Raw genomic sequence first — 72,089 nt, forward strand, 5'->3', positions numbered from 1 at the left:
ATATATATATATATACTAGAACCCGGCGCGCGATGCCGCCCCGGTGTGTACAATAAAAATAATTTCATATAAAACATATACATACACATGTAAAACAAGTAAACAAGTTCGATATGATTGCAACAAAATCAAAGTAAAATAACCTTAACATTTAACTCAAAACGTGATGCAAATTTTAGGTCACTTACTGTACTTGCTAGTGGCTGGAAGTGAGATTGAAAGTAAGAAAGTTAAGCCTAAACCATAGACGCCTATTTTCATAAAATGATTTCAGCTTAAGAGGAGCTTAAGAGGGTAGTTTTTAGCTTATTAACAGCTTTTAGCTGTTTGATCAATCAGAAATAGTTTTTTGGATTCAAAAAGCTAATTTTTTTAAAAGCTCATTCACCCAGTGTTTTGAAAGAGTTTTTCATTTTAATTTTGGTTATTCCTTATTTACCTTTAAAACTTAATTATTTTTTTATACATATAAATATATTTGTATAGTTGTATTTATTAATTATTTTTAATATATTTAATATTAAATTATATTTTTATTTTTGTAAATTTAAAATAATTACTATTATTAATTATTACACATAAATTATTTTATTTGTAAAATATATAAATTTTTAAAACTAAATCAAATAAAAAAAATAAAGGTTAATAATTTATTTATATATATTAAAACAATAATTTAACATAATAAAGATATATATACGAAAAATTTATTATTTTATATTTTACATAATTTCAATAAAAAATTATTATTTTTTAGTAAAAATAATTTTCTCAAATCTAAATAATAAAAATAAAAATAAATATTTTATAATTTTTTTATAATTTTTAATAATTAATAACAAAAATTCTCATAAATTTCAAACCAAAATGAACAAAATTAAATATTTTAAAAAATAGCATATCAATGTCCTTAATAATCATTTTATATATAAACAGCTAATGTCAAACAATTATTTTACCAAACACTTTAATACAAACCGCTAATTGAATCAGATAGTCAAACCAACTAATTGAATCAGCTAGCAACTAACAACTAATTGAATAAGCTAACAGGTAAAAACTATCTGCTAATTGCCAAACGCACCCTAAGTAAAATAAGAAGACAGACATCTTCTATTCCAAAAAAATTTAAAACATGCGGATGACAACGAAATGATCTTTTTAGTAAATTCCACAAAAAAAAAAAAGATATGTTATATGATTATTACCAATTTTCTTTAAGGTGCGTTTGTTTGGGGATTGGATTTTAAATCCACTGTTCATCCTATTCCCCAAAAAAAAATATCAAATTAAACACCTATTTTTTATTTTTTATATTATACTAAAAATTAATTTTATATTTAAAATATCAAATCAACACCTATTTATATCGCGTCATACAACTATTAAAATTTAAAATTTTTATTATTCAAATTCCAACTCAAAATTCAAACCCCCAAACAAACACAAATGTAAGTAATGAAACATCTACAAGCATCAGTAAAGTCATAATATATTCCATGTAAACCAACTATATGTAATAAAAAAATATTATTGTTTAAATTAATTAATTACTGACCATGTAAGTAAAAAAAAGGCAAAAATGCATAAGACCAATTTCACCTAAAAAAAAAAAAAAAAAAAGGCAAAAATGCATAGACCAATTTCACCTAACGGTGAAGGAAAGGACAAAGATGTAAATAAGAGAAATAGTAAAATAATAATTTCAAATGGCAGAAGTACAATTCTTGTATTATATATATAGGTATGTACCATTTCAATTCAAATTCAATTTTTTATTATTATTATATTTTTCATATTCATTAAATTTAAAATTATTGTTCTATTAATGATTTGATATCTTCTATTTATAATAAATAATTTTTACACTACCAATACAATTACTTATATAAAAAATAATAAAATATTATTATAATTTATTATTAATTAATTAATTAAACATATTATCTTAAATATTGAATCATTATTAAAAGAATTCAATTGAGTCGGAACTTATTGAGTTTTATTTTATTTATTAAAATTTGTATTAAACTCTAATTTTACGAAAAGGTATAATTGTTAGGTTTTTTAAACATAATCTTTCTTCCCCTCAATTCAAATGAATTTTTTAAAATTTTATAGTAAATTAACAAATAATAATATTTTATTAGTGTATAAAAATGTGTAAAGGGTGTGTTTGTTTGGAGGACTGGATTTTAAATCTACTATTCATCTCATTTTTTTTTCAAAAACATCAAATCAAACACCTATTTTTTATTTTTTATATTATACTAAAAATTAATTTTACATTCAAAACATCACATCAACACCTATTTATATCAGATCATACAACTATTCAAATTCAAAATTTTTACCATTCAAATCACAACTTAAAATCCAAATCCAAACCTTAAACAAACACACCCTTAATATATTTGTCTTACTTGATATGTATAAATTAACCGTATATTTACAATTTAGGTAAAAAAATAAAAAATATTTGATATATTACTTCAATTCAAACGAAAAAAGTGATTTATTTAAATAAAGTACTATATTAAAAATATTATTTAAATTATATGTATAAATTAATTGTATATTTACAATTTAGATTAAAAAAATATATATATATTGATATATTACTTCAATTCAAACGAAAAAAAAGTAATTTACCTAAATAAAAATTTAAATTATATGTATAAATTAATTGTATATTTATTATAGATGAAAATAAAAAAAATATTTTGATATATTACTTTAATTCAAACAAAAAATTCATATAATATTTTTTAAAATAAAAAAAAATTATGTAATTTTTTTAAAATAAAATGAGAATTTATTTTAAATCTTAAAACAAATTTTATTCAATATTTGTTAAAGTATAAATCATATTTAAGATAATTTTCGAAACTATTTTGCAAAAATATAAGCAATTGAAAATCCCGAAGTATTCATTTTCTACCTAAGACATGAAATACCGATTTTACCCTTCTGTTCATTTTCAGAGATGCCATGCCACCTCAGAACCGTCTACGCATCTTTCTTTCCGCTCCCCCTTTTTTATATAAAACGACAGATCCCTCTCTACTTCTCCCTCTCCCCTATACACTATTCTGTTCGCTTTGCTGATTTTGTGGCGGAGCCAGTGCTTTCACTCTCCTCCTCCTCCTCCTCAAGGTTCATTCTCCTTAGTTTTCTGCTTTTGTAATTTTTTAGTTTCGCTTTGATTATCCATCTGGTGTTGTTTGCCAACCAAATGGGGCTAATTTTTGGCGGTGGTGTTGATCTTTGTTGTGTTTGTAGTTTTCCTAGTGATCTCTATGCGAATGTATCTGTAATTGTTTGAATTTGTCATTTTTGTCTGTTCGGAACATGCGGGTTTGGTTTCAATTGTGTTTCGCTTGATGTTTGACTGTGCGTGGAAGAAAACCTAGAGCTGTTTTTTTTTTTTTTTTTTAATTGATTGTGGTTTGTGTTTGTGTAACAGCGTTGGCAATCGATTATAGATTTGTTTGTGGAGAGAATTGTGGTGTTTTGTTGAAAATTATTGGAATGAAGTCTAAGAAGACTTCGGGAAACAAGGAGGAGGGTGTTTCGGGATGTGCTAAAATGGCCATTGAGGAGAAGGCTGGTTCCTTGTGTAATTCATCTGAGGAGCGTGCCTCTGGTCACATTAGGGAATTGGATGATCGCATTTCAGGAAATGATAAGAGAAATAATGAAGCTGGGGGAAGTAGTGGAAGTGAGATAAAGGATGATGATCTGCAGGTTTATGTGGGGGTTTCTGAATCCGACCAAGGAATCGAGGATGGGAAGGTTCGGGAATATAAGAAGAGATGTGGCACATTGCAGTGTTCTGAGCCTAGATCTCCGGAAACAATAGATGTTTCTGGAAAGGGCTTTAATTTGTTTGTCGAAGTTTTTGGTCCGTTAGATGGAATATCTGACAGTGATCGTTTTCGTGAGCACGTGTCAGAAGGCGGTGATTCAAATAAGGAATGCTCGATCAAAGAGGATGGAGATTTGTCCACTTGTGTTAAAAACAAAAGTGAAGAGGAAGGTGTTGTCGGAGAGCAAGAATCGGCATTTAATGTGAATAGTTTGGTGTGGATTAAAACCAAATCCAGCCTGTGGTGGCCAGGGATTGTGTTCGAAGCTTCTGAACCTGCGAACAACGTGGAAAAATCTGAAAAGTGGGCTGACTTCCATGTTAGGTTCTTTGGAAATGCAAATTCTGTTTGGTGCAGTAATTCCGAATTGAAGCCTTTCGTTGATTACTTTGACCAGATGTCAAGACAGATCGAAGGTAGAAACTTTGTTGGTTCGGTAGAGAAGGCTGTGTGTGAGATTGGTCAGCGTGTGAGGTTGCAGATGACTTGCCGCTGTTTCTTGAAAGAAGGCCAAACATTTTCTCTTCAGTTACCATTGGAAAGTAAAGACAATAAGTACATCAACAATGCTTTGTCATTGTCACAGTTTCAGCCAGCAAGATTTGTTGCAGAAATCCGAAATCTTGCCGTGTCTGTCAATCCACCTGGTAGAATTGAGCTGACAGTAATGAAAAGTCGAATCTCGGCGTATTACTGTTCAACTGGCCACCTTGAATTACCCGTACAACTAGTTAAATCAAGCGAAGATGCTGCAAAGAATTTGCAGGATGGGTTGGCGCAAGAAGAGACGAATGATGACCATAAGAAGGCTTCTAGACAGCGGAAGAAATCTGTAAAGACCAGTGATGGCAGTCGTTATCCACTGAGGAGAGGGAAAAGGAACTGTGGTGAAGAAGATCGAGCTCATACTGGCAAAGTAACTTCATCTGGTAAAGCCAATGAATCCCGGGAAAGAAAGAAGAGCAAGTACTTGTCGTATCCTTATGTTGATGTCAACAACAAGAAAATTGCGAAATCCAACGAGGAGGAAAAAGCAGATGAACCCGAGATTAATTCAAGTGCCTCAACCAAATCGACTCCACGAGGAAGATCAAATGGCGCGACATCTGGGAAAAGAGGATCTAAGAAGCCTCCCAACTTCTGTTTCATATGCAGTGAAGTAGGCAATATTACAGCCTCTTCATCCGAATTGCTGAGTCAATTGAAGAGAACAGCTCGTGGTTGTATTCTAATCACTGGAAGCGAGCAGGATGATTCGATGAAGAGATTTGTAACTGGCTTCAGAACTGCTCCGTGGCTTACGGCTGTTAAAGCAAGAAAACCATCCGTGACCAAGGAGAAACCGAGTGATTCCAAAAACCTGGCTGGAGCTGGAGTATTGCCGGAAAAAATTAAAGAGGCGGGAGCCTCCGAAAAGAAGAGAGTTTATCGTAAATCTGTCAAGAAGACTGGAGAGTCTGTTGACGACCGAGTCTCCAAAACTAATGATCCGGAACTGAATGGAAATGGAAAGCGTAGGAGGGCGAAGAAGAAGGAAAAGATTATCCCGGCAGTGCAGCAGTCTGCAAACAGTTTTGTCGGCACAGATGTGAAAGATGATAATCCCAACTTCTCCGGTACTATTAGCTTCCAGCCGGCTAGCTCGGATCTACCTGAAAATGAATCTGCACCTAAGAAAAGAAATGTTCACGGCAAACAGCCTACAGGCACCTTCGATGATAAAGCTAACCCCAATAGCTCGAGCTTGATTAGCTTCCAGAAGAGTTCCCCAACCGCGCCTGAAATTGGAACTCTACCTGAAAAAAGTGAGGAATGTAGCGAGGAGCCAACAAGAATTTCTGTAGTCGAAGATGCAAAAGAAATTCCTGATAAATCGTGCGTCGTCGGCTTCCAGCAGACTCCCTCAGATGTGACCAAAACTGAAAAAAATACACCCGAGAAGGCAGAGGGGTCCGATGCGCATCCTAAGAGAAGCAAAGTTGCCGAACTGCCAGATTTAAATGGGAACCAACCCGTCGAGCCGGTCAACGAAATTCCATCGGGAGGGGCTGCCAATCATGGCTATCATTTCGCTAATTTTATCGGAAGCCATCAAAGTTTCGGACGATCTCCTTATCATAGCATGCCTCCTGGGATGGAAGGATTAGTCCCGATAAATTTGGGCATTGCTCAGCCGCCACCGGTAGCCAAGAATCTTCCGAATCCCAACATTCGATCAAGCCGGATGAATTTTTTTCAGAATACCGAATTTTCAGCCGGAGGTCGCGACCCCAATGCGAATGCTAATACGAGGATAATTTCATTTGGTTCGCCTCCAGTTCCAGTGATCGGCACGACATCTGATGGCAAAAAAACAGAAATCAAAGAAAGAAAACGAAAACAAAAGACTCAGCAAGGCGCTTTGGTTATTCCGAATCTGAATGCGAATGTTTCAGATACCGGCTTGTTGGGAAACACCGTTCCAGAGGGAATTCCGATATTACCTGAAGGTACGCCGCAGCAGAAGAGGGGGAAAGTTAAGCCCAGCGCCGAATCAGGTTCGAGTGCGAAAATCAACGAAGATCCCGGAGGCAGTATTCTCCTCAACTTCGTCGCGGAATCTACTCTGCCCGCAAAAGAAACACTCGTTGCTAATTTTTCGCGATATGGGCTGTTGAAGGAGTCCGAGATTCAGATCAACGACGATTCCAGTGTGCAGATTGTTTACGAAAGGAGCTCGGATGCGAAATTCGCATTCAGAAGTTTGGAGAGAAGCAACCCGTTTGGAGAAGCTCTTTCGAGCTTCAATCTTCATTGCTCGCAGGGTGCTCCGAAGGCACCATTGAAAAAAAAGAACTTTCAGATGCCTAAACCTGTTTTGCCGACTCAAGTGCGACAGAATAATCCGGTCAGGGCTACGGAGACACCTGACATTGCTGTAATGCGACAGAATGTCGAGATGATGAAGGTGACTCTGGAGAGAGCCGGGGATACTATTTTGCCGGAAATGCGAGCGAGGCTGGAGACGGAGATCCATAATTTTCTCAACAAAATCAATAACATGGGCAGCTCTTCGTCGTAGGTTCAGGTACAAAAGCTATTCGTTGTTTTTTTAATCCTACCGTAGCTCCCGGTGCTAAAACTATTCGTATTTATTTGCACCTTTGCGGAGCTTGTTCGACAATTGTTTGGTGTTTTATGGAGGATAGGATCGATCGATTTTTGTTGTTATAATTTAGTCTTTTTAACTTGGATTATGATGCTATTCTCTGTTATTGAATGTTGGGAAACTATTAACTGCATTTTTGCTAATAACATTAGGACGTATTTATTCATGATCGCCGTCGCTTGAATTACTTGTTTAGATTGATCGTGCGTTTCTTTGTTTGAGCGTAGCGCGATGGATTATACTCGTGTAGTTGAGATTAGTACATTTTTGTTTGTTATTCGAGCGTTTGGCATGTTGCATTGTCGATATTTGGCGCGACAGTTCGTTGGGTAGGAAGGTAGGTAGTTTATCACATGCTAATAAGCTATGCATTTGAGACTTGTTCGACATGTAGTTCCGTCTTTGTCGACTGCGCTTGATATTTTTATTTAAATAATATTTTGATATGATATTAAGAAAGGATTCAGTTGCTCCTACAAAGATGCCAACGGTTACTTATACTAGTAGTGTATTATGTGGGCTTTTCGATTTTTTATTATCTAGATTTTATGTTTTTGGAAATAATATCTTTTTTATATATATTATTTAAATAAAAAAATTTAACTATCCATCCAAAATTTAAATCAAATATTGTTGCTTGTTGGATTTGTGATTATATATGTAGGGTTGGATGAAATATCTAACTATTTTTAAAATATGTATTTGAATAAATATATATATAATATAGTTATGGAACATATTGTACTATATAAGATATATAAAAATTTAAAATTTTTGTTACCATATTAGTATAAATATATTGCTGTAATACTTTTTTTTTTGTCTATTGTACTTATACATAAATTAATAGTACATGTAAAAATACTTTATTTGTAATTTTTCTAAAAATTAGAACGTAATTTGTTAAAAAAAATAAATATTTTTAAATGACACAACATAAATAGTAATATAGGTATTTTTAATTGGAATGAATAGAGTATTTTATTATTAAGCGAAAGTGTGAGACAATTTCCATATATTTACCATTTATATTTTATGTATAAATGAATTGCAGGGATAATTATATATATTTATAATATATATTTTCTCTCTGATTAATAAATAATAGTAATATTTTATTAGTTAGTAAAAATTTTTAATAGTTTTTTATATTTATGTCATTTGACTTTATGCATAAAAAAAAAAATTGTATGTATAATGATATTTTTGTAATTTAAGTAAAAATTAAAGAGTATTTTAATATTAGTATAATTATTTAAAGTAATAAAACCGACAAAAATAATATAAATGATACTTTGAATTTGAATTCGGCAAGACGAGTACAAAAATTAGTAAATGTGAAATGTGTGTTCCTCTTCTTATTATTCATCGTCACAACTAAAGTTCACAACAAACACATTTTATACTAAGTACATAGTACATATACAAAGGTTAAACTCAACTTCCCCTTCCATGCCGTGGCATAGATCATTTCATTCATTGCCCGAGATTCCTCCTCCCGGCGAACCACCGCCGCCGGCCGGCCATCAATTGCCTCCGTGATCGTCGGCAACTTGACCGCTCCCAAACATACTCTCCTTTCTTTTCGACACCCCGGAACCATCCACGTTCCCGCCCCGGAACTTCATCTCCGATCCCGCCCGAAATCGGGAGTCGACACCGCCGCCTCTCGAATCGACGTCGCTACCCGACACAAACGAATTTGCCGCGCCGGGTTGATATCGCGGAGGCGACGACGAAAACCTCGACGGCCCTCTCAAACCGTTCCCGCCTCTAAGCTCCATAATTTCCGGGTTCCTCGTCGAATCGACGAACGACGACGACGACCTGTCGCCGCCCAACGGAGCACCGTTCGAAACGGGCGCCGAGCTGAACGGCACGTCAGGACCCCACGACGTGAGCGCGTCTTTCTTGTTCGAAAAGAAGTGCCATGCCGCGAAAAGAAAAATGACGAAGAACAGCACCGGGCTCGACCAGAGGATGCTATTGAACTCGTTTTTCAACGCCGGGAGGTTCGAACGGTACATCGCGACGTACCCGTTCCCGAACCCGACGAGAACGTGCTTCTCGTGGTCGCTCGCGATCAACGGCATTCCCGTTCTCGTCGGATCGGAAACCTGCTGCGGGTTCAGAAACGTCGCGGCGATCTCGTCGAGTCCCGCCGTGAACATCAGCCGTAACCCGCCCGCCCGAACGTACTGCTGCGACGAGATATTGTAAACGGAGACCTTCTCCGAATCCGCGATCAGCAAATACCCTTTTATCGCCTGTAAAACACGAGGCTCGAACATGTCGAGCCTCCGTTTCGACCGAACCCGGCACATGAAATTCATCGTATCACCCAACAAAAACGCCTGCACCAAATCGCCGTCTGGCGTTATCCCGTACGCCTTCGACCGATCCATCGCGTCGAAAACGAAGCTCGTTGCGGAAGAACCGTTCCATCCCTCGCATTCTGATTCCTTCAACTTCATACTCCGCAAATCCAACGAACCCGCGCCGTTCTCCGTTAGAAACAAAAGCCGTTGCTTCATAAACGCAACGGGACGCCGATTCGGCGCAACAACGCCGTGCACCGTCCCGTCCTCCCGGAAAACGATGATTTCCCCGTCGTCATTCGTCGCGAAAATGTACCTCCTCCTACCTACATAATGCACTTCTAGCAACTTAATTCTCGACGACGATGACGTTTTCGACGATGATGATTCCGGGAACGCAAATGTGCGAATTTTTTCGACGTGCAACGAGCTCCATTCGTCGCCGCTCGACACCTCCCACGCGCGGTGCATCGCCACGACGCCGTTACCGTGTCCGGCAATGACGACGCTCTCATTTTTGTACGCCGATAAATACGACAGAATCGAAGTGACCTCCGACCGATCTTCCGCCGGCGGCGAGAAGGAATCGAATTCTCCGGCGACGTCGCCGCTCCTCAAAAACACATACAGCTTCCCCTTATCATCTCCGACGGCAAAATACTTAGTCGAACCATCAAAATCTCGATAAGGTAAAACGCTAATACACGTCGGGATCGAACTCAATTTCACAGCAGATACAAATTGAAATCTCTCAGACCAAAACGTATTGTATTTCGTAACTAACACAGTTTCAACTCCTCTCTTATCTAATTCATCACTACCGCCACGCAATTTACCATCGTCTTCCGAAATCCTATCCTTAATCTCATCAATCGATGTCGAAACATCGATTGTCTTTGCGCAATCAGTAAATCGAGACTCTAGCTTAGCAACGAGCTGCTTGAGGTTTTCAACTACCTCTTCGAGCTTTTCCAATTGAACTAGTTGCTTTTTAAGGAGGGAAGTTTTTAGGGTTTCGATTTCATTCGGATCATCTTCATCCGTTTGTTTTTGGGGGTCTGAAATTGAGGTTGGGGGAGCTTCTGATGCGAGAACCAGAGATGGGAAACACGAAAAAGCGAAAGATAACAGCAGGAGAAGAGCTAATAGGGAAACAAACTTACCTCTATTGGGAGAAGCAGCCATTGAATTGACGGGAAGGAAGAACCGATGATGATGGGGTCTGTGAGAATCGATGGGTTGGAGCTCAGAGATCTGAAAATAAACCGGAATTGATTTGGGGGCTAGGGTTTATATTTTTTATTTAGTTTTAAATTTTTAATTAAATTTTATGTAGTTTTTGAAATATAATAAAAATAAATTCAATTTGATATAAGAAAAATGTATTCATAGTTATAATTAAATCGAATCAATTACAAATAAAATATTTAATATTTATATTTAAATTGAATTTCTTTTATTAATAGAAATTAGTATATATAGTTGTATTATCAATATATATCTTAAATCTGGAGAAAAAATTGTAGAATTTTGTATATAATACGACTTATTATTTCGATACAGTGATAGATGGAGTGGTTATTCACCCTTATAAACTAAATATTCTCACATATTTATCAATGTGGGATAATATTCAATAATTTATTATTTTTATTTATGTACAAAAATCGACACAATATCTAAATTACGATATCTATTACTATATAATTGTCATATGAGATTATATGAAATACTTAACTAGAAATTCTAGCGAAAATGCCAAATTTCAAGTGATGTTTCATATGTCGGCTAGATTCTAATAAAAAAAAATAGTTTAAACGAATAATCCGCAAAGCAAGCAAACACGTAAGTGAGCGAAGGTTTTTGGCAAGCGTACTTCGGACAAATCAAGCGAATATTCAAATAGTTGAAGCGAACCTTTAGGCCAATTAATCAAACATTCAAATGGTTAAATGAGCATCACAGATTAATAAGTATTTATTTGTGAGATTTTACCCATAATTTTACTATTCTAACTTCATTTTCTCTAAAAAAAAAAATATCAAATCATATACTCAATTACACTAAAATTTAATTTTACATTCAAAATATCACATCAATACATATTTATATCATACCAAACAACGATTTCAATTCAAAATTTTACTATTTAAAATCAAAATCCAAAACAAAAACTTCACAAGTAAACACATATGTATTCCCCTTCAAGGCTAGCCTAATCCTACATCAAGCGACGAAAACAAAGATTAGTATCATCAATCAAAGATTGGTATATCAAACAAACCGATGGCTAAGATTAACACATCACTTGTGGCAGCTCCAATCGAATGCACTAGTTTATTGCGAGCGAGCAATGGTAGCGATGACAACCTCATCAAATTAGTAGACATAATTCAACTTAGACTAAAAAGAGGCAAAAGAAAAGAAAAAAAAAAAAAAAAGGATAGGCAACAAGAAGGTTCACTGAGTACAATTAATTAGATTATAGATTTTAAGTCCCCCGGATCACATCAATGACCGGTGACAAAGAATCACTTGTTAATAAAATGACAGTCAACCTCAATGTCTTTTTGAACTCATAAAAGAAAAAAATTGGATTCGAAGCAAGATAAAGCGATATCACAATACAAGTGAACCGTTTGAGGATAAGATACACAAATATACAACCTCTCTTGTCAATTGAGGCAATAACATTCTAGTTATTGGTCTTCTAAGACACAAGGTATCCACAAAAAATAATAGATGACCATATTCTCCAAGTTCAATGAAAAAAAAAAAAAAGGTGTTAGAAGCACACAAAAAATCATAAAACCGATGAGTCAAGGATTAATCAAAATCATACTAACTATATAATCAAAAATAAAAATCGCCACGTATATGTGTGTTTGTTTTATGAGATTGTTGGAAAAAAAATTATGTGAAGTATAAGAAATCGTGTATAGAATATAAAAATAGTAAATGTGTGTAGTGTATTAATTTTTTTAAAAAAATATGTAGAAAAAAAAATTAGAAAGAACAAAGTCTTACCCCCACATGTCTTTTAAGATAGCATACAATCCAAAGAGCATGTCCTATTCAATTTGCCATGGGATTTGCATAAATTGGCCAAGAACACAAATATAATAAGATAACTCTTGGCATGTAATAATAAAAATAAATCAAATGGCTAACCAAATGATAAATAAGAAATAGAATCAAATTGATTACAAACAACCTTAATACCAAAAAAAAAATGAAAAAACCAAATTTTGAAAAAAAAAAAAAATTGTTATCAATCGCTAAAATGATTAGATCACCCGCATAAAAAATACACAAGGTGATAGACCCTTTACAAAAAGTAAATCAAAATAAAATTGACGAATCTCATAACTGTTCAAAGTTTAGGCCTACTTCGCAAACCAACATTTATGGTCTATTTCAAACCATATAAAGAGTGATATAGATAACGATCAATATGCAGGATTCGGAAAATAAACTATGAGGTAGATTCATATAAACTTTTTCTTCAAGATAATCATGCGCAAAAATGTTGTCAACATCCATTTTATGTAATTTCCGGTGACGGGAAGTAGCAATAACCAAAAATATGAGATCTATAACCATCATAAATATTGGAGCAAAGAGTTAGCAATAATCCAATACCTTAACTTGTTTATTTCCCAAAACCACTAAGGGTGTGTTCGTTTGTAGGATTTTATCAAAATTCTACTATTCATCCAAAATTTTCTCTCCAAAAATATCAAATCAAACACCTATTTTTTATTTTTTACATTATGCTAAAAATCAATTTTACATTCAAAACATCACATTAACACCTATTTATATCACATCATACAACTATTCAAATTCAAAATTTTTACTATTCAAATCTCAATCCAAAATCTAAACCCCCAAACAAACACACCCTAAATGTCATTCAATCGATCCATCAAAAGTTTGTTTAATCCTATAAACCTATTTACATCTAATACGCTTTAAAAAAAAAAAAAAAAAAAAAAAAAGAAGAGAAAGCTCGAAAGACCATGTACAAATAGACTTTAAAGTCAAATTTTCAAATTACATTAAAGTTATACAGCGAAAAATACGACGATCACTAATTTCAAAACATAAACATGACATCCTTTATTTCCCAAAAGGGTAATGGATATCTTCGACAATTTTTTATTCTCGTGATTATAATTATAAACAACAAAAATAGTCAAAACCGCATAAATGACTCGAAAGAAACTTCATATAGGTTCTTACCAAAAATGTAAATACAACCTAAGATATCAAATTTTGGTTTTGGAGTCAATTTCACGTACATATAAATTTATAGAAATTTCAATGGAAATTTGGTTGATTTTAAAGAGATCATAAAAATTATAAATGAAATTTTAGAAATTTTTTCTAACATTTTTAGACATTTTAAAGTAAAAAATGATTGATATGTAATATACAAAAATAAATAAATTATTATTTAATTTAAAAAAAAAAAGAATGTTTATTAACGGATATATATTATAATAGAAATTCAAAAAAAATTAATAAATAATAATTTAACTGCACTATTATATTACAATAAAATCCATATATTTGTCATTAAATACAATATTTAATACGACATTAAATTTATAGGAGAATGAATATAAATATTATGCCAACATAAACATTGTCCCAATACTACAAGTCCTTTTAAATGGAATACAAATATTATGCCAATATAAATTATTATTTAAAAAAATAAAAATTAAAGGAATATTTTTTAAAATTAAAATATAGATATCTAGATTTTGTGAAATTTCGATCCAATTTTATAAAATTCAAGAAATTTCGAGTGAAATTTAATTCATTGCATACTACTAATACATATGAAATCAAAGTATTTATCAAGGGTGTGTTTGTTTGGGGATTTGGATTTTGAGTTGGGATTTGAATAATAAAAATTTTGAATTTGAATAGTTGTATGATCTGATATAAATAGGTGTTGATGTGATGTTTTGAGTGTAAAAATGTTTTTTAGTATAATATAAAAAAATGAAAAATAGGTGTTTGATTTGATGTTTTTTAGGGAAAAAATTGGATGAATAATGAATTTAAAATTCAATCCCAAGACAAACACACCCTTAAAGTCCGCAGTCCACTTTATAAATACACATTTATTTTTTATACGGAATTTAATAAATATTGTATATATTGATAATAGTTTATAATAATTTTGTATGTAAAAATTATTTTATCCTATAAGAAAATTATTGTAAAAATATTGTAAAAGTAATAAACTAGGGGTGGAAATAGAAAGGTCAGACTTTGGTTAAATTCTGTCATGTTTTTAAAATATCTGGCCTAAGTCTAACATGTAAGCCTGAAATATTTTTTTTAAAAGCCTGCATTTGTAAGGTGCCGGAAGCTAACACGCCCGACGCCAAGGTCCAAAGGCCCAAGCCAGCCCTCCATTGTGCGCAACAAGTCTGAATATACCGAATAATGCGGATAAATGAGCCGGGACGCGTACCTGCACCAACACATATGCCGTTGATTAGCGTACAGTTCTGGGGCTCGCACACATGGGACGGACTATGACCGAATACCTGGACAGAAATGTCAGTTCCTGACACTCTGGCCTTTTTAAAAGTCTGGTCTACAAATCTATTTAAAAGACTATATAATATTTTTATTTTATTTATTTATTTACAAATTTAGTATTAAAAATAAAAAAATTAAAAAAAAATACATACAATTATTAAATATATATATAAGTTAAAAAATTCTATTTTTATAATAAATTTATAATTATTTAATAAATATTATTATTATATGGAAAGTTATTTTTAATATATAATAATAAAAAAATATTTTTATACAATAATAATAATAATAATAATAATAAATAGGTCGGTCTGTTAATTAAAAAAAAATTTAAAAAACCTAAACTTGTTCTATTTAAATAAAAGTACTTAAAAAAAAATTTTGATCGAGCCTTTTTAATAAATAGATCAAGTCAGGCTAAGCCTTATGTAGACCAGGTCGTAACTGACAGACCGTCTGACCTATTCTCATCCCTAGTAATAGTATAATATATAATCCAATTCATTTTCAGTAAAACAAAATAATAATTTTTATTTGAACAATAAAAATAATAAAATATTTATTTACCAAATAAACAGAGAAAGCATAATATTATAATTTGAAAAATTATTATATTCCAAAAATACCAAAATATAAAGCTCTTTAGATAGAAACCTTTTTTGTTATTAAGTTTTGAAAAAAAATATGAAAATAATAAAAATTAAATATGTATTTAACACTACAAGAAAAAATTATTTTTGTAACAAAATAATTTTGTCTCTAAATCTACTTTTTTTCGTTATTAATGACATTAGAGACGAAATTATGAATAAAATTACGTTAGCTACTTGAACTTTATGGACAAAATTCCGTTACAAATACATTATTTTTTTTTAGTGTTAATATCATATTTTTTAGAAAAATAAATAATAATAATCGATAAATAAATAATAACTTACAAAGATATTTGTTTAAATAACCCAATTCCCAATTTCCCAAAAATATTTGTGTAAAGAACACAAAAATAAGAATTTATCATTTATTTGAACTATAGCGTGTTTATTTTTTATTTCAAAGAAAAATAAATACTAATAATTTCATATGATCTTTAAAGTTATATCCCTCCATCCTTTATAAATTAGCCGCGTTATGATAAAATAATAAGTAATTAAAAAAATATATTAGTAAAAATAATTATTTTATAATAAAAATAATTATATATTAAAAAAGCCCGGCTCGCGAGGCGCCCCTCCCCCTTCCTGTTGCAAATGGGGGTTCCAAACCTCGCCTTAGCCGAGTTCATTCGAGTTTGTCCTTCCCTACCGACCTTTCGTTTCATGGTCATGGCAACTTATTCTTTTTTAGGGAAAGATCAAACGGATTAAAATAATTAAATAATTTAATTAAGATTAAAAAATTATAATTTATAACATTTAAAATGTAATTAAAGTTATAATTATATTTAAAAAAAGATAAATTATATTGGACGGATCGAAATAAAAAAAAAATGAATAACTTATGTAAAATAGACGGAATATTATTTTTTTAATATATCAAAATAATATTTAAATTAAAACTCAAATCATTATCCAAATTTTAAATCAAAATAAAATAAATTTGAAATATCACCATGATTGAGATAATTGACCCACTAGACTTTGTGCACAAATTCTTACAAGTATGAATTTGCTGTATGAAAGCCCACCCCCAAAACCTACCCTAGACAAATAAGCAAGTTCCCTTTAGATATACTCGCTCCGTTATGGATACGAGATTTAAGAAATATTGATATTATATTGATAGTTAGTAAAAAGTAAAGATAAATAACTTTTTTTCCTTGTGAATATATTAATATAAAAAATAGTGACAATTATGTAATAATAATAAAAAAATATTGATAGTTTTATGGTGACATGGTTATTTATGGAGATGAAACTATTGTTTTGGGACGAATAAAAATAGTAAATAAGACTGTTATATTAGAACGGACAAAAATGGTAGACAAAACTATTATATTGGGACGGATGAAATAATAATAATAATAATAATAATAATAATAATAATAATAAGAGTTTTGAAATTTTTTATAATAGTACAAAATTATCAGATACTCCATCCTGGCATATAAATTGTATAATTTTCATTTTCGTCCGTCCCATATAATTTGTCATTTTTCATTTTGAAATATAATTTTACATTTTAATTATTTATATATATATATATATATATCTCACTAATATACACATTCAATCTATCCAATTTTTTTTCATAACTTACTCATATAATTATTAAAATATCATTATTTTATATTCCTTCCGTCTCGGTGAAAGAGTGGCGTTTTCTTTTTGCACATAGATTTTTGAATATTAGTATTATATTAAATTGTAGTAAAAAAAAAACCCCTATTAGTATAGTGTAATATAAAAGTAACGACATTTGTGTAATATATTGTAAGTTGGAAGTATATTTATTATGTTAGCTAAGTAGTACAATTACTAAATTATGAAATGATAACTTTTTTGGGACTGACGAAAATGGAATATGGCAACCTTTCAATGGGACGGGGAGAATATTACAATTAACACTTCCCTGTTCTAATTCAAAATATTTTTTTTATGATTTTCGTCTTTCTAATTCAAAAAAAAAAAAAATTCTTTTTTAATAAAAATAATCATACATTACTAAAAAGATACTTTTAATATTTATTTAAATTAAAAATTTATTATTACACACCAATATCATTCATGAATTTTGATGGACCTGGATAAAAATAACAAGGCCCTTATGTAATTCTTTTATATATAAATAATATAAAAAAATAAACTTTAATTACTTTTTAAGTTTGTTTGGTTGGTTATATCATAAATAAAAAATAATTATTTATAATAAAATATCATATCAAAATATATTAAAATTAAATTCAATAAAAATAAATAAATTTAAATACAATCAAACACATTTTAACATTATATATATTTATAATATTTATTCGATATATATACATAAATATTTTGAAAAAATGTACTACCCGGGGTGGCCTTGTCCAGAGTTGAGTGTACATTACACATATAATTAATTTATATGCAAAGTTTATTAACAAAAGTATTAAATAATGTGTCTTTATTTTGTAAAGTAATTTTAAAAAATATTTTTTTATATAAAGTACCAAAAATCTTGTAAAGAATATAAAAATAATAAATATATATAATATATTAATATTTTTGGGAAATTGTGAAAAAAAAAAAAGTTAAAAAACACACTCAATATTAATAACACGATATTAGGTCCTTGTCTCCAATAATATTTATTTCCTCTAATTTATATAAAATATTCGTATTTTTTATTTTGGCTTGTTCTATATAATTTTTTTGAAAATATAATTATACATTTTGATTATATTTTTCTTAATTTTAATTAAATTATTTAATTATTTCATTCTTAATCTGTAATTATCTGTGTTTTACAATAATTGTTTTCGACAATATACTTTTTAATTATTTACAAATTATATTTTACTTAAATTTTGTGTATACAGTAATATGGACAATTTAGCACCAATGAATATTTATTTATGTATTTGCATTTTAGTAGATTTTTTAGAGCGTCGGTTGAATTCAATTTTGTGTCATAGCATTCAATTTTGGGTTGTTGCATTCAATTCCATGCATACGTTACTAATAAATTTTATTTTATTTTATTTTTATAAATTATCTATAAAAATAAAAATATTAAAACGTGTTTGTTTTGTGTTTTTCAATAAAATATGAGTATTTGTTTATATTAAATACTCTCGCTGATCAGCCTCTAAAAGTTACGTTTATCTTTTACGTCATTGTACTTAACGTTTAAAATATTATTATATTTGTATAATTTTCTGTAGAAAATCCTTCTTATAAGTCACTAATGAAAATATTTTTCAATTTTTTCTTAATTTGTACTGTGTTTTGATATAATAATTAATATTTAAATAACAACACGCAAAAGTAAATGAATTCCTTAGAGCGAGACGAAAGTAGTATAAAAGATTGTATCGATAATATAAAAAATACTACATCCGTCCCATATACCGTGTCTGCTACACTGTAGACACTGTATTTTAGGATGTGTAATTAGTAGATAATTAAGAATGCATGTATTAGTGAAAATAATTATCCTATAATATAAATAATTATAAATTAAGATTAAGATAACTAATTAGTTTATTTAAAATTTTAAACAAAATAAATTAAAAAGTTTAAAATGAGATTAAAATGTGTAATCATTTTCCAAAAAAGGAAAGTGACATAGTATGTAGGACCGATAGAAACGACAACGTAGATATGGTATGTGAGATAGAGAGAGTAATATATTAAACTGTTAATTTATAAATAAATAAAATAAATATATTATAAGCAAAATTTTTCATAACTCATTTGTACTTTGAAAAGAATTTATCATTCTTTATCCGTCCAACATCTCATGTCCATATTGTTATTTTAGCACGTCCTGCATCTCATGTCTCATTATTTTTTATTTTTTAAAAAAGAATTACATATTTTAAATATTTTAATCTTAATATATTTCTTAATTATTTTTTAATATGTATTTATGTGTTATATTTATATGTCACTTCTAAAATCTCATATTTACCTTATCCAAGACAAAATAAATGGGACAAAGAGAGTATATAATTATGTGTTTATATGTTACTCCCTTCGTCACAAATAATTTGTCTCTATTTTCTATTTTCGTCCGTCCCGCATAATTTGTCCATTCCTTTTTTGGAAATATAATTATACACTTTAATCTCATTTTAAATTTTAAATTTTATAATTTTTTTAATCTTAATTAAACTATTTAGTTATCTTAATCTTAATCCACAATTATTTTTATTATACGATAATTATTTTTACTAATACACTTCTTAATTACTTACTAATCACATTTTACCTAAATTATCGTATTTACAGTAATAGACCCATAATATATGGGATGGAGAGAGTATATTCTTAATTAATATTCATTGGAAATTATATTAATAACAAATAATTGGACGAACATATCCTAAATATTTTAATAACACTAAAGTGTGTTTGTTTAGCTTATATAATTTTTAAGTATTTTTTTTTTATGGTAGTTATTATTATTATTATTATTATTATTGTTATATGTTGTATATTAAAATATTGTATTTCATCTGTCACATATATTTTACAATATCTTTTATTATGTTGTATCACGCTTATCATATAATATGCTTAAAATATGAAATAATTAATTACATTTTATTTCATCACATCATTCAAATAAAAATAAATAAATTTACATATATGTCGTCACATCATCCCATTTTTATTTTATTCAACTCATTTAAATTCTCGTGAAGAGTCAAGTTATTGTACCTTACATAGAACATATGGAGTTTTCTTGACGGTGTGTTTGTTTAGGGGTTTGGATTTTGAGTTGGGATTTGAATAGTAAAAATTTTGAATTTGAATAATTGTATGATGTGATATAAATAGATGTTGATGTAATGTTTTGAATATTATTGAGATAACAACTAAGAACAAATTAATGGAAACAAAGGCTCAGATTTGCAGTAGCGGGAGAAAGATATTATTAAACAGAATAGTAGAAGGGAAACATAATTTGTTAGACGTGGTGGTTTTGGTCCTATGCTCCAGGAGTATCAACTCTAACAAATGTAAAATTGATTATTAAACATTTGATTTAATATTTTTTTAAAAAAAAAAATGAAATGAATAGTAAATTTAAAGCAGAATAGTTATCAAATAAACACTATGTCGATTCTTTCTTAGCGTTTGAAGAATCGTCCTCAGGCTTTCAATAATTGAGAGGAAACACATATAGAACAACAAATATCACATATTTTTATATTATATACTCCATCCGTCCCACGTATCATGTTCATGTTGTCGTTTATGTCCGTCCCATATTTTATGTCACTTTTCTTTTTTGAAAAATGATTACACACTTTAATCACATTTTAAATTTTTAAATTTATTTTTTTTAATTTTAATTAAACTAATTAGTTATCTTAATCTTAATTTATAATTATTTATATTATAGGATAATTTTTTTCACTGATACATTCTTAATTATCTACTAATCACGTCCCTCCTAAAATACCGTGTCTACAGTATAGCAGACACGGTATACGGGAACGAGGGATTATTATTTATGTTCAAAGGAGAAATCAGAAGTTAGCAAGAGGGGGGCTAATTTTCTAAAATCGAAAATAATGCAGCTATATTAATTTATACGTATAAAAATATATATATTTATTTATTTTCGGGTAATTATATTTTCAAGTTGTTAAATTTTAAAAGTTATGCTAGATATGATGTTAGTTAGAATTAATCATTACTCACTAAATTGTAATATGATATGCATAATATATTTTTGTTAAATTTTTTTATAAATATTGAAAATTAATAATTACACATTGTAGATATATTTTTTATATTGTTTAAAATTGACAAATAATACATTTTTTATTTATTTTTAAATAATTACTTTTAATAAATAAAAAAAAATCAGTAACGATATCTAATTCCCACAGCTAAAGATTTGTTTGGTTTAATTTAAATTTAAATATTATATTTATTTTATATTTAAATAATATTTTAATATAGTATTTTAAAAATATACTTTCTCTGTCTCTTATCTATCTATTCGTTTGCTTTTTACACGGAGTTTTAGAAATATTAGTATTATATTTGGATATGGTATGAATAAAATAGAAAAGATTAAAATAACCTTATTAGTATTAGTATTGTATGATATAAAAGTAGTTGCATTTATGTAATATATTGTAAATTCTAAAAGTATTTTTAATGTTAATAGAAAATACAGTTATTAAAAAAATAAAATGAATATTTTGCTATGGACAAACTAAAATAGAAGAATGAATAGATAGATTGATAAGGAGTCGAGGGAGTATATATTTAATTTTTATTAAAAATTATATAAATTAAATAATACTACGTAATAATTTTAATTTAAACCTAAAACCTAACAAATTTTAATTTTCAATATTTTTATGATTTTCTATCGTTTTTTATATTATATATATATGTTTGTCTTGTACTCTCTCTCTCCCATAGTTTGGATTGTGTTCGGCACGGAATTTAAGGAATATTGATATTATATTGGTAGTGGATAAAAAATACGGATAAAAGATTTTTTGTCCTTATAAGTGTATTAGTGTAAAAAGTAGTGGCAATTGTGTAATAATAATGAAAAAGTAAAGGTAGTCTTATAGTGATATGATTATTTATAGAAATGAGACTATTATTTTGAGACGGACAAAAATAGTAAACAAGAATATTGTATTGTATTGGAACGGATGGAGTATCATGTAGTGTGCGAAATCATATCATATGTTATCTGTTTATGTATTATATTTGTAATATATTTATATAATTTATATATAAATTGTGTGTTATTTATACTTATGTATTATCTGGCGTGTGTTGTGGTTTTAATGTATTATTAATTTTTTACTTTTTATAATAATAAAATTCAAAAAATAATTAAAAATAATAATAATAAAAAAAAAGATATATTTTTTTTACTTCAAAAAAAGTAAAACAGATCTATTTTATTATGACAAATAGATAAAAATAAAAAAATAAAAAAATAAAAAGTGAATGACATTTTTTTATTATTAGTTTTTGTTTTATTGAGGGATAAATATATAATAATTAAGCAGGCGATACCACACAATCCACGAGTTGGCGATGCCTTAGATTCCATATTTGTTTGAGCTTTGGGTCCGCTTTCTAAAATATGCATTTATTATTGTTATTGGTGGGCTCTAATTTAATTTACTTATTTTTTTATTGTTTTGACCCTTGGAACCGACGATGCATTTCAAAATTATTCTAATAATAATAATAATAATAATGGATTGGGTAGTCCTAAGGGATGACTTGGTGGTATAGGAGTTGGATTTGTGACCGTGAGGTCATGGGTTCGTCTAGTGTAATTTTTCTGTCAGGACCTAGTTTGTTAAAATAAAAAATAAATACTTTAAAGTGGAACATAAAAAAAATGATAAAATATTTTGAAGTGAGACAGAAAAAGTAATGCATATCAACATTTGAATCTTGAGATGAATTTTGCAAGAAGCACTACAATTATTTTTGAAAACTTTTATTACAGCTGATCCAAGGTTAAGGACAATAATATTTTGAAATTGAAAAAAAAAAAAAAAAAATCAAAATAACAAAAAGTAATCATAAGAAGACGATATTTTAGAGATGTAGTTCAACTAGAATAATATATGTTTGAGGCGGTTAGATCAGATATTTTTATTAATAGTGTTAGATGTGTGTAAATTTTAAAGAGAATATATAAGTAGTTGCCTTTTTGTGTGATTATTTTTTTTTTTTTTTTTATTTTGTTGATTTTTAAATTTCCGCAATAATTTTCCTTATCTTGAAAAATCTTCCAAATTAAAATATATTGACTTTGTCAGGAATAAAAAGTGATTCTATTCGACTCAAAACACAACATCCTATATATTCAATACAATATACAATATAAGTAAGGGCAAATTTGATATTATATATACAATTGTATAAAAATGATATATATACTAACATCATTTTCAAACTTAATGTGGTGTCGTAAATATCAATTTGAGTTTGCCTAATAGAGTGTGGAATCGACCCGGAAGAAAAGATTTAGTAAAGAGATCCGTCGATTGATCTTTGATGGTGATCAAACGTACAATCTTAGCAACCACGTGATGTCTAAAAAAATAACAATTGGTCTCAATATGCATATTGCACTTGCGGAAAACATCATTATGCGAAATTTGTATGACACTACGATTGTGGCAGTGAAAATAGTAGAGGATGGATGAAGGGCAACAATGTCAGATAATAGTTGGTGAAGCCACAAAAGTTCGAATATAGAATTAGAGAGAGCACGATACTCTAACTTGGCGCTAAATTTAGAGACATTTGTCTACTTTTTATTGAGCTAAGAAACCAAAGAGTTACCCAAAAAAAATAAAATAGTAGCAATAGATCAACGATCGGTGGGATCATCCACAACAAGAAAATATCAATTTTGTAACAAGGTTTTTTCATCCCTAAATTCATTTTTTCCGTTACTAATGACATTAGAGACGGAATTAGAGAGAGAATTGCGTTATCTATGTGAACTTTAGAGACGGAATTTTGTTACTAATATACTATTTTTTTGTAGTGATCTAACCAATCTGCATCTGAGTAGTCCATAAGAACCAAAGATAAGTGAGTGAAAAAATATAGACCATGAAGAAGCCCACCCTTGATATACCCAAAAATATGGAGTACTGCAAAATAATGCGTAGTTCACAGAGTAGTCGTAAACTAACTAACAATATGTACAACATAAGCCATGTTAGGATGAGATACCGTGTGATTATATCAAGGATCCAACCATATGATGATAAAGAATTCGATCGTAGAGAGGATAGCCGTCCTAAGGGGTGAGAATATAGTTGGTCTTGAAAGGTATAAAGGTGATTTTGCTATCAATCAGACCAACACGAAAGATAAGACCATATGCGTACTTGGCTTGAGACGAAAAACGCGATGGTGACTATGGTAGAAAAAGTACCAACCTGATGAGAATAACAAGTGGGATGGGGATAGTTCTGGATGACATTTCTCCGAAGATGGCAATAGTGGCATTCGACTCTAGGGTACTAAGTATAGGGATGATCAACACTCTCGCATCGACAATATTTATAAGATTCATTCTAGCGTGGAATTGAACCCAGACAAGTAGGACTAGAGGATAGAGAGGGAACCACCGATGCAAAATCCAATAGTGGAGATCTAGGCTTAAGTCGGGTCATTTCAAACATAATCTCCTTCATGGTAACATCCAATGAAGAAAGGAAATGATGATTAAACAACGAGGCACAAAATGCTCATTTTCTAGATGGAGCTTTATTAGAAGTTGAATGAGCCTAAGATGATTGTGTCCAATTGCCTTTTGATAGATTAGATCCTATAAAGGTTGAATGGTAAAGGAAAAGTCATTCACAGACTGTATCGATTCGTGTGTCAACACGTTCAAGAGCTTAAAAGCTTATAGTAATGTGCGAGATCGGTAGGCTAAACTCGTAACCTTAAATAGTCTCAAGCTTATTGAGCAATGTCTATACGAAGAAGCTGAATCTGAATGGCTTAAGTAGAGGTATTGCGAAATCAAGTAAGAATTTGATGATTTTTACCGTCTCAATTCTTGAACTTCTCATGATAGACATAAATATCCTATAGAATTAGAGGATTATCGGGTGTAACGACATGCTTGATTTGTATAGTAAATCTTCCGTGACAATACGTCATAGTTTTTCATTGAATCAACTTAAATGTCATAATTGCTGCTTACAGAAGAACAATAACAATAGGGAGAGATCCATCCATACACTCTATAAAAAATTTCAAAATCAGAATAAGAAATCCCAAAAGAATAGAGCAAAATAAATTCACAATCAGCCTACAAACCCATGACCTCAGAACTCCAACCCCCAAGACCAAGCCAAGACTTCTTTCCGCGGTATTGTTCATTCTTATTTCTTGTGTTCTTGTTAGAAAAATGTGTTTTCCTATCATAATTTAATAATAATAAATAAATAAAATACAAAAATAAACCTCCAAAATATACACTATAATCCAGTTTCCTTAATTTTTCTTTATTTCTCATTTTTAATTTTTTACTTTGCTCACCAACTAAATGGCATTAATAATAATGTTCAACTCATAGTTCGAATATTTATTATTCTTGTTTTTTTTTTTTTTTTTTTTTCCACCTCACATTTAAAAATTTTCCGTTCTCTCTCTCTCTATATATATATAATATATGTACGTATATCTGCGTGCCAAATGAAAACAGGGTTGCAGGCACTGGCAGACAAACATATATCTCTGCAACACAGCACAACCACAAAGCGCTCTCTCTCTCTCTCTCTCTCTCTCTCTCTACTCATCCACCATTGCCTTCTCAAATCTCAATCCCTCTACAGTTTACACTACACAATCATTTATTATTCTTGTCGTTGTTCTTATTACATATTGGTTGGGGCTTCTACTGCTACTGCTACTGCTACCTTCAATTCAATTTCCTCGCCCAAAAAGGGGTTTGTTTCGTCAATTGATAATGGCTCTACTAAGCTTTCTGTCTCCCACAGAAATCAACACTACCCTTTCTTTCTTGGAATACTCCTCCATGTCCACACCCAATCTTAATCCTCTCAAACTACAAGGTATTCGTTTCGAAATTTTTTTTGAGATTACTGTTTTTGTATCATCATCGCTGCAGAGATTCTCTTTTGTTTTTCTTTCTTCGATGCTTTGGATTTGAGATATAGTGAATTGATTCCGAAGAAATTTTAAGGAGTTTGAAAATTTTGATTAATTAGGCGGGTTGGGTTTCAAGAGCAAGAAAATTGGATACAGTGCGGGCAAGAGAGTCCAATGCTCAGTCCAGCCACCGGCGCCGCCACCGGCGTGGCCCGGCCGGGCGGTGGTGGAGGCCGGCCGGAAAACTTGGGAGGGCCCTAAGCCTATTGCGGTTGTTGGATCAACTGGCTCAATTGGAACTCAGGTCAATCATTTTTATTATGTCCCTACACCATAGTCTAAATCTTTTGAGTGTGCTATAAACGTGGAAAATAAAATATCTATTTTATCATTTTGGTCGAAAGTCTATTTTCTATGTAAAATTAATCGTACATTAATATTAAAATACATATTTTATTTTTACTTAAATTATTAATATAATAACATGTGAAAATTTTTTGCAAACTTTTTACTAAGGTCCCTTTGGAGTGGGACACTTCAACTGAGGACCCTTTGGAGCGATGTTTTTGTTTTCTTGTAAAAAAATAAAATTGTACTCCCTCCTTGTCAGAAAATATACGGTTGTATTTGCTTTATATATAACATTAAAAATAATTTTTTATTTGTATAATTTATTATATAATTATCATTATTATTTGTATTACAATTTTTATATAATAATTAATATTCAAATATCAAGGCAAAAAATTATTGGAAAATATTTGTTTTTTATTTTTTATTATAAAAGACAAAAAGTATCATTATTAAGCGCTCATTAAAACAGGTGTTCAAATGTTTGAACATGTAGTTTGATGATTGAGGGAATATTAAATATGTTCATACTTTATAAGCATTAAAAGTAAATAAAATAAAATAAAAAAGGAAGAAGAAGAAGAATACTAATCTTTTACTAAAAAGAGAAACGGTAATATTTTTAATAGATTTTTTTGCAAAATTTGTTATAATTCATTGGTGGTTTGAAAAATTTGTATCTACGATCATATTTTGAAAAACATCACTCAAAATCTCTTAAAAATTGCAGGAAATTTTCTCGTATTTTTAAAAATATTGCACACAAATCTTTGTGCAATATTTTCAAAATATAAGAGAATCTTGTGCAATTTTTAAATCACTAAAGAATGGCGCAGACTTTTCAATCGCCAAGTGGATTATAAGTATTTTTGCATTTTTAGGGGTGTTATTATTAGCTGAATATGTAATAGTATAAATGTTTGAACTGATTGAGAAAAGTAGGATGTTTCATAAATTAGTTCCCCCTTGAAGTTGCAAATATTCAAGAAATCCTTTGAAGAAGTCATATCAAAAGGTGTGTTTTTGGGCTTGTGTATTTGATTTTTTTTTTATTTATTTATCGGAAAATAGCCTTGAATGTAATGTTTTGAATAGAAAACGGGCTTTGAATGTGACTTTTTGAATCAAAATAGATTTTGAAGATGTTGAATGTGATGTGTTGAAAGGAAACTATACCTCGAATGAGATTTTTTTTTTCCAGAGAAAACTCATCGAAAATAAAATAAAATAAAAACATCGATAAAATAGAGCATGTGAAATTTAATTTTTCTACACTCAGGTTTCAACTATTGTTGATCAGCATGATTTTCTCTTCTAGTTAAGGGAGAGGCATTTTTCCTGCTATCGAACATTTTGATTTCTCTAAAATTATGTTTATTCGCCGCAGACATTGGATATAGTTGCCGAAAATCCAGACAAGTTTAAGGTTGTTGCACTTGCAGCAGGTTCAAACACAACTCTTCTTGCCGATCAAGTGAGTGCAAGATACAATTTCAAAATCATGCTATGTCCTAAAGAAAACCTCATGCTTCACGGTTATCATTCATATAACAAATTTTAACTAATCGTGCAGGTGAAGAGATTTAAACCTCAGTTGGTGTCGATTAGGGACGAGAAACTGATTGATGAGCTGAAAGAGGCACTGGCTGATGTGGAGGAAAAGCCCGAAATAATTCCCGGAGAGCAGGGGATTGTCGAGGTTGCCATTCATCTGCAATCATTTTATTTTTTACAGTGGTCGAAATCAATCATTTTTTTCACCTACAATAAAAATTTAACTCCAGGTTGCTCGCCATCCGGATGCTGTCACTGTAGTCACCGGAATTGTTGGTTGCGCAGGTTTGAAGGTAATCTTAATTTCTTTCGGACAAAATTTTTTATAAGTTCATGTGGCAGAACCAGCCCCCGAAATTCGGGGGTTGAACGCCGGTATATTTTTATTGATTTGACACTGTCTTTTTCAATTCTCGTTGCCGCAAGAGCAACAGATGAAAAGAAAAAAAAAATTAAATAAAGGCATAATAAAGTGATAACCTTAGTATTTTGGGAGCAAATTAGCATAATTATATATGAAAAAATAATATATATATTTTACACTTTAAATCATGAAAGAGTATGATGCAAATTTTCCAAACTACAAATGGATTATAAACATTTTTGCCATTCTTTTATAGTTTTATGGTACATTGCATTCGCCTCCCAAATCTAGTTTGCGATATCTTAGCTATGTAAAGTTTTAAGGTTATGTGTAAGCATTTGGTTTCGTTTTTTCAGCCAACTGTGGCTGCCATAGAAGCCGGAAAGGACATTGCTTTGGCGAATAAGGAGACACTTATCGCCGGTGGACCTTTTGTCCTCCCTCTCGCTCACAAGCATAAAGTAAAGATTCTTCCCGCAGATTCCGAACATTCTGCTATATTTCAGGTTCGTGGCGATTCAATCATATATTAGATGTTTATTTGATGCTATTTAGAGTGTGCTTGTTTAGTATTTATAGTTTTAGATGTTTTTATTGCGAAGAGGATTATGAAAGTATTACACAGAATGATGATTTGTGTGTTTTTATTAACTTTTATTGTCATATGTATATATTATAGTTTTTAGATAATAGTTTCAAAAATCGTTAATATTTAGAACATTAAAGGATTTGGATTTGGAGTTAGGATTTGAATAGTGAAAATTTTGAATTGAAATAGTTGTATGGTGTGATATAAATAGATGCTGGTGTGATATTTTTAGTATAATATAAAAAGTGGAAATAAGTATTTAATTTGATATTTTTTTTAAAAAAAAATTTAATGAATAGTAGAAATCAGGAAAAAACTTTCAAACAAACACACCCCAGTTACTTGCCTCCCTTGTAATTTTGAGGTTCGAGGAAATGCCGGCTTGTTTTGTTCTTACAGTGCATTCAAGGCTTGCCTGAAGGGGCACTGCGGCGCATAATTTTGACAGCATCGGGCGGCGCTTTCAGGTATAACGATATTTTGTGCAAACCGATTTTCGGTAAGGATTGAAATAGTTAGGTCTCATGAAAGAAACTTGTCTATGTTTTGTCTAAAAATCAAATGTCCGGTGACATAACTGGTAATGACTGGCGTCGCCCATGATAGGGACTTGCAAGTCGAGAAATTAAAAGACGTAAAAGTAGCCGATGCCTTGAAGCATCCTAACTGGAATATGGGGAAAAAGATCACCGTAGACTCGGCCACACTCTTCAACAAGGTAAATACCTTTTGTTCGTCTTCGAGCCTAACAACTTAGTAAAATCAATGTATTGATGCGATTCATGTTCTCTCGACAGGGTTTAGAAGTTATCGAAGCTCACTATCTGTTCGGAGCTGAATATGATGACATCGAAATTGTCATTCATCCACAGTCAATCATACATTCGATGGTCGAGACACAGGTAATTCTAATGTTATTCGCCATTGGTCGCAACTCAAAGTACAATATAAATTATGAACACTGCTCGATCTTTTTTCGTAACGATTATTACAGGATTCATCAGTTCTTGCGCAACTGGGATGGCCCGACATGCGTCTCCCGATTTTATACACGATGTCTTGGCCGGACAGAATTTACTGTTCAGAGGTTACTTGGCCTCGGCTTGATCTGTGCAAGTAATGACGCTATCCTTACAAAATTATTTAGCGCCAACGTGTCTTTAAAGTAAAAAATTTATTTGAATTCATGTGTGCTTCGATGGTTTAGGCTCGGTTCTCTTACGTTCAAGATTCCCGACAATGTCAAGTATCCGTCCATGGATCTAGCTTACGCTGCGGGACGAGCCGGGGGGACAATGACAGGTGTTCTTAGTGCAGCCAATGAGAAAGCCGTCGAAATGTTTATCGACGAGAGGTAGTATTCTTGATCCCCTCGACTAATTGGCTGTCGACATCTCATTTCATCAATTATCGATTGAAAGAAAAAATGCAAATTTCTTATAGTCCACATCTGGTTTGAAAAGTCTTGCATTATATTCTTCATGATTTAGAAATTTCATAAGTTTGTTCGTGTTTAAGGAAATATTATATAGACTCTCTAGAAATTTAGAAAATACTGTATAGAATTTCTTAAAAATTTCAAAAGACTCCTTTATGTTTTAGAAAATATTATATACGCTCTCTCGAAGTTTAGAAAATACTGTATAGAATTTTTTAAAAATTTCATAAGACTCCCTTGTGTTTTAGAAAATATTATACACTCTCTTGAAGTTTCGAAAATACTGTATAGAATTCCTTAAAATTTCATAAGACTCCCATGTTTTAAAAAATATTATACTGACTCTCTCGAAGTTTCGAAAATACTGTATAGAATTTGTGAAAAATTTCATAAGACTACTTTATGTTTTAGAAAATATTATACGGACTCTCTCAAAGTTTAGAAAATACTGTATAAAATTTCTTAAAAATTTCATAAGACTCCCTCGCGTTTTAGAAAAATATTATAATGACTCTCTTGAAGTTTCGAAAATACTGGATAGAATTTCTTAAAAAGTTCATAAGATTCTGCGGTGTTTTAGAAAATATTATACTAACTCTCTCGAAGTTTCGAAAATACTGTATAGAATTTCTTAAAAATTTCATAAGACTCTCTCGTGTTTTAGAAAATATTATGCAACCTCTCTCAAAGTTTAAAAAATATTGTATAGAATCTCTTAGAAATTGTACGAGACTTTCTCGTGTTTTAGAAAATATTGGACATAATCTTTTAAAAATTGTGTGAGGCTCTCTCGTAAAAATATTGCACAGAATCTCTTAAACTTTGAAGGAATTTCATTTAGTTTCTAAATCACGAGAAATAATAGTGCAGACTTTTCGAACGACGAGTACGTTATAAGCAAATTTGCCTCGAGAAAACAGGGAAATGTTCGTACTAATGATGATATTTTTCGATGGATGATGTAGGATCGGGTACCTCGACATATTCAAAATTGTGGAGCTAACGTGCGAAAGGCATCGGGCAGAGCTTGTGACATTGCCGTCGCTAGAGGAAATCATTCATTACGACTTGTGGGCACGCGACTACGCAGCGAGTTTGCAGCCGTCGACATCGAGCCCGGCTCTCGTCTGAGCCCGGGATCGGATTGTAGTTTTAGTAGAATATCGCCGTAAGAGGCCATAAGCAGTTTTAGCTTTGAATGTTTCATAACTATTGGAACTATTCGCTATTTGATCAAACTCGAGATAATAATGATGACGAAGATGCGGAAACCTTATGTGATCACCTTAATAACCTGTAGAATTAAACATGGCGGCGTAATAACCTGGTTATGTATTTTCCAAATCGATTGTCACGTCAACTCTGTTATGTTTATGTCAGCAATTTTCGTAAGTTATAATGAGATTAAAATTGATGAATTTTTTTTTTATGTAAATCAAAATTGATAAATTATGGTTATATTTGGACCAACCAAAATCAAATTTTTTTCCTTTTTTATATTAAAAGTAACATTAAAAAAAAATTAGAGTATAATATAATTTTATAATGCATTATTGGGCTAAAGAAAAAATTTAAAGTAAACCAAAAACAAAATGCTTTTATAGTTCAACACAGTAATTATGGCATAAGTAACAGAGATGGATAATAGGTATTATATTGTTACTATTTATATTGATATAATATAAATACAAAGGACATACTCTTTCAAATTTACTTATAATGCACTCGAAAAATAACAGTGGCAGATTCAACAACAAAAAAAACATAATAATAATGAGTCAATCACAACAAATTAAACATAAAAAATAAAATAAAATAAAATGGAGTCGAGAAAACAAAATCATCAGCACAAATCACCATCATAATGGAAAGCTAAATTAATATCTCATGGTAATTCCATGTAGAAAAAAAAACACCAAAAACACACCAAACAATGTATTATATCATGTATTTGTATGTATAATACACACACACCCCTACATGTATATATATATATATAAAGTCCACAGGCTGCACAAGGTTGGCAACACTAGAGAATATCCATCCTCTATATACTTTTTAGAGAGAGGAGAGAAATGTACCACAACCAACACACATTCTTCACTTTTATTTTTATGGCTAAAAGCAACAGAGGGTAGGAGGGTGGGTACCTCGCTAGTTCTTCAGTTCAGTTAAGCCATCAAGGATGAAGCCCTTTCGTCTGTCGATGGCGCTATCTCATTCGAGTGTGTAGAATTTGAACCATTAGCCTCAAAGGAACCACCCATTTCCGATATTTTGGTGATCTTTTGCAACTCATCGGTTATATCTGCTGATTTAAGATCATCTGTTTCTGTATCGGTCTGGGACAGAGATTTCTTCGGCTGCCTAATGGCAGCAGCTGCTTCCGGCATCACAACAGAAGGCGGCTGGGGAGGTACCCATGACCGCTTCAACAGTGTTTCATTAGTAGCTACACTGGGGAATCCAAAGTTCGGCTCATTGCCAATCTCTGTTTCGGTGGTTCTTGTATTATTTGGCTGCCGCCATCGCACAATATTGTCTCCATTCAGTTGATCATCGATGGAGAAACCATTTGTGCTTGCTTGACTTGGAAAAGTGCCGGCAGATCTACTCTGACCTTGACCAATCTCCCAAGGCTGATTGCAACACGAAATCGCGTCGTCAATAAAAATCCAATACATCTCAGAGAAAATGCAAAGTTGAGCAAATAAATTGTGTTCTTTTGTGAAGTTTTCAATATTTTTCACTGTTCAATTAAAAAAATTTTTTCCAAAAACATCAAATCTATTTTTTACTCCTCCGTCCCAATTGAAAGTACTTTTATTTTTTTATGTTCCACTCAAAAGTATCAATTTCATATTATAATAAAAATAATATACGGATACCAAAATACATTTTAATTTTTACATAAACTACAAACATAACATTACACACATATATATATAAAGTACAAAAAAAAAAAAGTACAAAAGGCAAAAATATCAAAATCATCTTACACACTTCTACTAACCAATAAAATACCATTTTTTAATCTACTACAAAAATTCAAATCTATACTTTCTTCGGAAAGGAGGAATAAATTTTTATATTATACTATAAATTAATTTACATTCAAAACATCGTATCAACATCTATTTATATCATATCAAATAACTATTCAAATTCAATATTTTATTATTCAAAAATCCAAATACTCAAACTAACACACATATATGATTGTGTGCCTAGTGACTGCATTGGGAACCTTCGGCAATCTCTTCCCATTTTGTTAATTGCAGCAACAGAAATGTTTGTGTGCAGTCATAAGTATATATATTCATTCAGATGTTTCGGTAAATCATATCTACGGCTACGAAAAGAACAGAACAGAAAGCACACAGAGACCATGAGATGACGACAATAAGGAAATGTTCAGTTGATTTGATCAATCATAAAAGCTGTCTATATTTATTTCACCAGAAACTATCTCAATAAAAGCATTGTTAAATACAGAAAAAGTAATTTTTAACAAACCTTTGGCTTTGGTGCTAAGTGTGGATTTGGTAATGGTTGATTGGGATTTGGTGGGGCGTCGTTGATTTCCTGCGAATTCAAAGAAGTTTTGATAAACAGGCAAAACAAGTTCCATATATATACATATATATATAATATAAGAGTGATAAATAGTAGAAACAAAGATAGACACCATTAATGGAGTGGACTAACCCTAATATTTGATGGTTTTTCGCCTCTCTGTATCATAGCCATTATCTGCAGAGAAATTTTTGCATAATATTAAGCAAAATAGAAATCGATGGCGGTGACGGTGACGGTGGAGAAGAGGTTGCTTTCCTGCCTATCATCTGAACCACTTAGGGTGCGTTTGTTTGGGGGATTGGATTAGATTTCCACTATTCATCTCATTTTTTTTCCCCAAAAACATCAAATCAAACACCTAATTTTTATTTTTTATATTATACTAAAAATCAATTTTACATTCAAAACATCACATCAACACCTATTTATATCACATCATAACTAGTCAAATTCAAAATTTTTACTATTGTGTACATTATTCTTTCCTAGTATCTACATATAAGAATAAATTTCTATACAGAATATTTATAGCTCCAAGGATCACTCCTAAATTCTAAAACAAAAAAATGGAAGTAATTACTCGATTAAAAAGAAGAATACTACCACAAAAAGTCCTGCAACAATTACTAGGACAATATAATCAAACAGAATGCTACTCAAAAGTCACACAGTGCAAAAGGTTCACACTTCAGAAACCATCGTGGACAACTAAGACTGAAAAGAAAATACCTCCATGTACGACTTCGGGTGAGGAGCAACAGAAGGTTCCACAGAGACTGGTGGTGACAAAGATCTCACTGCACAAAAGGGTCCGAAGATATTAATAATAGTAAAAAAGGGCAATAGACACTTGATAAAAATTATATGTATTTATATCATCAGTTTATATATGAGTGGACCTGAGCGTGAATCAGAATCCACCTTGCCGTTAGCATAAGGCTGCTGGAAAAGCAAATTGACATATTAGTAATAAAAAAGAAACATTTAAGGTGTGTTCTTTTGTGATTTCCTTTTTTTTTTTTAACTATTCAATCTTTATTTTCTTGCTATAAACATCACACAGAACACCCAATGTCATCCAAAATATCACATCAAACAGCTCTATTCAATTCAAAAACACCAAAGAAAAAATTACAAAACAAAAACAAAACCACAAAAAAACACACCCTTAAAATTGTTCAGTGGGAGCTTTAAGGACAATTAGTAAAAATTAGCTCACCCCAGAGGTGGTCCATGAGAACCCTTTGATATTGTGCTCCTCCGTAGACTGTCTACTAGTAATACTATGCCCTGAGATTGTTAGTAAAAAGAATTTAGACTTGAGTAGTTCAGAACCAGATAAAAAAAAGGAAAAAACATGAAGAAAATGCATAAGGATTAAAAAAGGTGGGTTCATTTATAGAATCTAAGATCCCAACACCCGCCTGTTCTCAGATTTGCATGACGATTAATTCCAGCCTATTACTTCTTTGATGATATAAACAAAATATGAAGAACCCTTAAGGAAATGCAAAGGTGTTTGCCCTCATATATTTGATACTATGTAACAAACTAAATCCAAGGCCAATTTATGAGCAGTTACAATCCATTCTTATAAGCACTACTACTTTTGAAACACATCACTCTATGGATAATATTATAGTAGTTTTAAAGATTCAATCCATTGCAAATGCTACAAACTACAGATGACTCGCCAACACAAAATTGAAGATTGAAAAATAAATAACAAAAATTGAAAGCTATAAGTAGCCACTTAGCAACAAAAAAGATAAACGAAATCTCATAACTTTTAAATTAATATGAATAGAAGGCACAACCCAAACAAAGGAATAGATTACTACTTACCAACTTCCAGTTTTTGTATTGCACCTCTCAGTGATGTCATCTCACTTGCTTGCACACGTAACATGCTAATAAGTTCCTCCAAGCATCTCTTTTCTGAGAACAAGTAAAATAAAGTGCCAATCTAGAATGCTACTTAAAAATGACAAGTAGAGACCGAGAAACAATATTGTACGTTACTAGAGACTATCAAATATTACCTTCACTGTTTGTCATCAACATATCCTGGCTTGTTCGTGCTACATCAGCCGCGGCTGTTGCAGCAGATTTTGCAGCAGCAGCAGCTTCTTCAGCTATGCTTGGTTTGGTGTCAAATTTCTTTGTCTGACCTTTTACATCTTCTTCCAATACAATCCAGCGAATCCAAGACTTCAACTTGGGTACAAATAATCTCTGAAACAAATGTGCTGTCAAAAAATGCAATATAAAATTTGGAAGGTGAAGGGTTTCTCAATTTGCATTGTACCTTGAAAACTACAGCCGCTATAACCTGTGCCACTGTCAGAAAACCCGCGGCGAGTATACCATGGTACCAGCGGAACCGAGATATTGCTCCAACTTTTGAAGTGCTAACGGCAGGTCCAACGGGTGTGGATTGCAGGACCTGTACTGGATGTTGTTGCTGATCATTTAATGAAGATTTTATCTGCCCATCTTTATACACCATAAAGCAGATTAAACATATTACTATCAGAACTATTAATAAAGAAAGAGAAGTCAAGTTCACAAATTTTAATCCCAAATTGAATCTAAGCAGTATACCCACCAACCCACCTACACACACACAGACACACACACACACACACATATATATATAGTGATACCTTGCTTACCAACAGCAGACAGAGTAGTTGTGGCATCTGGGTTTGAATCCTGTTATATTTAAACCAGAATATATTACACTTGAAAATTTACACTCACTCTTAAGACTTTGGATGCAAACAGATTATTACATTGGAAACAGGAGCATTTATTATTCTACAATTTGAAGTAGGATACTCACTGGAACACGTCGAAAGGCTTCATCAATTTCCTCCTTAGTGAGACCCTTTCTCTCAAGAAATGATCTTCTATAGACAACAGGAGATCCCCTAACCTTTGGATGTGAAAGAAACCTCACAGCATTTTGCACTTGCTCTTCTCGAGGTGGTTCTGCGTTCACAAATACTGAAGCAGAAGAAATCTCCTTCTCCATCTCAACCTTGGGATCCTGACGGTCATCATTTGCTTGTGCAACCTGTGAAACTGTAGTTCCAAATGTAACATAACAGAAACAGGAGTAGCATATAAAACAATTACTATTAAAGATGTCACAACTCTATTTGTATGCACACAATCTTATGATCCACATAGCTCATGATTAAAATCTAAAAATGCTAATATGAGATGAATCAATAAATTTTAGAAGCTGACCAATTCATACAATTACACTCAATTAGGAGAGGGGGGTGGGGGGGGGATTGAGTTACATCATGGGCTTGCAGACCACAGCTGGTGTGTTGGTCAAAATATTCACTGAGTTAAATACAACCCAACAACCTTAGACAGATCCTATTGCTCCAACCTCAACCTGAGCAGTGTCATGTTGATATATAAATCCACCACCCATTTTTTGAATTTAATAAAAAAGCAGATTAACAAAGAAAGCACAACTTTGTAGATGTGGATAGAACAAACATAAATAGTTTCTCAATTTAGAGATTTCAATTAAGGAGCCTGGGTTTAGGTGTTGCTAGCCTTGAGAAAGATTGCAACATAACACATGAGATCCTCGGCTTATATGTAGTAATTGGAACTGAATTGGAGCACCAATTGCATACAACTGTGCTAAATGGATTCATAATTCAAGTGTTAGCTAATCACCATTCACTTCTCCAAAAGTTCTTGTTTTTCTGTTAGGTTCTAAGTTGAATTTAATCAACAAATAGCATCTTGATCAACTAAATAATAAGGGATTTATCGATCCTAGTATGGCATAATTTCCAGGCGGGATCAACCCTAGATAATCATCTGCGCAACTATCGGATGGGCAAGCTTGAACGCAAACCATTCATCAGGCCCTCTTCTTGTTATACACCTTGAGGTACTACCATACAAATAGCATTTTCTGCTCCTGAGGATATGGTCTGGCATTAATTTAGGCAAATGGAAAACATTTATCAAAAAAATAAATCTGCTTATCCCAAATGGTAAAACATTATCAATAAAGACATATATATACATGTTTTCTTTTCTAAATGATGATTCGATGAGGTGGCACTACAACATGGCCCTAGAATGGAAAATAATGAAGTCAACAGCTTGGCCCAGATGGCATCAGGCTATAAGCCTTGCGTTGGTGCAGGGTGTCCTGAATTTGGGTGTACGGTCAAGAGCAAGGAGGTGATGTATTTTGGAGCTACTTTTTGATCATCTACAATAATACCTCATCATCCTTTGCTAGGCACTTCTTAGGCAGTCAAATGCAAGAGTCTCAACTCTCAAGTACACTGTGGTGGATGACAACTTATACCAAAGGAAATTAGTTATGGCTTTACTCCAGCGTCAACCCTTGATTCGGCACAAAGGAATTGCAACAGAAAGAGTCACTGTCAAAAACCTTGAAGCAGCAAGGAGAAGATGACCCAAGTGGCCACTTGAGGTGTAAAATTGCACTTGGGGGTACTCTTACTGGAGCTAAATTAAAAGGGGATTAATAGTAATACATGGGAAACATCATACACCTGCAATTTTTCTTGTGAATGATTTCAATACATTGACTGTACATTTTTTCGATTTAATTGCTGATATTTTTTGAGCTTTCATTTTGTAGCTTTCCCAATAGTTAAATTCAGGGGCTTGTATTAAGTAAGCAAGGATTATCACTTATCAGCAAAACCTTTTTAAGTACGGACAATAATCTTGAACTATCAAAACCAGCTCTATTGATTCATATACGTCTCAGTCGGTAAGCTACATCATTAAATTGCAAACATGAATCCGAAATTGATGAAAAGAAGTGAGCAGAAAGAAAGAGAGAGAAGTAATTTAAACCTGGATTTTGGGGGGTTTTACTCGGCGGATCGTCGGATGGGCTTGACATAACAAAATATCTTCCCCTCGCTGGCCTGCGCCTTCGTCCAACAGAATCTGCATCCAGAAACAAAAAAATGAGTGATTATGGATTGATTACGATTCGGTTGAGAGAGAATTGCAAATTGGGATCCCGCTCTTCGTTCAACGGAATCATCACAATTAGAATCAGAATCGCATCCATACCTACGGCGCAAAAGTAGATGAGTCTTGCCGAAAGTGGAGGGAGCTGTTTAATAGCACCTTAACTTCCAAACTGCAAGGATAATTTGATGCAAAAAAGAAAACCTCTGTAATTCCAACATTAAAAAATAACATTAGATATATTTTTGGGATAGTTACAGTGCTAATTTGTCGCATTTGGATTATATTAACATATACTCCCTCCGTCCCATGTAATATAGGTCTATCAGCGTAGACACGGAAATTTAGTAAAAGTATAATTAGTAAGTAATTAAGAAGTGTATTAGTAAAAATAATTATTATTTAGTAAAAATAATTATAGATTAAAATTAAGATAAGTAAATAATTTAATTAAAATTAAAAAAATTATAAAATTAAAAATTTAAAATGTAATTAAAGTGTATAATTATATTTTCAAAAATAGAAATAACATTACGTGGGAAAGAAAATAGAATATAGATACAAATGATATGGGCGGAGGGAGTAATATAACTAGAGTGAAGACATGCTATGCATGGATAGTTATAAATTTTATTAAATTATTAAAATTAATTGTTGTTATTAAATATATATAAAATTTTAATATGAGAATTATTTAAATAAATTAAAATATTTTACGCTATTAAGTTTTTAGTATTTTAAATATTAGAATTAATAGATTTTATTGGTTAAATATATATTACAAAAATAATGTCTATATAGAATTTAGTGGTATCTATTCATATTTTTATAAGTAATTTTTAAAATTAAAATTTAGTTTAAAATTATGTTGATAAAAAATTTAAAATAGTTGAACAAAACAAAAGTCAAATTTCATTAATTTGTTACTGTCATTTTAATATAATTAAATTATAAAATACTTTCTCAAATCGAAATAATTATTTCACATTTTTTATCCGTCAAACTTATGCATAATTTATTTATAATAAAAATTTATCCATTCACAATTTTATTATCCATTCACAATTTTATTATCCTTATTTAAACAAATAATGACCAAATTTGTTATCATTTTTCTACTTACTCCACTATAATATCCTCAATTTATTTTTTTAAATTATCTCACATTTTGCATTAAAAGACAATTACCTAAAAAAACTATGCAAATATACTTTTAGGGCAATAAAAAACAGAGGAAGGAAGTATTATTTAAAAATATTTAATTAACTAAGAAAATTAAATATAATTTAATTATATATTACATTTTTGGTGGGACTCACCATCTAAAAAATTCTAAAAAATATTATATTTATGATGGGATCCATCATCTGAAATTTTTTTAAAAAGAAATGGTATATTTGTAGTGAAACCTAAAAAAAAAAAAAAAAAATTAAGTAAAAGAAAGAAAAATGATGTGTTGCCACGTCGCAACACAAAATCAAGGTAAATATATATATTTTAGATATATTGTTTACAGTAATATTGCATGTTGTCAAATAACACATTTGAAACCATATCATATATTTTTTTTGTTCATATATTATTTTTGTATTATATTTAGGGGTGGAAATAGGTCATGCCAGGCTTTGGTTAAATAGGTCAGGCCTATTTTATAAAACTAAAGCCTGAGCTTCGCCTATTTTAGGCCTATTAAAATATATATCTAAGGTCTAAGCCTACTTTAAAGTTTAGTCTGGTCTATACGTCTATTTAAAAGTCTATATAATATTTTTTTTTTTTCAAACTTAATATTTGTAGAAGAATATATACAATTATTTATTATATATAATAAATCAGTTAAAATAAATTAATTTTTTAATTTTTATTGTCACCAAATATAATTTTATTATAAATTATAAATAATTAAAAACATAATATTTATATATATTAGATAAAAAAATATATATATATGCTATATAAATATATAAACAGGCGGGCCGGCCTGATAGGCCAAAAAGGCCTTTTGTAAAGCCTAAGTCTGTTCCATTTATTTAATAAGACTTAGAAATATATTTGAATTTAACCTTCTTAGTAAACAGGTCAAACCAGGCCTTATGCAGAGGCTCCTGACAGGCTGATTAGCCTATTTCCATCGCTAATATTTATACTATTGTAATATTTGTATTAATATTATGTATTATCAAATAGCACATTTAAGGTGTATTTGGCAATTAGCTGATAACTTTTAACTTTAACGGATTCAATTAGCTGTTAGTTGATTCAATTAGCGGTTTGTATTAAACTGTTTGGTAAAACAACTGTTTTGACATTAGTTGTTTATACATAAAATGACTATTAAGGACATTGATATGTTATTTTTTAAAATATTTAATTTTGTTTATTTTGATTTGAAATTTATGAGAATTTTCGTTATTAACTATTGAAACTTATAAAAAATATTATAAAATATTTATTTTTATTTTTATTATTTAGATATGAGAAAATTATTTTTGCTAAAAAATAATAATTTTTTATTGAAATTATGTAAAAATAAAATAATAAATGTTTCGTATATATTTTTTTATTATGTTAATTATTGTTTTAATATATATAAATAAATTAATAACATTTGTTTTTTCTATTTGATTTAGTTTTAAAAATTTATATATTTTACCAATAAAATAATTTATATGTGATAATTAATAATAGTAATTATTTTAAATTTATAAAAATAAAAATATAATTTAATAAATTAAATATATTAAAAATAATTAATAAATACTGTTATAAAAATATTTATATGTATAAAATAAATATCTAAATTTTAAGGGTAAATAAGGAATAACCAAAATTAAAATGAAAAAACTCTCTCAAAACGCCGTGTAGATGAGCTTTTAAAAAATTAGATTACCAAACACTTAATTTTTTTTACGGGTCAAATAGCTAAAAGTTATTCAATAAACTAAAAGCTCTTCGAAAAGTTGTTTTCCAAACAACCTTACTCGCTCTATTTTTGTTACCAACCTTTTTTTTTATATTGAAAAAATTAATAAATATATTACCTTTTTAAAAAAATATTATAATATTATTTAAATTAAAAATTAAATCACAAACTCAATTTTAAATCAAAGCATGTTGTATACGGAATTTAGATATTCAAATTTCAAATCGCCAAAGCCAAGAAATTGGGTTGTGTTTGGTACAGAAAAATAGGGCCAGATAAATAGAAATAGTATCATTTCTCTTATTTGTTTGAGTCAGAAAAATAAAACTTGAGAAATAAATTATTTTTATTTTTCTGTTTTCATTTCTCTCTAGTACGGAGAGAAATGAAAATAGTATCATTTCTCTTGTTTGTTTAAGTTTGTTTGCAGTATATGTTTTTTTTTTAATTTTTAAAATTTTTTTGTACTATTTAATTTTTATATTTTTTTAAATTATATTATTTTAATTTTAAAAAAACAAACTTAATTTATTTTTAAAGTATTTAAATTTTACGATATTTTAAGAAATTGTATTAAAATATAATTTTAAAAAACATCTTATATAATTTATAATTTTTTAAAAAAAAATTACCAAAAATATTTTTCATGAATTCTCATTCGTTAAAACTCTCTTTTTATCGAATTAATCATTTATTTTTATAATTTTCATTCTCTGCTCAATTCCATTTCTCTCCAATTCTATTCTCTACTGTAATTTCTCTGCAATTTCATTCTCTGTACCAAACGTCCAATTGGTAAACTGGTTCTAAAGTACTTCAAAAAGTCCTCAAAATAAATTGTTTAGTGTATAATGATTTTAAATTTTCTTTTTAATTTATATATAAATTAAAATAAAATGAGACAAATAAACTCGAACAAACTTAATCGAGCCGAATACGAACACGAACTCAAAATACAGAAATCCTTAATAAGCTGAGCTCGAACACTATGAATGAGCTCGAAAGCTTAACGAATGAACACGAGTCTTGCTCGCGAACGTTAACGAATACATAAAATTTGGCTCGACTCGGCTCGTTAATAGCTCTAACCTATCACAAATTGATTTTAGATTGAAAGTCCGGATCTTTGTTAACATGGTATCAGAGATTTGAGGTTATCGATCTTCTCCGAAGCCTCAGACTCCATGGATGACGGCGGTACCTATTGATGAGGTTTGACGGTATCCTCGACCAGCGTCTGCAGTGGCTTCTCCACTTGGGCATTGGACGCCTTCTTCTTCGCCATTGACACTTGAAAATTCTTTAACCTGATGCAAAAATGTTGGTTTGTATTTTTCGAGATGGGGAAATGGGATCAGGGATGAGAGGTCGAGGTTTATGGGGCGTCCGTGAATGATTAATTCTGGCCGGAGAAAATGAGAAATGCAAAACCGATATTTTTGCATCAGGTTAAAGAATTTTCAAGTGTCAATGGCGAAGAAGAAGCCATCCAATGCCCAAGTGGAGAAGCCACTGCAAACGCTAGTCGAGGATACCGTGAAACCCCATCAACAGGTGCCGCCGTCATCCATGGAGTCTGAGGCTTCGGAGAAGATCGATAGCCTCAAATCTCTGATACCATGTTAACAAGGGATTCGGACTTCCAACCTAAAACCAATTGGTGACTGTCGGAGTGGTCTTTCAACCTTATAAGCCAAGGAACTTTTCACATGTTTACCAATGTAAGACAATATTCAACACTCTCCCCTCGAGATGATAATCTCGAAAATTCATATCAGATCAATACTCAACATCATGGCCACCATGGCTCTGATACCATGTTAAGAAGGGATCCGGACTTCCAACCTAAAACCAATAAATTTTATATTGGAAGCCCGGATTCCTTCTTAACAGTAACGTCCGTAAGTTTCATTTTCTACATTTCAACTATCTACGGATTTTTTGACTTGCCTTCACTTTCCTCTTACTTAAAAATTAAGCTCTCAACATGCATGGCTTACTTCTTCCTCCAATGGCAGATATTCATCTTCCTTGAACCTGATCATCCTAAATCTATACCTTAGGCCAACTTATCCTAATTTTTGTAATCCAACAAAATCAAACAAACTGGAAATTTATAATAATAACAAGGGTAAACTGTTTTTTAGTCCGTAACTAACCCCTTATCATTTTAGTCCTATAAGTGGAGCCTGTCGCAAACTAGTCCTATAAGTGAAAAATTTTTGCTGTTTTAGTCCTCCGGCGCCGGAGACTCCCGCGTGGCTCGCCGGAGGTGACGTGTCCGCCAGGTCAGCGACACCTGGCGGACACGTGGATTTTTTTATTTTTTTTTTCATTTTTAAAATTTTTTTTAAAACTTATTTTTAATTTATTTTTAATTTTATTTGCATTTTTTTATTTTTTATTTGGTTCAATTAAAAAAAATTAAAAAAATAAATAAATCAACGTGTCCCCAGGTGTCGCTGACTTGTCGGGACGCCTGGCGGACACGTCACCTCCGGTGAGCCACGCGGGCGTCTCCGACGCCGGAGGATTAAAACAGCGAAAACTTTTCATTTATGAGACTAGTTTGCGACATGCTCCACTTACGGGACTAAAATGATAAGAGGGTCCAGTTACGGGACTAAAAAAACAGTTTACCCTAATAATAATAATAATAATAATAATAATAATAATAATAATAATAATAATAATAATTGTGTTCGAAATATATTAATCACATGTGTTTTTCCTATAAAATTGGGATAAGACAAAATGACAATTGATTGAGGTGGAGCGTTCATACTTCACGGGTGAGTGATGTTAGATAAGAGAGATGCACTAGTAAAATCATATGTGAAAATGTAGCGTGAAAATAATGCATGAAATTTTGTTTTTAGAAATCGAGAATTCAAATATTTATGAAATGTTTAACATATTCTGGAATCGAATTTCGATCGGTGATGTTAGAATATTAAACTGAAATTTTCTTATTTTAATTATAAAAATTTGTACATATTTATAATTACGTACAAATCATCTAAATAATGCAATACAAAACTCTTAAATAAGATAACTATCGTAAATATAATATATATTTTTTAAATATATTTTAACATTCTTCCTCAAACTTAAGATATGATCGAATAAACTTGAGTTTGTCTGAATGAAATGACCAAAAAAGATATAATTTGGATCTTCCACGAGTGAATTTGAATTTGCCTAGACTGGCCGAAAGTGATGTAGCCGTCCACCGGATCAGAGTCAGAATCAGAACTCAACACCGTTTTGGAGTTAGAAACAGGATTCACTCATTCACAATGGAACTAGAGTCGGAAACAGACTCGCTCGCTCACAACAGAGCTAGAGTTGTAAACAAGACGCATTCACTCTATTGAATAGAGTTAGAGTCGAAAATGGGACTCTCTACGGCGTCAGAGTTGAAAGTAGAATTATGTCAGTGGAGATCCAAATAGTAAAAATGGAAACGGCATGAAAAATGACAGCATGATCGTGAATATCATAAATAATACAAGAATTTTACAAATCTATAACTATCATAAATGTAATATATTTTTTTAAATATATTTTAACAGATGAGGTAATTGGTAAAATATTATTTCTCATATCTCATTATTGGGTGTGTTTGTTTGGGGGTTTGGATTTTGAGTTGGGATTTGAATAGTAAAAATTTTGAATTTGAATAGTTGTATGATGTGATATAAATAGGGTTTGATGTGATGTTTTGAATGTAAAATTGATTTTTAGTATAATATAAAAAATGAAAAATAGGTGTTTGATTTGATGTTTTTGGGGGGAAAAAATTGGATGAATTGTGGAAATCCACCAAAATCCTTCAAACAAACACACATGTACTAAATCAAATAGAGTTGTGAATTTTGAATCGTGTCACTATTATATATACATATCTATATACACATTAGTGATCTTTTATAAATTTTAAAATTAATAACATTTTTTTATATATTTTTAGAATATACATATTGTATTATTCACTTATTATTTAAATTAACTAAATGATTATTAATAATAATATTATATTAATTTATAATATATTAAAAAAAAAACTTAAATTTGATTTCAAAGGCCATTCCTTTATGTTATTTGATTCCTTCTGCCTTTTTCTTGGTCGTCTTCTTCTTTCTATTCCCTCAAACTTTTATAAAACTTCCCCATCACCATTTTTTCTTCCTCTTCCTTTCCTTTTCTTCTTTCTCTTTTTTTTTTTGATCGAAAAAAAAAAAAATTGAGGAGGAATGAGGTGGTAATGAAAGGAAAATATATAGTCACGGATGTGTTTGTTTGGGGTATTGGATTGGATTTACACTATTCATTTTATTTTTTCTCCTCCCCAAAAACATCAAATCAAACACTTATTTTTTATTTTTTATATTATATTAAAAATCAATTTTACATTAAAATATCACATCAACACTTATTTATATCACATCATACGACTATTCAAATTCAAAATTTTTACTATTCAAATCTCAATTCAAAATCCAAACCCAGACAAACACACCCTAAATTCAAAATGGAAAAAGGGTTTCAAAATTTTAAAATTCGGCAAGAACAAAAAAAAAAAATTCAAAATGTAATTATCCAAACCCACTTCACTACAACAAAAATAAAATTTTAAATCATACCGGGCCGGCTCTGCCTCTACTCTAAGAGGGGCCTATATTTTTACTTTTAACTATTATTAAATATATTAAAATTTATTTTTAATTTTTTTTCAAAAAATTTTCAACAATTACCTAATCTAATTTTAATTCTAAAATTAAATTATAACTATAATTTTTCTAAAATTTCATCTTTCTTGTCTTTAAAATTCGTAAATATTTATAAAACTCATAATTATTATTACATATATTAGAATTTAATTTAAATTTTATTTATTTTTACAATTACCCAATCTAAATCTAATTCTAATTCTAAATTTCTAATAAACTCTAAGAATTTTAGTTTTTCTTATTTTATATTCATCGCCTTTAAAATTTATAGTTATTATTATTGAGTTATTGACTTTATAATAGTCAAAATATTATAAAGTTTTATAACAGTCAAAATATGTATCACAAAGTTCACTTTTTCCACGCCAGTCTGCATCCTTTACGAGACACATATTTCATTTATTGTATATATGATTAATATAATTTTTATTTTTGTAAAATTTATTACTATATTATTCGTTGATAATATTTTGAAAAAAAATAAAAATTGTTCATAAAGCCTATCATTTTTGTTTAGAACCCTAAAAAAGTCCAAGACGCCTGAAATCGAAGAAGGCGATGATGAGAGAACAAAGTAAAGAAAAGAAAAAACTACATTTAATAAAACCCCGAGAACAAAGTGAAGAAAGGAAAAAACTACATTTAATAAAACTCTAGAGGGTATTTTCGTGAATTCACACAGTTATATAAAATTTTTTAGTAAATTATAAATAGTCTTGTTTATACTAATAGCATATCAATATTCCTTAAATTACTTTTTTAACACATATTTTACTATTATTCAAATTACTTTTTTCTTTCAAAAATATTAAATCAAATAATTACTTTTTTATATTATATTATTTAATATAAATAGATTTTGCTATAATATTTTAAATACAAAATTAATTTTTAATATAATATAGACAAACACAAGCATAAGAATCCACACAAAAATTTTATGTTATTTTGCATATTATATTTAACAAAAAAAAAATACAGTGGCACATGCATAAAATACATAAAATCAATATCAATAGTACTATATGTCTTCTCTTAAAAATAGCAGACTTAGACACTGTTGACATCCATTCCCCTCTCCTTTTACCCTTTCGTTTTAGGGTTAGGGGAAGCAGCAAACAAACAGAGTCTTTAAAATACAAATACAAATTACAAAGAAACCACCTACCCTACAGCAAACCACACCACTCTGCTCAGCAGCAGCTCACTTTGCATTGAATCAGATGATCGATCATATGAAATTGTTATTCGATTATCATAATACATTAGAGCAGTTGGGAATGCACCCCAAGAGACTACAGTTCTCGCGCGGATCGTATGACGAAAAGAATTCCGGGTCATCCTCCAGAGCCTCTGTGTATCTTTCGAGAATGCCCACGATCTCCACAAACTGCGGCCGCCTGTCCGGATTGCTCGACCAGCAACGGTGAATCAGTCGCCGTATGGCTGCAGGGCACGACGGGGGCAAAGGTGGCCGAGCATTCTGCAAACAATGCACCAGACACGTTTCGCCGTTTGAATAAACAGCTTTTATGAGAATCCAAATCAAATGTCCCGAGATTAGCTGTTTCTTTGTCAAAAAGGTTTAGGCTATGAATAAATCACAATTACATATAGCGACAACATGTGAAATATAAATCTACAGTAGAAAATTAATTTTAGGGTGTGTTTGTTTGGAGGTTTGGATTTTGGATTGGGATTTGAATAGTAAAAATTTTGAATTTGAATAGTTGTATGATGTGATATAAATAGGGTTTGATGTGAAGTTTTGAATGTAAAATTGATTTTTAGTATAATATAAAAAATGAAAAATATGTGTTTGATTTGATGTTTTTGGGGGGAAAAAATTGGATGAATAGTGGAAATCCTCCAAAATCCTTCAAACAAACACACCCTTAAATATAATACAAATCCAGCATATGAACATGCACGACAATAATCCATACAATATATACTAGACTGAATTGTAAAACAAACAAACAGTTCGCATGCTCAGCTCGGTTCGGCTCGTTTGAGCTTATTAAAAGCTCGATCATTAAACTAAACAAGCCGAACCCAAACATAAAATTAGCTCATTAGGTTCACAAACAAACTCAAGCTTATTCGATAGTGATTACTAAAAAATTAAATTAAATTAATATTTTTATATCTATTAAATATATATATCTTTAATTCCAAAATTTAAAAATATTTATTAATAAATCATTATTATTAATTGAATATAAATTTAAATAAGAAAAACCCACTTAATGAGTAGAATCGAACCGAACACAAACAAAAAAATTATTTAACGAATTATGTTTAAGCAAAAATTTCAACTCGTATCTCTTGACAGAAGAAGAACGCAAGTCGAGCTCAAACATAAACAACTCGGCTAAGTTCGGCTCCTATTTAGAGATATGTTCATTCGGCATATCATGTACGTATAAACTATCAACATCCATTTCCAAAATAAGCATATACGATATATAGATAGATAGATAGATACCTTTTGGCAGACTGCAAATGCCGCTTGCTCGGGAGTCATGTCGTCAAATGGTGTCAAAGCCGTTAGAAGTTCCCACAATACAATCCCAAAACTGTAGACGTCGACTTTCTTTGTGTGATGTTTCTCCTTAATCATTTCCGGCGCCATCCAGCGGTATGTACCGGTGAATCCCTTGGCGCTGCCGCATTGAGATTCCAAGCAAGATATCCCGAAATCCGCCACTTTAACGGACATGTCCTCATCGAGCAAAAGGTTCTCGGATTTCAGGTCTCGATGAAGAATCCCTTGGGAATGTAAATATTGCATTCCACGAGCAATGTCCAACGACAGTTTCAGCACTAGTTTAAGGGGAAGCGAATACGGCTCCTGCTGATGAAGGAACTTTCTCAGGGAACCCCCGGGATAGTATTCAGTAATAATGCAGAACACCGGGGGCTTCTTACAAGCAGCTATGAACTACAAGGCATAGAAAAAGACAACATTGACGATTCGAAAACACATCATAGAACACAAAAATCCAATTGCACAATTAGTAGCACACGAAATGGAATCAAATCTTCGACCTAATTTAAACTTATGCCACTTGACAAGCAAGAAATATATACACATGTATATATCATAACGCGAAAATCGAATTGCACAATTAGTACCACACAAAATGAATCAAATCTTCGACCTAATTTGAACTTATGCCACTTTAAAATGAAGGAAAGGAATATTACATGAAGCAAGAAATATATATATATATATAGAACAGGAAAATTGAATTGCACAATTAGTAGCCTGTAAATTGAACACAATGCAGCACACAAAAGTGAATCCAATCTTCGACATAATTTAAACTAATGTAATGCCATTTATGGGTGCTTGAAAATGAGGGCAAGGCAAGTTCTGACAAGCAAGAAATCTATGCATACATACATACATACATACATATATATATATATATACACACAGATGCACAGAATTGATGCTAATGGAGTTTCATCACTGGTTTTTCCCAATTCTTCCTGTAATTGATCAAGATTGAAAGATCCCAAGACGAACAAACAAACCACAAGCAATAGAATGCATTCACACTAGGATCAGCCATGGAAATGGAGACATGTTTGTTTCTTCACCATTAGAAACCTTAAATTGGAGATCAATGGATCCCAATTACAAACCCTAGAAGAAAAAATAAGATCCAAAAACTTACAGAGATGATATTGGGATGCCTTAACCTGAACAGAAGCGCAACCTCAGAGGTGAACTGCTTCTCCAAAAATGCAGCCAAATCGACGTCCTCCTCAGGCTGACTGATGAGCTTAATCGCCACATCTCTCTGCTTGTAAACTCCTCTGTAGATTCTGCTATGTCTTCCCGAAGCAAATTTGTTCCCGATGTACAGCTGCGACATGTCCGCGCTCCATTCCTCCTCTCTCCCACCCTTGATTTTCGCCCCTGAAGAAATTAGGTATTTCGACCATGAAACTGCCCTCCTGTATTCCCCCAAGGACAGCCTCCTCTCCAGCTTGCCATGGGTGCTCGCAATTTGCTTCAGCCACTGGAAATTCTTCATTCCCCAAAACGCGAAAAATCGACTCGAAATGTAACTACTGTGAGCATCAATTTCTCATTTCAATGGCGGATTTGCTACATTGGAAATGGAGGACGCATGAAGAAGAACATCGTTATCAAAGGCATGGATGGATCTGAGGGGGAAAATCGAAATCGAAGGGGAATTGCTCCCAAGATGTGAACAACGCCCAAAATTCAAAAACAGAACAAAATGGAGCTCAATCAATGGCTGCTGTGCAGAATAAAGAAGGTTATCAAATCAATATCATATCAGCGTTGTTGGGAGGAGAGAGAGAGAGAGTGGCAGGTGGTGTCTGGTGGAGGAGTTGAAGAAGGTGTCATGTGGGGAGTTGAAGGGCGTGGCGGTTTGGGGACTCTCATCACATCACAGACACACACACACACACCACTGCTACTGTGTTTCTGGCGCTGCTGCAACTGTGATGAATGTGGGAGAGAGAAAGAGATGCAGTGTGTGAGAGAGAAAGAGATTGATTAATTAATTAATTAATTAATAAATATTAGTAGAGAGAGAAAGAGATGAGAGAGTAAAGATTGATAACGTGCAAAGATCCACTTCTGAGGAGACATGAGGCTGTCTAATGATTATGACTTCTGCCCCCATTTCTCTCTCCTCAATCTTTTGCCATTTGTCTCTCTCTCCTTCTTCTTTCCCATTATGCCCCTATCTTTTCTGCACTCTATTTTCCCATTATACCCTTATTTTACTTTTATTTTACTTCTTTTTGTCTAACTAATTTGTCCATTCCTTCAATTTTATCCAACGAAATACTCTGCGAACTAGAAAAAGTGTCTTATTGATAGTTGGCATAAAAATTAAAAAATAATAAATATTTAATTGAAAGTAGATATAAAGTAGAATATAAATGACTAAAATACCTTTGTTTTTTTGAAGAATTTTAAATAGTATGTTAGAATAATAATTAGGGGTAGTATAAAAAATATGAATAATTTTGTTATAAAGTGGGGACCACGACTACTAAATAAGAAAACGAGACAATTGTTTTGAGACGGACGAAAATGAAAAAACAAAACAAATCTTTTTGGACGGAGGAAATATTACTTTCATTCAATTTTAAAAGTCTCATTTACTTTTTATACGGTAATTTTTAAATATTAATTATTATATCAAAATATAGTACTATTTTTGTTTTAATATAATAGTCTTATTTTCATAAATATATATATTACCATAAATTATCTATATTTTTTCATTATTATTACATAAATGCCACTATTTTTTACACTAATACACTCATAAGAGCAAAAATATCTTTAACTAGTACATTTTACCAACTATTGTGTCAAACCTCAATAAGGCTTTAATTTTGGGACGGAAGGAGTATAAATTAAGAAAAAATTACAAAATACTTATATTAGTGTCTTATAATATTAATAGAAAGACATTTATATAAAAAAAATATAAAAATATAAGGATATTTTTAATGTTAAGTACAATGACGCAAAAGATAAATGTGACTTTAAAGACGAACAGATAAAACATTTTTTTTCCGAAATATAATTATACACTTTAATTGTATTCTAAAATTTATAATATATAATTTTTTATTTTAATTAAATTATTCAATCATCTTAATTTATATTTATTTTTATTAAATTATAATATTTTTATTAAAATACTTTTTAATTAGTACTTACTAATCACATATTGTCTAATATTATATGTCAAGGTAAAGTGAACAAATTAGCTGCGACGGAGGGACTAGTTTTTTATTACACTTTTTGTCTCCGGTATTATATCAATGTTGCTGTAGACAAGAGAATTTAAAAGACTTATAATTAGTAAATAATTAAGAATGTGGTAGTAAAATTAATTAAAATATAATATAAATAATTATAAATTAAAGTTAAGATAAATTATTAATTTAAAAAATTTACAAAATATAATTAAAATATATAATTATTTTTCAAAAAAAATAACATAATACATGAAACGGAAGAAAATAAAAAATATGACATTATACATAGGACTAAAAGAGTATTATTTAAAATATCTTTTGAGTGAACTATGAAAAATTATGCAAAAATATGAATTTTTTATATATAAATTATAAAAAATTGTACAACTAATATAACAATTATGAGTATGTTTAATATATATTAATTTTTTTTAAAAAAATGTGTATTTATTTTTATAAAATAAACAAAGTTTAATATTCTTTTTATTTCAATTCAAAGTATTTTTTATTATTTTTATTTAGTTTACTATTTTCGTCCCATAAGTAAGTATTTATTTATTTTTTGTACGTAGTTTAAGATATATTAATATATAGTATGAATAAAGTAGAAATGATTAAAATAATCTTATTAGTATTGTGTGATATAAAGATAATGACATTTGTGTAATATATTGTAAATTATAAGGGTATTTGTAGTGTTACGTAGATAGTACAATTACTAAAAAAAAAAAAAAGAAATGAATACTTTGTTATGGAACTGACCAAAATGAAAAAATGGGTAGTTTATTATGAGACGGATAGAGTATTTAAAGGTATTTATTTTCTATGTTAATAAAAGTAATTATACATCAATGTCAAAATAATAATATTAATTTTTATTTAAATAATAAATATATCATTACAAATGCAATTATTTATATATAAAGTCAAAAGTGACATGAGACGAACAATATCTGACAGATAAAACTTGAAGAAGTCGGGTTTGAACCCGTGACCGTGATCACAGTCACGAATCCATCTCGACACCAACAGGTCATCCTTTAGAGACTATGAGCGTGTTTGACAAATAGCTTTTTGAAGAATTTTTAACTTATTGAACAACTTTTAGTTGTTTGACCTGTCAAAAAACTAATTTAAGTGTTTGATATATTAGCTTTTTAGATCCAAAAAACTAATTTTTGAAAAGCTAACTTACCGAACGTTTTGAAATAGTTTTTTCTGTAAATATTTTTTATTCCTTATATGCCCTTAAAAATTTATTATGCATTTTACACAAATAAATATATTTTGATTATTTATTAATTATATTAGAATATTTTATTATATTATAGTTTTACTTTTATTTATTTAAAATAATTAATTTTTATATATAAATTATTTTAATTGTAAAATATATAAATTTTTTAAAATCAACATAAAATAAAAAATATAATTAATAACTTATTTTTATATTAAAATTACATTATATAAATTTTATACTAAAGATAAATTATGTAAATTAAATTTATTGAAAACTATAAATATAATGACCTAATCGATAACTAACATAATAAATATATACACAAAAAATTGATTATTTTATATTTTACATCAATTTCAATAGAAAAAACTATTTATATATTTCAATAAAAATATTTTAAGTTTTAAATTTAACTATAATAAAATAAATACTTTTATAACACTTTTACAATTTTCAATAACTAATAACAAAAAATTTCAAACATTCTAAACTCAAAAGAACATAATTGAATATATTAGAAAAAAAATAAAATAGAAATATCCTCAATTGTCATTTTACGTATAAACAACTAATATCAAACAGTTGTTTTACCAAACATTTTAATACAAACGGCTAATTGAATCAGCTAGTCAAACCAGCTAATTGAATCAGCTAACAGCTATCAGCTAATTGAATCAGCTAACAGCTAACATCTATCAGCTAATTGTCAAACACGCCATATATATATATATATTTTGATGTAATGCTATATCCCATTTTAGAAATATTAAATGATATTTTGGACATATTAAAAAATTATATATATTGCATATATTTGAGATAGGTGTAAAATTGGTTTTTAATATAATATAAAAAATAATAATAAAAGTTTGATTTGATATTTTTAAATATTTTTTTTTTAAGAAAATAGAAATCTCTTAAAATTTTTGAAAAATAAGTGTTGGATATTAAATTATTGTAAAAGAAAAAAAAATAGAATATATATTATATCTATTGAAAATTATATTAATAAAATAATAATAATAATAATAATAATTGGATAAATAAACCCTTATTTTTCTCTAACTGATTATAGTAGTATTACTTTTGTCCAAATATGTTTAACATCAAAATTCTGATGAGTCTCATGAATTGTGTTGCTATGAGTTGTGCCCTCTGCTTAAACAATTGTGGATTGGTTTGATTTTTTTTCGACTTTAAAGTTTTAAATAATATTTTGATATACTCTATTTGTTTTAATATAATAGTATTATTTATTATTTTTATCTGTCCCAAAATAATAGTTTCATTGCCATAAATAATAATATTACTATAAAATTATCCTTATTTGTTCATTATTATTACACAATTGTCACTATTTTTTACATTAATATACTCATAAGGGCAAAAAAGTATTTTACCCTTATTTTTTACCCACTGCCAATATATATCAATATTTCTTAAATCTCGTGTCAAATAAAACTCAGACTATAATTTTGGGACGGAAGGAGTAATATTGTATAAAAAATATATTATACTATATATTTTTTATTTAAAAATTAGGGTAAATAAGTAGTTATGATAATTTCAAATAAAATCAAATGTTCTTTTGATTTTTTTATATTAAATACAATGATATATAATATAAAAAATAATATTTTATTTAAATTTTTTATTTTTGGCTTTGGGCTTTTGGAAAGCATACATACATATATACAGTGTATATATTGTACATTCTCTGTTATGCAATAATAATTTATATTAAATTATTAATATTTTAAATAAATAAAAAATATATACAGTGTATATATTGTACATTCTCTGTTATGCAATAATAATTTATATTAAATTATTAATATTTTAAATAAATAAAAAATATATATTATGTTAATATATAGATGTATTTTTATTTTTTATAATATTTATGAGAAATTATGTTATTTTAACATATATGTATTTATATTTTTTATAATATTTATGAGAAATTATGTTATTTAAAAATATAATGTGAACAAATCTATTATATATTGTATATTTTGATAATGTTTTTAAATAATTATATAAAGTGTGTTTTATTTGTATTTCACGCAGATATCAACATTATTTTGTAAATATAATTTTTAATAAAAATATATTATTTATTTTTATAATATATTTGTTGAGTATAAAAAATAATAATAAATAATGGCAGTAGGATTCAGGATGGGTCTGAATATAAGTCAAACGGCCCAAAAGTCGAGCAAAAGAAAGTCAGACAAGGAAGGATGATCGGCCGATACGGAGGTCAGATAGGACAAGGTCGGGCACAAAGATCGGGTGTAATAAGGTCGTGTGTGAAGCCCAGGTATGATAAGGTCGGGTGCGGAGCTCAGAAATGATAAGGTCGGGTGCGGAGCTCAGGAATGATAAGGTCCGGCAAAGCAGAAGTATCGGCAGACGCGGAAGTCTGTCAAGACGAAGGTCGGGCAAAGCAGAAGTATCAGCAGACGCGGAGGTCTGTCAAGACGAAGGTCGGGCAAAGAAGAAGTATCGGCAGACGCGGAGGTCTGTCAAGACGAAGGAGTATGATCGGTTGGTTCGCTGTTAGATGGTCCGTAGTCGGTTGGCCCACGGTCGGACCAAATGAGGTCGGACGGAGGACGGTTGATATGGAGATCGGTCGAAAGAGGAAGTCGGGCGAAGAAGGTCGGCTGGTACTGAGGTCGGTCGAAACAGAAAGTCGGGCGAAAAAGGACGGCTGGTACTGAGGTCGGTCGAAACAGGAAGTCGGGCGAAGAAGGTCGGCTGAAACTGAGGTCGGTCGAAACAGGAAGTCGGACGAAGAAGGTCGGCTGAAACTAAGATCGGTCGACACAGGAAGTCGGGCGAAGAAGGTCAGCTGATACTGAGGTCGGTCGAAACAGGGTCTGTTAATTGGTCGCCTACTTAAGTAAACAGTAGTTCAGTCGCTTGGTTGGGGCGACCATTAAATCGTCTGGATGATTCATTGTTCAGCTGATTGGAGAAATCAGATAGTGGTCGCTTATTGGGGCGGCCGATGAGTCGTTTGATCTAGCGACCAGTCTTAGAAGCCAGAGGTTATTGCCTGGGCGGTTGAGTAGTCGGTCGGGACCAGCCGCCCATTTAAGGCGGTGAGGTCTTCAGAGGCGGTCGGCCGAGACAGTTGAGTGCTGTAACTGGCGTGAGCGGTTGGTGAGTCGGTTAACACACGTGTCGACAGAAGAGGACTTTCTGGGGGGTTGACAGCGGTTGCTGTAGTCGACCAGACGGCGGTTCAAACCGTTTCTTTAAAGAGTTTTAAATAGGTCTGTTACTGACCTAAGAAACTATCTTCAATCGACATCAAATTCAAGAGAATTGCTTTTGGGGATCACCACTTTATTTTTCAGTCTGTAGTTTTATTTTTCTATTTTATTTATGTATTCTACAGTGTTTAGAGATTCCTAATTTCAGGCACTAATTATATCAAATTTTAAGATAATTTCCTATTTTTGAATTTTATTTTTTATTGTTGAAAAAATACATCAACAATATTATATAAAGTATTATTTAAATCAAAATTTCAAACTCAAATAAAAATCTAACAAAACTCTATATACAGTGAGCTTGTTTGTTTTTGTTTAATGTTTTAGTTTGAGGTGATCAATTTTGTATGTGGGGTAGGAGAAATAATATAAAAATAATATTTACATGAAATTAATCATTTTTGTGAAAAAATAAAATGTAAATATAAATATTATATATATTGAGAATAATATCAATGATGTGTTTACTTGTAAAATTTTTGTTTTGAATTTTGGTTTTAATAGTAAATATCATTATTAAAATATTTTTTTTATATGATATAAATAAATTGATGTGGTATTCTGAATGTAAATTAAATTTTAATATAATATACTCCATTCGTCCCAGGTGAATATACCCCTTTGAAATTTTGTAGTAAATTTAATAAATAATATTCCGTCCGTCCCGTAACTATAGTCTGGGTTGTGTTTGACACAAGATTTAAGGAATATTGACATTATATTGGTAGTGAGTAAAAAGTACGGGTAAAAGACTTTTTTGCCCTTGTGAGTGTATTAGTGTAAAAAGTAATGACAATTGTGTAATAATAATGAAAAAGTAAAGGTAATTTTACAGTGATATGGTTATTTATGGAAATGAGAATATTGTTTTGGGACGGAAAAAAATGGTAAATAAGACTATTGTATTGGGACGGAGGGAGTAATATTTTATTAGTCAATAAAAGTGTGTAAGAAATTTTGACTTTTTTTCCCTTCAACTTTATATATATATAATGATATATATTATAGTTTAAGTAAAAATTAAGGATATTATAGTACTAATGTATAATTATTTTTACTAAAATAGGAAATTAATACTTTTGAGTGAGATATACGAAAATAGTAAAAATAGTAATTTGAGATGAAACGAAGAAAAGAAATAACAAAAGTAAATATTCGATTTAACTTTTTTTTTTGTAACAAAAATATTAAATAGTACTCCCTCCGTCCCACATAATTTGTTCCTATTTTCTATTTTCGTCCGTCCCACGTAACTTGTCCTTTCTATTTTTGGAAATATAATTATGCACTTTAATCGCATTTTAAATTTTATAATTTTCTTAATTTTAATTAAACTATTTACTTATCTTAATCTATAATTATTTTTACTAAATAATAATTATTTTTACTAGTACACTTCTTGATTATTTACTAATTATATTTTACCTAAATTTCTGTGTCTACAGTAATACACTCATATTACACGGGACGGATGGAGTATAATCAAATTCAAAATCGTACAAGTAAATACATTCTAAATATCTTAAATAATAATTAGGGTCTATGTTATCTATACTAGTGTAAAGTAAACTAGTTTAAATCAGATTTATTTTACAAGTCATACAAGTCAAACTTTTGACTTTTAAAAAAACTTTTAAATCTATTGTGTAACTTTCCATTCGTGCTTTGCTATGCACTACGCTTAGGGGTGGTACTAGGTACATGAGATTAACTTCAACAATATTTTTTGAAACTTTTTAAACTAATAAAAAGTTAATATTTGATACTACGTTACTATGTACGGCTTTAACGGTCTCATTTACTTTTTGCATATTGATATTTGAATATTAATTATTATATTAAAAAGTAGTACAAATTAAAATATATATTTTTTTATTAGTGTCTTATAATACTATTATAATGATGCAAAAAATTATACAAATATAAAGATATTTTTAATATTTAGGGTAAACAATTTTTTTAGTCCCGTAACTAGACCCCTTTATCATTTTAGTCTCGTAAGTGGAGCCTGTCGCAAACTAGTCTTATAAGTGAAAATTTTTCGCTGTTTTAGTCGTTCAGCGCCGGAGACTCGCCGGAAGCCACGTGTCCGCCAGGTCAGCGACACCTAGCGGACAAGTGAATTTTATTTTTAATTTTTTTTAAAAAAATTATTTTAATTTTTTTTTTATTTGATCCAATTAAAAAAATTAAAAAAAATCCACGTGTCGCTGACCTGGCGGACACATGACTTCCGGCGAGCCACGCAGACGTCTCCGACGCCGGAGGACTAAAACAACGAAATTTTTTCACTTATTAAACTAATTTGAATTTAATATTAAAATAATGTATGATTGATGTTTTGTGAAAAAAAAATATATATATATATATTTTTAAAAAAATATATAGAACACAAATAATAAAAATTTAAGGTGAAGGCTAAAGAAACAAACCCTCTAAATTCAAAGTGGATTGATATAATAATATATCAAAATTGAGATTCAAAGTCCATTGATATAATGATACATCAAAATATTTTTTTTATCAATATAATTATTTTTTATAAATATTTTTGTGAGTTTGAAATTATTTATTTTTAAGAAAGTATTATAATTAAAATAAAAAACTATTGAAATTTGATGTATGTCAATTCCATATACAATTAGAATTCAAGTATCAGGTCTAATAATGTATATTTAGGTTGGATATACGAGGTGTTTGGAAACAGTTTTTTTAAGAACTTTTAGCTTATTGAACAATTTTTAGCTTTTGATCGGTCAAAAAGGTAATTTAGGTATTTGGTAAATTAGCTTTTTGAAAGAACTTTTTGAACCTAAAAAATTAATTTCTGAAAAACTCATCTACCCAACGTTTTGAAAGAACTTTTTCATTTTAATTTTATTTATTCTTTATTTACTCTTAAAACTTAATTATTTATTTTATACATATAAATATATTTTTATAGCAGTATTTATTATTTATTTTTAATATATTTAATTTATTAAATTATATTTTTATTTTTGTAAATAATAATTACTATTATTAATTATTACATATAAATTATTTTATTTATAAAATATATAAACTTTTAAAATTAAATCAAATAGAAAAAACAAAGATTATTAATTTATTTATATATATTAAAACAATAATTAACATAATAAAAATATATATACGAAAGATTTATTATTTTATATTTTAAAAAATTTCAATAAAAAATTATTATTTTTTAGTCAAAATAATTTTTTCAAATCTAAATAATAAAAATAAAAATGAATATTTTATAATATTTTTATAATTTTCAATAATTAATAACAAAAAATCTCATAAATTTCAAACCAAAATGAACAAAATTAAATATTTTAAAAAATAACATATCAATCTCCTTAATAGTCATTTTATGTATAAACAGCTAATGTCAAACAATTATTTTATCAAATACTTTAATACAAACCGCTAATTGAATCAGCTGGTCAAACCAGTTAATTAAATCAGCTAGTCAAACCAGTTAATTGAATCAGCTAATTGTCAAACGCACCTCATATCCCATAGATCACCCATTGCAATCGCAGTTTATATTTTCCATATTTTAAAATAGAATTAATTGGTAATCTTTTATTTTTATTTTTTCTAATAAATAAATATTTTTATATATATCCAAATTATTATAAATTTAATTTATGTTGATTATTGTAGTATATAAAAATCGTTAATAAAACATTCTTAAACTTTTAGTCAATTTTCTTTTAGGCAAAATAGCAAAAAATCCCCCTGTGATTTTTCGAATTCGTTGAAAATCCCTCTGATTTTAAAATTGCATAAAACCTACTCATGGTTTATAAAATATTGCATACTCGCTCCTGCCTTCAAAATTGGATTAACGACATTAATTTTTTACTTTTTGGACCGTTATACCACTATTTTTATTACTTTTGACCACTGATTCTATTTTTAACCATTATTTTTCTCATACATATATATCGTATATACACACATATATTACACAATCATACAGACAGACAAACAGAGACCCACTCCACCTCTCCACCTGCTTTCTTCTTCTTTCTTTTTTTTCTTCTCCATTTATTTTTATCTCTGTTTCTTCTTTTTTTTACACATAAATATACACACATACATCCGTATTCTTCTTCCATCTCCTTATTTCTTCTTCCCCTACCTGCCTACTGTTCTTCTTTTTTCTTCTTTCTTTTTGTCTATTTTTTTTCCACTTATGTGAAGATTCATTTCAGTTTAGGCGATTATTGATTTATTATGTTTGTTAGATTCATAAATCGATTAAAACCCTTGCCAATTGAAATTTGGGAATTTTGAAGTTTAACCCAAATTAAAAAAAAAAAAAAAAAAAAACTGTCTAATTGAGGAATCTTGAAAAAAATATCTGATTCATACATAAATCATATTTATTGTACAAGAAACAAAAAAAAAATTCATATAGGCTCCGCCGTTCTTATCCGCCATTACCAACACCACATTTCTTAATATTTCAGACATTTTTCTTTCGTCACTTTCTCAAATGAAAATTTCAATTTGAGGATTACATATTAGATTGATTCTTTTACTATTTTTCCCTATTCGAGCTCACCCCACTCCAATCCACTATTTATTGCAAAGATTTAGGAACTGTCGACTCTCATTATTGCGGAGGTGCGCCTCTGCTGCCCTATTCTTTACTGAACTTTTATCGAAGAAAAAGAAAGCGATTTAGAGCAGGAGAGAACAACCATGGCAGAAAGGTTGGGGAAGGAAAGAGAGAATGAAGGGTAATTTTGTAATTTTCTTCCTTATATTAAGTGAATTTTCAAGAATAGACGCATTAATGGCGCGTGCAGTACAATTGCCGTTAAATATTAACGGTGGAGGTATTTTTTGCAAAATTTTCGAAACCACAAGTAGGTAATATGAAATTTTAAAACTAGAGGGGGTTTTCAGAAAATTCGGGAAACCACAGGAGAATTTTATGCTATTTTGCCTTTTTTTTTATGACGTGATAGTCCGACATTCACTATTCTTTCAGTCCGTCTAGGTAAATTTCTAGCCGAATCTAATAATATGCAAATTAGACTGGAAAATGGAAATAATAATAATACTCCCTCCGTCACATTGGAAGGGTGACGTTTGCTTTTTGCACGTAGATTTTTTAATATTAGTATTATATTGGATTGTAGTGAAAAAGATAAAAAAAAATACTCCTATTAGTACAGTATAATATAAAAGTAATGACATTTGTATAATATATTGTAAGTTGAAAGATTATTTATTATGTTAAGTATGTAGTATAATTACTAAATTAGGAAATTGTAACGTTATTTTGGGACGGACAGAAATGGAAAGTGGTAACTTTTCAATGAGACGAAGGGAGTAATAATAATAATAATAATTACTTGATATAATAATGTGACGTTTTGACTAAAAATTAAATTCAAATGTAAATAAAAATAAAAAATACAATAGAATATCTTTCTGAAAGAGTATATGTTACCGTAGATGAATAGTTAAAATAAAATTGTTAAAAACACAACCAAACAAAATAAATACTAATTTTTCACTTTGTCATTTCTTCTTGTCATTTGATTTACATATACATATAATATATATATATATATTCATCTCTTAAAATGCTCATAAATTTTTTTAGTTGCAAGAGAAAATTGATACTCTTCCGTTCCGTAACTAAGTGAATATTTACTTTTTGTATAATGATATTCGAATATTAATTATTATATCAAAACGTATTAAAAATTAAGGGAAAATGAAAAAATACATCTATTAGTGTCTTATAATATTAATACAATAATATTTGTATAAAAATTATACAAATATAAAGATATTTTTAATATTAAATACCATAACGCAAATAGTAAATGAATACGTTGTTATGCGAGGAAGAAAATATATAATTTGTTGGTTTACTAAACAGTGAATAATATTTAAATTTGAATAATATTTTTTACATCAGTGTTTGTTCACTTTGTAACTTCTATGTAGATAATTTTAAAAATAATATTTTGTATTAAATTATTAACTTTTTTTATACATATAATAAGTTTATATATTCCATTCGTCCCAATACAATAGTCTTGTTTACTATTTTTATCTGTCTCAAAATAATAGTCTTATTTCCATAAATAACTATATCACTATATAATTACCCGTACTCTTTCATTATTATTACACAATTGCCACTACATTTTACACTAATATACTTACAAGGGCAAAAATATCTTTTACCTATACTTTTTACCCACTATCAATATAATATCAATATTTCTTAAATCTCGTGCCCATCAACCAAGACAACAATTTCGAGACAGAAAAAGTATTATGTATTGAATTAATATATATATATTTATATATTATATTTTTGCAATAATATTTAAAAATTATATCATTTAAAAATACAAAATGAACAAACGCGTATGTTTCTCAAATTAGCTACCACATAAATGACTAAACTAATGATATATGCATATTTTTACTAAATTTAGTGATAAGTTTAAAAGTTAAAATATGATTAAAGTATATAATATTTTTTTAAAAATATATATATATACAATTTATGTAAAATAAAGGGAGTCATAATTTGTATATTATCCGACACTATTCATCTCAATTTATGTTTTTTTTTTTTGGTTGTCATAAAAATAATACTTTTATAAATTTTTTTAGTAAAAAAAAGAATAACTTTTTCTATTTTCTGTACTATATAGAAAACAAAAGAAATTCTATTTTTATTTTTTAAAAAATAATATTTTGTATAGATATATAGACACCACATGTTATTATTGATTAAAGAACAAGCCAATCAATAACAAATGCCGATTCGATCCAATCAATTGAAGTAAACTTAATAATTAATAGCATAATAATATATAGTATTATGGTAGGCATGCCAAACTTTAGGCTATTAGGCTCAAGATATTAGGAATAAGCAACAATAATATATATGTATATATATATATATATACACACATGGCCGTCTCGGATATTTTTATGGCCCTGAGCAAAAAAATAAATAAATAATAGGCCTTATAGATAAATATATATATATATATACTTTTTTCGCTGGTGTAGAGTAGATTGTCTGGCCTAAATTACGATACATATTTTAACTATTATAAATTTCATAATATCATGACTATTAAAACCAATAACTTGATAATAATAATTACAAATTCTAAAGACGATTAGAATTTATTAGAATTATAATTGAATTTGAGATTAATTTTAACAAAAATTTTAGTTATAGTTTATTATGATTAGAATTGAATAAGTTATAGAAAAATATGAGATAAAATTTAAATTAAATTTAATATAACTAATAATAATAATGAACTTTAAAACTATTTAAAAATTCTAAAGGCTATGAAGATAGAATTAATTTTAGAGTGATGATCGTGAATTTATCAACTTTATATTGATTGTCAACCAGTATATGAATATATTATCGATAACATATGAAAATATAACACAGAACATATATTTTATAAAAATATTAGTAGTATGCGTCATCGTTTCTATTTTATATCTAATACTCACTCCGTTCGCCTTTAAGAATCACATTTATCTTATACGTCATTGTATTTAACATTAAAAATATTTTTATATTTGTATAATTTTTTGTACAAATGTCATTCTATTAGTATTATAAGACAGTAATTGAAGTATTTTTACATTTTTTTCTTAATTTGTACTACGTTTTGATATAATAATTAATATTTAAATATCAATACGCAAAAAGTAAATTAGACTTTTAGAGCCGAACGGAAGCAATATGATGTTTGGTATATTACTGTACTATCACTACGGTGCTAATTACATTAATCAGAACAGTAACCGCCACCGTATATATTAAATCGAAATGATGATTATAATCTATAATCAATGTAATATATTTATTATTATTTTCATTTTAAATGATTTATAGAATTGGTATGCTTGTTCTCAAAATTTTAATACAAATATAAATGATGTATTATCAATTGCGTACATGAGCAAGAAAAATATTGAAAAGATACTCCCTCCGTCCTAATATAATAATCTTTTTTACCATTTTTGTTCGTCCCAAAACAATAGTCTCATTTCTATAAATAACCATATCACCATAAAATTATCCCTACTTTTTCATTATTATTATACAATTGTCACTATTTTTTACACTAATATACTTACAAGGGCAAAAAAATCATTTATCATTACTTTTTATCAACTATCAATATAATATCAATATTACTTAAATCTCGTGCCAAATACAACAAGACTATATTTTTGAGACGGAGAGAGTATTTAATATTGTTACTCTTGTCTCAAAATGCCTCGGAATGACATAGACTCTACATAATAAAATCCCAAGTGATTGAAAAAAAATAAAATTGAAGTCCGATTCAACAATAAAATTCATCCATAATTAGCCTAAAATCAAAAGGCCATCAACATCAAGAAAGGCCCATAAGCATGGAGCAAGCAAATCTAACGATAATTTATTTTGGATTTTAATTTTAATTTTTAGGATAAATAATACTCCCTCCGTGACATAACAAAGTATTCATTTTTTCATTTTAATCCGTCCCATAACAAATTATCAATTTTTTTTAGTAACTGTACTATCTACTTAACGTTACAAATACCCTTACAACTTACAATATATTACACAAATGTCATTACCTTTATATCACACATACTAACAAGGTTATTTTAGTTATTTCTACTTTATTCCTACTATATCCCAATATAATACTAATGTTTCTAAAATTACGTACAAAAAGCAAATGGATACTTCTTTCTGGAACGGATGAAGTAATTTTAATGTGATATTAAAGTATATGTATATACTTTATTCGTCTCAAAATTGATGTAACTATTCTTTTTTAATTGTCCGTTAAATTTAGTCTATTTCAATTTATAGTAATCAAATAACTTTATTCATTTATAATTTTATTACCCAAATTTTAATAAATAATAAATAAGATTTTTACTATTTTTCTACTTATATTGTCACTTTTTTTATCACTTTTTTTTTTAATAAAATTTTCATAACAATCCTAATTTATTTATTTTTTCTTCTACTTTATTTTTAATGTTAAAATATTACGTATTATTTCTTTAGTTTCTGTGTCCAAAAAATTTACATAAATTTGCAGAATTGGGAAAGTAATACTCCCTCGTCCCGCCTACCATGTTCACATTGTCGTTTTTCTCTGTCCCACATCTCATGTCACTTTTTTTTTTTGAAAATAATTATATACTTTAATTTCATTTTAAACTTTTTAATTTAATTTTTTTAATTTTAATTAAACTAATTAGTTATCTTAACTTTAATCTATAATTATTTATATTATAGGATAATTATTTTCACTAATACATTCTTAAATATCTATTAATTATATTTATCATAAATTCTCGTATCTACAGTGATCCAGACATTCAACGTGGGATGGAGAAAATATATTAATATATAAAAAAATGTGAAATTTGAATACTTAAGAAAAAAATAATGGTAATTTATTCCTTTAAGGGGCTGTTAGGTTCGTGGATTTGGTGGGATTTTATGGGATTTGAATTTTAAAATTATAATGAATCCATATTTCGTTATAAAATTGATAATGAAATTTTAAGTGCATGAGATTTTAAAATCCTGCAAATGCATAATTTTTCAGTAAGAGTGTACTTCTTGTTACTTTAAAATCTCATGTCATTGTATTTTTTATTTTACTATTATACCCTCCCATAAAAAAATCATATTTTTTTTATTTTTAATATTAAATGTATATAAATATATATTTACATTTAAATTATATTTTATTGATTTTATAATATATAATATTATATTTAAGCATACTATTACAGATCATCTATTTATTTATAAAAATGTAATATATATTTAATTCTTTTACTAATGATAATTTAAATAAATTAATAATTTAAAATATCAATTAATAATTTAAATTTATTTTAATGATTTATTAATTTTGTATTTTTTGTTTAAATTGTTTTTTTTATATATTAAATATGAGAAAGAATGTCGATAGTATAAAAAATAATTAAATCGTCGTATTTTTTAGTGTATAGATTATATATTACAATATATATTTTGTATGTATATATATATTATATATTTTATTATTAATCGAAAATCGTATTAAATTTTTTTTATTAGAATAATTTAGTAAAAAATAAAGTTTACGGAAAAAAAAAATTGATGTAAAGTTTAATTTATCACAATAAATAAAATTCGTGGAAGGATAATTATGCGATTTAAAATATCAAAAATCAAAATCTTTGAACCAAACACCCCAACCAAACACAAGATAGGATTCCAAATTTAAATACAATAAATCATATCACATATAAATCATACTACAAAATCTCAATTCCATCGTAAAAGTTCTTGAACCAAACAGCCCATAAGTATATTCACTTTATTATTATTTTCTAACTATTCAATTTTCATTATTACCTATACAAATATATTATTTTTCTATAAAACATTTTATCCAAATAATTATACTCCTTTAGTCTCGTAACTAAATATATATTTTTTTTTGCACGTAATTTTAAAAATATTAGTATTATATTTGAATATAGTAGGAATAAAGTAGAAATGACTAAAATAATCTTATTAGTATGTGTGATACAAAGGTAATGATATTTGTGTAATATATTGTAAGTTGTAAGGTATTTGTAATATTAGTTAGATAATACAGTTACTAAAAAATAAAATAAATATTTTATTATGAGACGGACTAAAATGAAAAAATTGATACTTTGTTATGAGACGAATAGAATATTTTAAAATTAATTCCATACACCTTAAATTCTGAATTTTACGGTATATACAATATAATATCAAATGCTTATGGTGCAAATTTTGAAATATTTTAAATTTACAAAATAATTGAATGAAAACTTTTAAAAAATATTATTTTTTTCGTTCGCCTTTAAGAATTCAATTTACTTTTTATTTTTTGATCTTTGAATATTAATTATTATATCAAAATATAGTATAAATTAAGAAAAAATTACAAAAATACTTACATTAGTGTCTTATAATACCAATAGAAAAATATTTGTACAAATTTTTTTACAAATATAAAAATATTTTTAATATTAAATACAATGATACGAAAAAAAATAAATATAACCTTTAGAGACGAGCGGAGAAGAAAAAGAACTATATTTTTAATTAAATAGAAAATATAAAATTTGAAACATCACAAATATACGCAATGCATTGAGCTGGTTTGTTTGAATGAAGGCCTGAAGGGGTTAACTGCCACGGTGGCGGCGAGGGTAAAATGGGGAAATCGGAAAATGTGCGTGGAGGGCAAATTAGTAAATTGAAGGCACGTGGAGGGGGGCATGTGGGCATGGCTCGGCATTAACTAAATACAGCCACAGATGCTGATGTTGATACAAATGCAACTTGGGATATATTTATGGCAAAGGAAAAGGAAACACCTAAAATTTAATTTAATTTAATTTATTTATTATATGTGTAAGTGTAAGTACCATGCCGTATGTACATTCCGTATAAATAATATCAGGTCATGAGTTCAAATTCCCGACGCCTCAAATCATTTGCTACATATGGTTCGCCTAATGTGACTTTTTCGTTGGGTTTGATTTGCAGGATATTAAGTTCGACCGGGGTTTACCAAGTGCGCACTTTCGAGTAACGGCTGCAGATTTCCACGTCATTAAAAAAAATAAAAAAATACACCATTTCAATGTGATTGGATTAGCTTCGAATTTATTTTTAAAGTTTTAAAATAATATAAAATATTGAAATGAAATAATACCATCTTTGTTCACAGTCAATTTATCTATTTACTTTTTACATATTAATATTTAATATTAATTACTCTTTCCGTCCCACATAATTTGTTTCTATTTTCTATTTTCGTCCGTCCCACTTAATTTGTCATTTTTTTGGAAAATCGATTATATACTTTAATTATATTTTAAGATTTAAATTTTATAATTTTTTTAACTTTAATTAAACTATTTAGTTATCTTAATCTTAATTTATGATTATTTTTGCTAATACACTTTTTAATTACTTATTAATTATGCTTTACATAAATTCCCGTATCTACGTTATATTACTCATCTTATCTAGGACGAATGTAGTATTATATCAAAACATAGTATAAATTAAGAAAAAACGATAAAAATACTTCTTTTAGTGTCTTATAATACTAATGTATAACATTTGGACAAATTTTTTTACAAATATAAGAATATTTTTAATATTAAAATCAATGACGCCAAATGCAAATTGAATAGATTGACGGTGGACGAAGATAATATCAAATTTGATATAAATAAATATTTGATGTCTTATTTTAAGTAAAACTTTAAAGATTTATTTTTTATAATTATAAATTCAAATTAATACTATGTACGACTTTAATAAAAAAAAATATTATTTTTTCTCACAAAATATCAATATAATATTTGATCAAAAATTCAAACCAACAATTTATTTCAATTCAGTATAAAACAAATCCTAATTTTTAATACTTTCATATATATATATATATTTGATATACTCATATAATTTATTTAATTTTTTTTTTCTTATCGGTTAATCCATCTACTTCTTTTACCACAATACCCCAATATATGTTATAATCATTTTTATTTTTTATTTTTTAAAATTTTATTAATATGGTATCATATTGATTAAAATATATGTTTAATCCATAGGATAAATATATTTTGTGAAAATGTTATAACATGGAGTATTACATAAACAATAGTAAATATTTAATTTGACGGTTTTAGAAGAAAAAAGTTTGGGAATAACCCTAAAACTAATTGTAACTAGGGATGTTCTGTTATAATATATTGAAAATATCGATATTGTATCGATATATATTTTTTTTAATTAGATTTTGATATAGTATCGGTATATAATAATATGTCAAATATCAAAATAATATATTCCCTTCGTCCCACCTTATTTGTCTATTATTTTTATTTTCGTTAGTCCCATCTTATTTTTTCTTTTATTTTTAGAAAATATGACTATATATTTTAATTACATTTTAAATTTCATAATATATAAATTTTTAATATTAATTATACTATTTAGTTATTTTAATCTTAATTTGTAATTATTTTATTGTACAATAATTATTTTTACTAATACATTTCTTAACTATTTACTAATTATACTTTATCTAAATTTTTGTATCTTTCAACTAACCGGACACAAAATATGAGAAGGAGAGAGTATAACATTTTGTTATTTACTGAAATACCAAAAAATTTCAGTACTTGGTATATATTGAGGGTGTGTTTGTCTGAGGGTTTGAATTTTGAGTTGGGATTTGAATGGTAAAAGAATTGAATTGAAATAATTGTATGATGTGATATAAATAGGTTTTGATTTGATATTTTTTGGGGAAAAAATTTGGTGAATGGTAGAATTTGGATAAAAACCTTGAAACGAACAAACCCTAAAAAATATCAAATTGTTTATTGTTATCGTACCGTAAAAGTTAAGTATGGTATCATACCATATCAAAATTTTCGCTATACTAAAATTTTGAAATTTTCGCTATTTTTTAATACAATATGTATGGTATATTTATAATTCAGTATCTTTTTTTTGACATCTCTAATCATAACACGTATTTTTTTTAATATCCGTAGTCATAACACATCCCTCATTTCCTTTGCAATATATCATTCTTTGATGTTGCTCATATTCACACATACATACACTATGATGCATAAGCTAAGGGTTGTACGTATGTTCTTTTATAGTATACTTGTAAGTTACCGGTTATAGTTAAGTTTGTATTATAATTCTTATTATATCGTTCTTAATGTTGTATTTCATTGGTCTATCAATGAAATACAATCTTACTAGAAATCCGATTGATGTTTCGTGTCAAGGACATATCAATATCTCTTTCAGGCAACCGATGGTTCTAAAGATATCCTTTGATGTTGTTGTAAACAACTGCTTCAAAAAGTTGCCCAAAAAATACGTTTTTGATCATGAATCAATCGATCTCGATGAATCTACCCGTATAGTGGGTGAGATGGTGGTTCTATTTCCTCCTAGAGCATTCAAATTCATATTTTTTGTGGTGACCAATATACATTTCTTCCCCATGAGATCAAAGGGCTCACCTATGGAGGATGAAATGATTGTCGATTCACTTGAAAAGCATTAAAAATGCTAAGAGTGACAAGATGATGATTGGGAGAGATCCTCACAAATATTTGATCGTGACTGCAATGTAGAACTTTCGTCATTCATCTTTGGAGGCCGAGCGGCCAAAAAAACATACTTTCTTTTACTGAATATGAAAAGCTTATTACACGGAATCCAATTTTTTTAGAACGAGTTGAAGTTAAGTTGCAATTTCCCCTTGCCTTGGTAGATTTTGCCATGTTCGTCTTATTTTGTTGTCTGTATATGCTTTAACCAATTGTTGAGAGATCCTCTACATGATATTTTTTTCATGCTTGATTGAATATAACTTGAAATCTTTTGGCAAATGAATGATGTATCCATCCCTTGGGAGAAGGTTGAAACATCATTCTCAATGGACAACCTCGGATACCATATGACATGCCTATTCCCTTACTTCCTTGGTAGGTTATGAAGATTGTCTTTTCCAAAATTTGATCACATACACGCCATGTCCTACTTGTGTTGCCATTTTCTGTTGAACTAGTAATTGATTTCGGCCTAAAAGTGTCAATCGAGATATCAAAGGTGGGCTTTCGGGCCATTTGATGCAAACCCCTAATACTATGTGTAAGACTATATTGGTAACGACAAATCAATATGTAAAAGAGCAGTAAAGATAGTTGAAAATCAATTACACCTAACTACAAAACTCTAAAAGAAATAAGATATAAAAAAAAATTGATAAATTGAAGATTATTTTAGATAATATTTATTTAACTTCAATTCATTCTTTATTACGATCGCGTTCATTTTGCTTCAATTAGTTCCCTGCATCCAATATCGCATTCACTACATCAGTCATTCGACTTATTATAATAACTGTCTTTTAAATCAGTTTGTAATTACTTATCGACCATCTTTTTTTAAACT

The 72,089-nt window shown here is 29.2% G+C and overlaps 5 protein-coding genes across 8 annotated transcripts; 2 read left to right on the top strand and 3 right to left on the bottom strand.

Moving 5' to 3' along the window:
* Positions 1–3,050: 3,050 nt before the first annotated feature.
* LOC127255238 (uncharacterized) lies at positions 3,051–7,406 on the top strand. The gene is made up of 2 exons (XM_051280698.1): positions 3,051–3,156; positions 3,467–7,406. The coding sequence occupies exon 2, from the start codon at positions 3,532–3,534 to the stop codon at positions 6,928–6,930; it is 3,399 nt and encodes a 1,132-aa protein (XP_051136655.1). The 5' UTR covers positions 3,051–3,156; positions 3,467–3,531; the 3' UTR covers positions 6,931–7,406.
* A 904-nt stretch (positions 7,407–8,310) lies between these two features.
* On the bottom strand, positions 8,311–10,618 carry LOC127255279 (uncharacterized membrane protein At1g75140-like). The gene is made up of 2 exons (XM_051280752.1): positions 10,499–10,618; positions 8,311–10,393 (listed from the first exon to the last, which is right to left on the bottom strand). The coding sequence occupies exons 1-2, from the start codon at positions 10,518–10,520 to the stop codon at positions 8,544–8,546; spliced, it is 1,872 nt and encodes a 623-aa protein (XP_051136709.1). The 5' UTR covers positions 10,521–10,618; the 3' UTR covers positions 8,311–8,543.
* Positions 10,619–25,780: 15,162 nt separating this feature from the next.
* Positions 25,781–31,828, top strand: LOC127255230 (1-deoxy-D-xylulose 5-phosphate reductoisomerase, chloroplastic-like). Its single transcript, XM_051280679.1, has 12 exons — positions 25,781–26,151; positions 26,308–26,492; positions 27,927–28,013; positions 28,113–28,238; positions 28,324–28,386; positions 28,814–28,963; positions 29,446–29,513; positions 29,653–29,764; positions 29,844–29,948; positions 30,041–30,162; positions 30,254–30,400; positions 31,450–31,828. Exons 1-12 carry the CDS (start codon positions 26,046–26,048, stop codon positions 31,613–31,615), a joined length of 1,437 nt encoding a protein of 478 aa, XP_051136636.1. The 5' UTR covers positions 25,781–26,045; the 3' UTR covers positions 31,616–31,828.
* A 482-nt stretch (positions 31,829–32,310) lies between these two features.
* On the bottom strand, positions 32,311–39,298 carry LOC127255235 (peroxisomal membrane protein PEX14-like). Of its 4 annotated transcripts, XM_051280694.1 has the most exons (13): positions 39,164–39,298; positions 38,939–39,034; positions 36,909–37,150; positions 36,730–36,778; positions 36,372–36,559; positions 36,106–36,298; positions 35,909–36,001; positions 35,283–35,353; positions 34,963–35,005; positions 34,793–34,860; positions 34,193–34,237; positions 34,001–34,069; positions 32,311–33,123 (listed from the first exon to the last, which is right to left on the bottom strand). In XM_051280694.1, the coding sequence occupies exons 2-13, from the start codon at positions 38,985–38,987 to the stop codon at positions 32,656–32,658; spliced, it is 1,578 nt and encodes a 525-aa protein (XP_051136651.1). In that variant the 5' UTR covers positions 38,988–39,034; positions 39,164–39,298; the 3' UTR covers positions 32,311–32,655. The 4 variants fall into 4 exon arrangements, with proteins under 4 accessions (XP_051136651.1, XP_051136653.1, XP_051136652.1 ...); XM_051280696.1 differs by lacking the exon at positions 39,164–39,298 and having other exon boundaries at positions 36,739–36,778; positions 38,939–39,143; XM_051280695.1 differs by lacking the exon at positions 39,164–39,298 and having other exon boundaries at positions 34,963–35,002; positions 38,939–39,143.
* Positions 39,299–47,705: 8,407 nt separating this feature from the next.
* On the bottom strand, positions 47,706–51,319 carry LOC127255357 (serine/threonine/tyrosine-protein kinase HT1-like). The gene is made up of 3 exons (XM_051280858.1): positions 50,404–51,319; positions 49,206–49,661; positions 47,706–48,200 (listed from the first exon to the last, which is right to left on the bottom strand). Exons 1-3 carry the CDS (start codon positions 50,764–50,766, stop codon positions 47,973–47,975), a joined length of 1,047 nt encoding a protein of 348 aa, XP_051136815.1. The 5' UTR covers positions 50,767–51,319; the 3' UTR covers positions 47,706–47,972.
* Positions 51,320–72,089: the final 20,770 nt, after the last annotated feature.

The sequence above is a fragment of the Andrographis paniculata genome, unplaced genomic scaffold, assembly GCF_009805555.1.
Source record: "Andrographis paniculata isolate CXL003 unplaced genomic scaffold, ASM980555v1 Contig53END, whole genome shotgun sequence".
In the NCBI taxonomy this organism is placed as follows: domain Eukaryota; kingdom Viridiplantae; phylum Streptophyta; class Magnoliopsida; order Lamiales; family Acanthaceae; genus Andrographis; species Andrographis paniculata.

Bases quoted from the DNA above. Each gene is read 5' to 3' on its own strand.
- LOC127255230 (XM_051280679.1), top strand. From the start codon at position 26,046: ATGGCTCTACTAAGCTTTCTGTCTCCCACAGAAATCAACACTACCCTT. The intron at 26,152-26,307 runs GTATTCGTTTCG...TTGATTAATTAG, and splicing joins TAATCCTCTCAAACTACAAG to GCGGGTTGGGTTTCAAGAGC. The intron at 28,014-28,112 runs GTGAGTGCAAGA...CTAATCGTGCAG, and splicing joins CAACTCTTCTTGCCGATCAA to GTGAAGAGATTTAAACCTCA.
- LOC127255238 (XM_051280698.1), top strand. From the start codon at position 3,532: ATGAAGTCTAAGAAGACTTCGGGAAACAAGGAGGAGGGTGTTTCGGGA.
- LOC127255235 (XM_051280694.1), bottom strand. From the start codon at position 38,987: ATGTCAAGCCCATCCGACGATCCGCCGAGTAAAACCCCCCAAAATCCA. The intron at 36,560-36,729 runs GTATCACTATAT...TGGTGTATAAAG, and splicing joins GTCTGCTGTTGGTAAGCAAG to ATGGGCAGATAAAATCTTCA. The intron at 34,070-34,192 runs GTTAGTCCACTC...TTGAATTCGCAG, and splicing joins AAAAACCATCAAATATTAGG to GAAATCAACGACGCCCCACC.
- LOC127255279 (XM_051280752.1), bottom strand. From the start codon at position 10,520: ATGGCTGCTTCTCCCAATAGAG. The intron at 10,394-10,498 runs GTAAGTTTGTTT...CCTCAATTTCAG, and splicing joins GGCTGCTTCTCCCAATAGAG to ACCCCCAAAAACAAACGGAT.
- LOC127255357 (XM_051280858.1), bottom strand. From the start codon at position 50,766: ATGAAGAATTTCCAGTGGCTGAAGCAAATTGCGAGCACCCATGGCAAG. The intron at 49,662-50,403 runs GTAAGTTTTTGG...TATGCCTTGTAG, and splicing joins GGCATCCCAATATCATCTCT to TTCATAGCTGCTTGTAAGAA. The intron at 48,201-49,205 runs GTATCTATCTAT...CATTGTTTGCAG, and splicing joins CATTTGCAGTCTGCCAAAAG to AATGCTCGGCCACCTTTGCC.